Genomic DNA, 71,812 nt, shown 5'->3' with positions numbered 1-71,812 from the left:
ACCCTCTAAGTTTGTAAAATTGCCAAAACACTACGTTAGTTTTCGCGTAATCTCTAAAAACCCCCTCCTTTTAAACACTATGTTTTTCAAAACCCCCAAAGCCATCAGACTGGATGCGAGTCGGAGTGAGTTTCAACGATGTTTACGATACCGCCCTTGCATGGGGGAGTCGTGGATGACCATTCCCGGGCGGTGTCTGAGAGGAAGCGGGTGGGTTTCGTAGGGTAACAAGAGGCGAATTTATCGCCGGTAAGCATTTGCTCTTTTTCGCAGCTGCCTCGCCTTTTTATTTCCAAAAGTCGTCTCCTAAAGTTGTCTCATCTGCGTAAAGACCTCCGTGAATTGGTGCATTTCATCGCGTTTTCCTCATGCACTCGAGATTCGGCGAAGTCGCGCGCGACTAGTTGGTATTTCGTCGATTTGCGATCCTAAGGTATTGCATTTTCGTTTTACGTTAAGCCCAGTACGTTACAGTTAAAGATTTTTCGTTTTTGTTTTGTGCTCTGTTTTGTTGGAAGATATCAAGTCCGTGAGGGATTTCTGGTGAGTTTTGTTAATATGCGGGGAGATTTCTGCATGTAGGGTTTTGTTTTGTTTTTGTTTTGCAGTTAGACGTATACACTCATCTAAATAGTTTTTCTGATTGTTATGATTTGTGTAATATTTATAATATACATTTCCCACTTTCGCTTTGATGGGCGTGGTCATAGCGGTTTTACAAACGAGGGTCGGGACGCTAAGAAAATGAGAGATGTCTGACGCTTTAAAATATGTTGTCTACATGCTAGAAATGCTACGCCTCTCGCTTTTAAGAAAATGGGTCTACGCTTTTTAACATTTGACATCTACATGCTAATAGTCGAGTAGCTATCGCTAAAACCTTATATTTCAAAGCTAAACTTTTTGCTCAGATGCGCGTGTCGAATGCATGTTGTGGCTGCAGTCAGTGATTATGGCGGTGCCCGACCCAGTTACACGCGCGATGGCTTGTCGACGCGGTGCGGAGAGACCTTAGGCGAATTGCAAAGATAACGCAGCGACCGACATCGGGCGGAGGATTATTCGAAGGGCTCGCTTTGCGCTGTGACGCGAAAGCTATATATACCAAGAGAGAGCCACTTCTTGATTCTACCAAAAGTGCTTTGATGGTCGCACCCGATAAACGTTGAGGATCGCTCGCTCGAAGCTCGAGACCCTCCAGATGTGGCCCTCCTCAGTTCTTGGTGCAGCGTATATGGCGACGACTGACGGGTGCGTCTCTTTACGAAGAAAACCGCCGCCGTCAAGGGCTAGATCTATCAAAACATCACGAGAGAGCACAGAGACTCCGTCACAGGCGATGCTCGTCGTGACTTGCTCGACGGAGGAGAAGACAATTTTGTACAGCCGAGAGTCTTTGACGGCGCACTCCTGCGTAGGTACGCTCTTCCCAAATACATCATGCTCGGTTCCGGACTCGGGGATGGGTGATTACGCCGATGATCTACCAAAGTGCCATGGGGCGATACTGCGTATTAGGCGCGAGGGCGGCGACAAGTGGCGCCTGGAGGATATTCCGCAAATGGCCTCGTGCGTAAAGAGCAGATGTGTGTGGGAAGAGACCCGACACGAGGGTACGTTAAGGGCTTCAAGCCACGGTCGTGATCGCTCGGTTTTACGGGCGCTGAGCGGGGAAGAAAGTCCGTGGCAAGGTCAAGGATGCCGTATGCTGTGAAAAGCTATATGCACGATGCAAGCTGTCAGAAACTCGACCTTTCTGTCGTCGCTTTCGATGGGAAAGAGGTAATAAATCACGACATGATGTTTAACATAAGTCTTTAATGTTTAAAACATATTATTAGTGTTTAACTTAGTATTTCATGTTTAAAAACTTATTCATAATCGGTTTAAATATTTTGTTCTCCGTTTAAATATATTCTATAACGTTTAAAATATATAACCAACTGCTTTAAATATAGTTTTTATAGTTTAAAATGAATGATTTTCGTCGACATTGTTTGGTTTTACATATGTTAGTTCTGATATGGTTAAGGCGACTGTCAAGAAGAAATATTTATTGGGGTCAACCGACGGATGGATGCTAGTGTCTCGGAACCCACTTGCTCAAGGCGGGATGAGAGGGCAGCCCTCATCGCTGCCGACGCAGCTTCTCCCTACTTCCAAACCCCACCACGCACGTACCTCGATCTCGGCGAGAAAGCCTCCCCACGTGATTACGATAACCCTTCTCACGACAACGACAGCGATTGTGTGAGCGCACCATGGCGGCCCCGACCGACCCAGGTGGCACCTCAACCGCTACATTAGGCTAAGACGTCACCGCAACTCTACGCAGCGCAAGCGATATTGATGATCGGAAGTTTCCTCGGCTTGTCGCTCGTTGAAGCGAGCTCGAAAGACGTTCACAATCGAACTCGCGCCATCCCTCCAAAGAGCGGGCTACTCGTGACGAACGAGGCGTCTGAATTTGGCGATTTACACGACATCATCGGGAAGGTCATTCCAAGACGGCCACATTCAAGAGACTTTCATGAAAAGAGGAGAAACTAATCATCGCCTCCTGCCTCCACCACGGTCGACCAATGAAACAATAGTACACTATCGGCCGGTGATCATCGATCGAGTCTGCCGGCGCATGATGACATGGCCATGATGGTGGAGGACATCGATGATATGGCCGTGCAGCCGGTCGAGAAAAGTACACAACTATCTTCTATCGAATCGATGGACCGGGTGGAACTTGGCTGGCCGAGATTGCGCATCGCAGATGGACACAACCTTGCAGATCAAGAACAAGCTAAGTCTCCCAATGATGCTCGACATCGTGGCCACGGTTGAAGATTATCAATGCTGCTGGCCGCCATGCGCGGTCTGCATACGAAGCGGGGAGCACAAGTCCCACCACAAATACACCATGTAAGGATGTGTCTCGCGGTTGATGTTATCGCCGATCGCATCCGCACAGTCGGGGCACAATCCCGACGTCAGAACAACCATGTAAGTACGTGTTCCGCGACTATGTCGGCGCAGTCGTCCTCGCATCGAAGAAAGATCGTCGCCGGTGCTCTGAAACAGCGTGAAGCGTGCGATGCCAGTAGAAGACTCAAGACCGAGCAACGAGAGAGATGATCAAGGCCAAATCAACAATGGGACGAGACGACTCTCGAAAAAGCTTTTTATTCCCCATGGGTTGGCTCTGCTCCTTCTTAACAAATATGAGCAGGAGTCATGAGGATCTTCCTCAACTCGCATCGGGACGGAGTAAAGTCTTAAGTTTTTATGATAGTGTTTAAAGTTTTTATTATAGTGTTTAACGATTTTCTAATGGTGTTTAATGTCTTTATGTATAATATCATTTAACAATTGATAATATCATTTAAACATTTACAATATGGTCTTATTATATCTCAGTATCGCTTAATCCTCAAGACTGTCAGTAGGGAAGAACGACTACGACCACACGGGACAAATTGTACACTACACGCCGAGAAGGAGATGGTCACAGACATGTGATGGACGCTTTTCGTATGCATACATAAAAGTCGAGCAAGAGAGAGCGCTATCCTTACAAGAACGCCTCATCCTCTCGAGGCATCACTTGCGCTTTTTATGTCAAAAGGTGGACGACGCACAGTTGAAACAATTATGGCTATGGTCGGGGATGCTTTCGCAACCTCGCATCTTGAGTTAAATTGTCATCCTCCCAATAATCGATGAATGGCTACTCCATGTCAGTGCATCTCGACAATGATAAACAAGAATACGAGCATTATTCTTCGTCGTCCGGAATACGAGCAAAGACGCTGGACATGGTAAGTTCTTTTAATTATGTCGATTAATAGTGTTTGGTATTTAATCGGTATTCTAATCTCAACTTGCATATCTCGCCGTACGAATCTATTCGACAATTATGTCGATATGGAGTTCGGGCCGAGTCGGCTGACGACAAAGTACCCACTCGACGCGACATGGAAACCCCATGCGCTAGAAACAAGGCGAAGGGCCGATTGCTTCTGACCTACGCTGCGTTTTATCGAGCAATTACTTCGGGTGAGAAGTTACTGGCTACAGTGAGCATGCGCTCACCTCGATGGATATGTTACCCGATACTTAAGGAGGAGGGCAACCGCGTCTCGCGACAGGGGTCGTCACAAGCAGAGGTTAAGATTTGTGCATCGAAGAACATGTCTTGTATATCTCAATGTCAATTTTGTTTTCGAATGCAAACCTCGACATTCAATTCATTGTTTTCGCTTCGAATAATCACTGACATGATATCTCAATGTAAATTTTATCAATTGTAAAAGGCGGTGTTAAATCTATCTCGCCATTTCATTGTTTAATTTACGTTGTAATTGTAGTACATTTCGCTGATTGTTTAAATATACCATATATCGCTTTTAAACATCGCTTGAAATATTTCAAATTACAAAGTATCCGCTAAAATAACAACGCCTCCGCTTAAATACATTCAATTCGCTGAAAGAGTAAGAGTTTAAATACGGAAAGTCATTTCATCAATACACAATGTTTCCCATACACGTCGGCTTTATTTTACAATGCCTAGCTCGGCAATGCGGGCTCACTCAGAAGATCGTCGACATGACTGATCCATGGCGCGGCCGCACGTAACTTCGCGGACATCAAACGCCATGCGACTCGATCTTCTTTTCGCTTAGGCCGCCCAGTCGCTCTCGCTCGCAGTGATCACAAACGAAGCCTCACGATTTTCCGTCTCAAGGCCTCGCCATCGCCGATATGGCGAATATAGCTTCTTTGTACGCCAGTTTGTAATTGTCGACGGTGAAATACCCGCTAATAAATCGATGTACGCTGGTGTCTGCCTCGCATTATCAGCAGCCGCAAGCGTGTTTCGCAAGTGATACCATAAACTTGCCACCTTCAACGTGAACAAGTTCTGATGGCGCAGATCTCATGAGTTGCTGCATCCAGTCGATCATTTCGTAACGATCATCAACAACGACTCAACACGAAGATTTTGGCACGCCCTCAACAATGATCTCTACCTTCGAATGTATGTCCGGGCATAAGTAGGTCTCCCATTTGTCTGGCTTGCTCACGCCGTTACATAACATGCGCATCAATCTTGAAACTGGCAAATAAGGTTAAACAAAGATGTTGATGGTTAAATACTCCGTAAAACATGTTTAAACATTATTGTAAATATTTAAACGAAAGGATTAATATTTAAAGTCGACAAGTGTAATTAAACAAAGATTGAGAATGTTTAAAGGGTAACACTAAATGTTAAGTGTAAACCAACATTCGCAGACCTCATGGAGTCGACCATTTTTCGCCACCCCAGGGTAAATGACGAGCTTCCTTGATCCAAGCATTGAACGACTCCGGACGCTTTGAATACATCTCACCCCAACGATCACCTCTCGAAGCAGATAATTTGACCAATGTGCCATATCCGACTTTGTTAATCAACCGGTGATGAGCTTCGGGTGATGTGACTGCGAGCTCATTCACTGTGATCATCGAAATCTTTTAGTCGTGGATGCCCACGCAATGCGGAGCATATAGACCAGCACTCCTCCTCAATGCCTTCCCAAGTCTGACATTGGCTTTCATAAAATTGGCCTCCAAATGTCGAAGACAGTATGCATGTGGCGTAAGAAGGAAGACTCTCACTTAATTGCGCTCACAAGGCCCTCGACTGTCCGGGCTACGAAGGTAATTATCTCATGATAATCTCCAACCTCGTATAAAGCATCGCCTAACTTAGATATGACCCAAGTCCAATTGGCATCGGTCTCAAGTATCGACTCATACCCAAGGCTGATGGAAAAACCATTGTTTCCATCTTTCCTTGTGGGAACCCAAATGAGTGTACCGATATTTTTCCAAGGATGGGTACCATCGAGAATAGCAATGACCGCGAGCCCTCTTGAATCCGACAATACACGCTACAGAAGAAAAGAATGCACGCTTTAAAACGATCACCGCCTCTTTCCCACGATCGCACCGTCACGGGATTTGTCTCACCCACCTTATCCACATACCAAAGCAAACAACAGTAGTGGAGATGTCGCTGCAGCCGAGGACCACCCGCATGCTCTTTTCTCAACCAAGCCTCGCTTGTATGGTATGTGGACACCATGTTCCCGCACATGTCCTTCGAATGTCGATGGCCTTGTACTAGGACGGTCCCTGAGCTTCCGAATCACCTCCGTGCGCTAACCCATTTTTGAACGCTTTGGATGTGATGCGAACCTATGCCACCACCGCAAAGTGTGTGACGGGTTGATTGTCTTTGATTTCAAAAGTATTTTTACTATACTCTTTTCATGCATGAAGGCGCCAATGACAACCATCGGCAGCGCATTCCACAGTCACTCGATGTTTTTCGTTCTTTATGAAATTGAAGTCGAAAATTCCTTTTGATTGCGTGATTTTGAAAGTACATCCATGAAATGTCTCGACATCTGTCAAAAACGTTGTCCAATATCCAGCGACTGACTCGGAATGATCGCGAAGAGGAAGGAAGACATCCCACACCGTCGTGGTCACCATGGGGATGAGCAGGAGCACTTTCAGTGAGAATCAATTCACCGCCAAACATTTCGATCGAATGAAAAGATCAATATGTTAAGCGGAGAATATAATGTTTAAGTGATAATAACAATATTTAAACGTTAAATTAAATACTTAAGCGGTTAACTAATAACGTAGCGACTAGTACAAGATGTTAACCCAGATGACGGACATATTTAAACACTAATGACCCAAGACAACTGGAACAATTAAAAAGAGAGGAACTTACTGACAGGTAAAACTCGCTTTTCATTAGGATCGTCAGATGGCACATTTTCCTGTCTCGACGACAAGATCAACTTCTGAGACATTTGAAGATGGAGTGCACATGATACATCATTTCGGAAGTCAACATACGTTTTTCTTGGGCAAAACCGTTTTATATCCATATGGTGTGATGAACTTAACCACGACAGAGAGAAACTTCGAGACCCCAGTCGCTCACATATCTCACTAACACCAACTCCCAAGAAGTCCGAGGCGTGAACATTAGCACTTCTTTCCCTCCCCGTTGAATCTAGCAATACCACAAAAACTCTCCATAATATATCGGCCGAAAACCAAATCGTACAAACCAAATGAAATGAAGAACAAAAATAAGCCGAAGAAGAAGAAGAAGAAGATGTAAACAACAAACAGCAGTCAGATAGGCAAACAAAAGTACATATATATATATATCATCATCGCGATGAAGACAAAAAAGTGCATAGAGGTTAGACTACACGTGATGTGATTGGGCGGTATTTTTCCCTCCATCTCAATGGCAAAAAAGGAAAAATATATGTCACTGTCGCGATGAAGACATATTGTCATCGCTCGACATGAGTATCTGTTTAAACGTCAAGCTTTTTATGTTTAAACAAATACATATAGTGTTTAACATAACGATTACCGGTTTAAATAAAGTCTATATCATGTAAATAATACGTAAAACGTTTAAATATAGTGATTTAACCGTTTAAAAATATATGTTATTGTTTAAATTGAATGCTTTCAACTGACATCAGCGTGAAGATGGGATACCTCCCGGGTCATCTGTTTAAACATCTTTACGTATTTTCTTAAACACCGTTGTCATTGTTTTAAAGAGTAACTTGAGTATTGTTTAATTTTTTCTATTGTTTACAATCGACGTTCTTTTTGTTTCCCACATTGTTTTTTTACTAGGTCTCTGCTTTAAATTTAGAAGTTCACATTCAAAATAAGCTTGTTTCGTTTTATTTATAAAACATTTTCAACATTTACAACGTCCCTCTCTGACTTTGGACACTCACGACTCGACCCTCGTATAACGAAACAAGTGTCCATACATTCGAATGCTCACGGCGGTTGCGATAATATGCTTGATCAACTTGAACACGCTACAACGTACAACATTAAAAAGGTTAAAACAAACACATTCATGAAAATGACTATTAATCGATGTCATGGTCGGGACTTAAGCGAAGATCCCGATAGTTAAAACACGTAGCGTAATAGTTGTACACTCGGCGTAATGTTCTTAAGCGGTAACAAAAAGTCTCAGTGATAAATATCAACCCGTGCTTAAAGGATGTTTCCTAATCTCCCTCCTCTGAGAATCCTCCACAATCACGCATGATACGTGAAAACTTTCTTTTTCTTACCCAAGTCGAAATGCTCGCTTAATTGCTGTCTGCCAGTCGTCACCTGGAGAATCCCTGCATTCGAGGCAATTATCGCGAGCATTTCGCACTCGCGTGAAAAAGATAGTTTAACTTGTTCGCGTGATTACGAGCGATGATTCTCAAGATAAGGAAGGAGGTTCAGCGAAACATCCTTTCGAGATAAGTTCATCTTTGAACTTTCAAATCCGACTCCAACGAATATCATACGACGGGAGCGGATGATGACGAGGAGGAAGAGGAGGAGGAGGAGGATGATGATGAGGGCGACGAGGTGGTTGTCCATGGGAAGGGTTCTTCCCCGGTATTTATGGTGTGAAGTCCACGAGCGGTCGACTCTTCATATCCGAGAAAAAAAGTTAAACGACAGTGGACCGAGCATTGGTCGAGTGACAACGAACGGGTGTTTGGATATTTATGTTACCGTGCATAAGAATTAATGACGGCATTAATTCTTATGCACGGTAACATAAATATCCGAACACCCGTTCATTAATTCTTATGCACGGGATACCATAACCTTGCCACCTGCCACGTGCCACCTGCCAACAATTCAGATCAAACGAAAAAGATCACCTTTTTACGCAGAGACTTTGAGAATTTACATGTTAATATGAATAGTTATACATGTAAAGATAATGTTAAACGGAGATGACAATTATTAAACATATCGGTAATATATTTAAACGGATAATAGCAAATAGTTAAATATTATTTAAAATATACAAATAGATAACCATAAACGAGAAGAACTTTACAACGAAATGAACTCGTTTTCAAACGGAGACGACAATGGCACATGCTCTGCCTCGACCAATACGATGAAGTGCACTTGACCAATCCGATGGAAATTAACTTCATTTTCTGTTAGAGAAACCGATTTATATATTTCGGGTATGATAAATTTCACCCAGACTACCACAAATGAGCTGCCATAATAAACACCTGCGGAATGGTCAAACCGATAGCATCGAAGAGATTCTCACCAGTACACGAGAAACCGAGGCAGAAGTCGAAACAACTCAAATGAGGAGAAATGAGGAGAACAACAAGATGTAATGCAACTCCTAGGCATTGTCTATCGAAACCAAGCTGAAAAGCCCTCGAAAAGGTTGAACAGTGATGTGATTTACGCTTTTCTTTTCCCACCATTTTCAAGGCAAAAAAATGGGATTTCATGATATGGACCCATTTGAAGTGAACGGTGAGGGGTAAAAGGGAAGTTAAACACTAACTGTAAGGCCCTGTCCGGGGTGTGTAAAAGTAGGAGGGGGGTTTTGGGAAGTTTTGAAAATTACGATGGGTGAACAGTAATTTTCCCTTATTTTTAATATAGGCATAGCCAAATGTAGATAAATAAAAATCCTCAATCATTATTGTGAGAGGGAGTTAAAATTTCAACTTCTCGCATTAGAGAAAAATGAATTTTCATTCTCCTATTACAAAGATGTAGAGAATATATTTTTTAAATTAACTACTTATATTTTACTCTAGCATCGATATTGAAGTAAAAGAATTTTTCAGTAATATTATATATATATATATATATAATAATGTTATGAATTTGATTGGTTGGAATAATTATGAACCTATTGTTTTTTTTTTTTGAGAATTATTGGAGGATGGCAGAGTACCTTTATCATGAATAACTTTCAAGAAGGGCATGCTTTTCATAAATCATGCATGATTTCAGAGATTCCATTTCTTTTGGTCTAAAGGAGTTTCATGCTCTCCTTCAAACATTTCAACGTCATACTCATAAGTGTTGTTCACACAGAAACCTTAGCGATAGACATCTAATATACCTTGAGTTTTGTTCCCTACCAACCCCTAAAAGTTAATTGTCCAACCTCTCTCAAATTTTAATTATATTATTTTTAGGTTTGAGTTATTGTCTTTTTAAATGTCTAAAATGGTTTTAAAAAAATAATGAAATAAATGAAAATTTTATTTTAATTAGCTTTTCTCTGGCTCATGAAAATGTAACAAGTCTTACTACATCAAGTGTCACATTTCCTAGGAACAAAAAAGTAATTCTTTTAAAATTTAGAAATTGAAACAAACAATTGCTCAAATTTTAAAGCCATTAGATTTATAATCCATTTTAATTTTAAAAATATTAGATCAACATTATAAAACAAATCAACACACAAAGAGTAATTGAGAAAATATTTTAACATAACATTTTGAGAATAATATAAAAAACACACAAAATCCTAAATTAAAAATACTTTTAAAAATCTTTAAAAAAAATCAATCCTAAAAATAATCAACTTATACTTAACCAGTCGTATTTGTTATTTAATACCTTTTCTTTAAATAAAATTATGTCTTATTCTGGATCATATCTAAAATGTATTAAAATTTAAATTATATATACATCATTTTCAATAATAAATAATTATGTTGACAATATATGTCAAAGAAAATGAAGAGTAACAAATAATTTTATTAATCACACAATAAAACATACAATCATTCAATGTGATGAACTTCTCACTCCCTATGAGATAGTGAATACCCCACCACACCCAACACTAAACACACCAAACTCTCACCACTTAATATGGGTAAAGCAGCCATGCCTATTCATAAACTTCTAATCACATTCAAATATCCTAATAAGAAAAAAAAAACTTTAATTAAGACTTAAATCTAACTTGGCTAAATGGTATGATCATTACTTTAACTAATTTATCTATACACTATAATCTTAGTTTAATACAAATTTTAGAATCATCTAGAAGCATGTTTAGATATGCACATCGTTGCCACTAACTTCTTCACATTATAAAATCAAATTTAACTTAAAAATAAAATTTGACCTAAGCTTGAGCAAGCACATCACTTTTTTGAGTTCGGTTTTTTTTTTTTTTTAATTTTACATCAATAAAATGCAACTTATAATTAATCATAATCAAAGAAAAAAAATACAATAAATTTTTTTTTTTATAAAGGCTACAAGCACTATTTCACAAGGGGTGTCAAAATATAGACATGTACAGTGGTGCACCAATTACCGTGGCTTAACTACTTTTTAGAAAATTTATTTACTCTATCAGACGTGAGACGTCATATGAGACTATTAAAGTTTCTACTATATGCACATCCAAAAAATATTTTAAAAAAATTAAAACTGAGTCAATAATCCCATATCATACAACTCTAGAGAAGAGAAACAATATTATTCTACAAAAGACTCGTGAAGAATGAAAAAAATACAAGACTTGAGCCAGCATTTAAACTTGAATGAATCATGTGATGCAAGGAAAGTGGGAAATATTTGGTAGGGAGGCATGGGACATAAAACAGTAGCTAGGTGATATACATGCACAAAAGGTTGCTTGATCGACCTTGTGAAGGAATGTTGGCAAAGTAATGAATAAAAGGCATGTATGCCATTCCAAATATGTCGAGTCCTTTTCTCACATGGATTGTGGGGAGATGGGGAGCATGCATGATTTCTAGAAAACGTTGTATATTATTATTATTATTATTATTGTTGTTGTTAAAAGTGTGGATAGAGTGAGGATTCAAACACTCAATTTGCTATTAGAATAAGTGATTGCATAAATAAGAGATTAATATGAAAAAGAAAAATAAAATATCAATACTTTTGTTATAGTTATAATTCACAAATTTTTATTTTTAATTTATAATTTTTTTTATAACATGGTAGGTGCTATATATTAGGGACGTGTGCATGGATCGAAAATTGAATGTGTGACCCTTTATGCTCTCAACTGAAAGACAAGGGGTTTGAATTGCGAGCCCACATATATAATTAGTGCTATGTTACCACTAATATTTTCAATATGTTTTGAATTCAATATTTTTGAATGTCTTATTTTTGTTTTTTACATGGAGCTAAATGCCACAAAACCATGAGCCTTTTGATTTAATTTATAATTACATAAATAGGTTGACTTTAATATTTTATAACATTTTAACTAAATTAAAATGAAAACAATTCCTCATGTGAACAACTCATAATGCCATCAATCACATGACTATTTCACACCTTTCAAAGGCCAAACTCCCACTGTTTTGGCTATACTTGACCAACCAGGATCGACATCCACCTCCAGAGTACATATATTATCTTATAATATATATATATATATGGGGCCAACCGTCTTGACCTATTAAATGTAAAGATTGTGAAAAGTTAATTCATATTAATTGTAAAAATTACAATATATAGCAACATGCTAAAGTTTCAACAACCTAAGAAATATACAAGGAATGGCAACTAATAGTTATAACAAACAAATGATTATAGATAGATTTTAACAAACTTAATCCGTAACATACCCTCGCAAGATGGACGGCCGAACAAATAGGCCAATTTTGGACAAAAACATATCAAATTTGCAGTGAGCTAAGGGTTTTGCAAGGGAATCAGCAAGTTGGTCACCCGTTGAAACATGAGTAACATGCAAAGTGCCATGGTGTACTTGCTCGTGAATAAAATGGTACGCAAGGGCCAAGTGTTTCATGCGCAAATGAAAAACAGGATTAGCACTTAAATGAGCGGCACCAAGATTGTCACAGTAGATAACTGGAATATGAGGGAGTGGAATATGAGGGAGTGGAACACCCATTTCATGCAATAAGTGACGTATCCATAATATCTCAGCGACCGTTGCAATGACAACTTTATACTTAGCTTTGGTAGAAGATTGTGCCAAAAACCGTTGTTTCTTGGAGCTCCAACAAATAGGATTACGACCAAGAAAGATCACATGACCCATAGTCCATGTGTAGTCATCCTTGTTTCCAGCCCAACCAGCAAGATAGCGCAGGAGCCTCTTCAATGCTGCCCTAGTGAGCACTTCGTGGAGCATGCATAAACTGTGACAATTTATTTACAGAAAAGGCGACATTTGGTCAGGTTAGTGTGAGATACTGGAAGCTCTCAACGACAGTGCGATACTCAGTGGGATTATTAATCAAATCATCTGAATACAATGTTAGGACAAAATCAACCACCATAGGAGTTGAAACAAGTTTTGCAATAGCCATTTTCATCCTCTCAAGAAAATCGGTGATGTACTTCCTTTGGCTCAAGAACAAGCCTTGCACGGAGAGGATAACTTAAACCCCCAAGAAATATGAGAGTGAACCAAGATCTTTTAGAGCAAACCTTTGTGCAAGGCATTTGAATGAAGTCATCCAGGACATGAGAATTAGGGCTTGTGAGAATAATATCGTCCACATAAACAATGAGATGCATAGGTGAGGAGCGCTGGTAATTAATGAATAAGGAAGCATCAGCGACGGACCTTTTGAACCCAAATCCCAACAAGAAATTAGCAAGCTCAGTGTACCACGCTCTGGGGGCTTGCTTGAGCCCATAAATGGCCTTCTGAAGCTTACAAACATAGTTAGGAAAAGAGACATCAGGATAGTCAGGTGGTTGAGCCATAAAAACTTGTTCATGAAGAGTACCATTTAAGAAAGCATTGTTGATATCAAGCTACCGAAGATGCAAGTGGTTCATCACAGCAAGACTAAGGAGAGTGCGGATGGTGACAGGTTTGACTACTAGACTGAATGTGTCGGTGTAGTCAACACCAGCATGTTGTTGGAACCCCTTAGCAACGAGGCGAGCACAATAACGCTCAATGGTACCATCGGGTTTTATATTTGATGCAAAAAACTCATTTATATTGGACAAGATTTTGACATGATCCGGGAGGAACAAGGTCCCATATGCCGAGTTTATGAAGAGCAGCGATCTCAACAAGCATAGCTTGATGCCAGAGAGGGTCAGCAAGAGCCTGGGCAACAGAGAGAGGCTCGGTAGGTCGAGGTTGCAAGGTGGTAAGGTTGGCATATTTGGGATTTGGTTTGAAGATGTTATGTTTGAAACGGGTAGTCATGGTGGAGATGGGTTGTGGGAAAGATGGCAAAGATGAAGTATGCGAGATGAGGGTGTGGAGTATCGAGGAAGGGGCTGCGGGGTAGGCGATGATGAGGGTTATAGGAGATGTGGAGAGGGATGGAGAATAAGGGAGAGTAGAAGAAATGAATGTAGCACTAGATGTAGAAGAGTCAAAGACACTAGGTGATGATGGGCGAGAGAATAGGAGAGAAAGTGACAAGGTCCCCTTGCTTATATCCCGCAAGTGCACGGGTTTGTCGAAGTAATAATCCCGGGTGAGCGGGGTTGAATCCACAGGGAGTAGGGAGTAAAGACACTTAATTCGATTCTTAGCTATGTGTAGTATCAACAATGATAAGTGTGATAATGATTCAATTCTCAACAATTAAAAGCAACAAGTAAGAGAGCAAAAGTAAGGAGGAGGCAAGGCAATCGATAAAGATGGGGTACTCGGATGATGCTTCACTTAGGAAAATCGTTTCAAGTGCAAGAACTCTCTATTATGCTTCCTAATCAATGCAATGGTGAGTCGTGGAAATCCTTACATACATAGTCCCAAATCTAAGGTCAACTATGCCTAACTCTATTCATGTCCCGGAGGAGAGATTAAATAACCTCTCAACCTCGCACTCGAATAAAGTTGCAATGAGCTCTTGGGATTCCAAGCGATAAATCGCTTCCTAATTATAGACCTAACCCTTTGGTCCAAGCGGAAGGTCCCTAGCCACAATTAAGCCCTAGATACTAAGATCCCCTCAACGCTTCACTCCATTGCACGCGCAACTAGGCCCCAGCGGAGGTTCATCCCTTAGACCATTCACTCTATTATGGCCGCAAAGAACTCAAGGAACGGAGGTAGAATCTATCACGTCGGAGGGGAAAGGGGGCGCTCCTGTACCTCTCGACTCACCCTCTCAACCCTCTCCAACCTAGCTTTGTCTAACACTCGTGGTGTGTCACTCACTCACAAGATTACCAACAAGAACTCTCACCCCTAGTATCACTCTAGGGGAAATGTTCATACAATCAAGCATTCAAGGTTGGAACTCACAATAAACATCAATTTATTGAAAGCATAATAAAGAAATTCAATGAAACGAATACATCCTAGGGTTCACAATTACCCAAGTACCCACTAGGGGTTTAGCTCTCCATGGAGCTAAGTACAATCAAAGAAATCGAATGTAAAAGCAATAAATCCATAAAGAAACCCCCTCGATGGTTGTGCCGATGGTCTTGTGGAAAGCCCTCTACTCATCGTCCAAGGATTACTTCGTCCGGTATAGGATACGCCTCAATCGAAGCTCCCCTACCAACCTTCTTCCTAATGGAATCACGATGTCGGAGCCGTAGAACCTCTCCAAAACCTTGGCCAATACCCCTCGACACCCTAGCCGAAGCCCTCTCGCAAGTTGGAGAAAAGATGGAGAAAAGAATACTGAAATCGGGGCTGAAATCGGCTTTAAATAGAGTCGAATCGGGTGACTACACGGGCGTGTATGATGTCACACGCCTGAAAATTTCCACACGTGTGGATAATTTCCCACGCCCTCGTGATTCTCTCTCTCGATTTCTCGGCCTACGTGAACAGGTTCGCTATAGTACGTCTACTGCAGTTGTTTTTGCTGCATGAACTCGCTACATGATCTACTGGGAAATACTCCCGAATTCCATACTTTCATTGGGGTAATGCAAACGGGCACACGTTTACGTCGTGAATCACTTGCTTCTTCAATGATGTACATGTTGGTGGATCTCTTGTTCTTATATGCATAAGTCAGAATGCTAGAGTGTGACTGCCTTTGTGCCTCTCCAAATGAATGTGCTCACTCGAATACGAGGAGGTTGGCACACACTCTAGCATCTCACACCTGACCTATGTCTTCGCGTTTGAACCTTAGCAAGATCTCCTCCAAAATAGGTGCATTATGATCCACATTGGCCTATTTCCTTCATACTCGGCCTCACAACCCTACCTGCATAAAAGTAACATAAAAACACACATATTAGTGTAAAAACCTGAGAAAAGTAATGCTCAATATAAGGAATGAACGCTTCGCATTCATATCGCGCAAGCACTTATCAGAAAGGTTGTGACTCATGGAACAAAAGAGCAGGTGCAATAGAACTGGAGTTGAGGATGGGAACAGAAACCTGACACCAACCAGTAGTAGTGGGGTAAGTAGGATGAGAAGTGGTGGAAGAAAGTTTGGCATAGGGAAATAGGGATTCTATAAACCTGACATGACGAGAGATGTAGAGTTTATGAGTTGTGGGATCAAGACAATAGTATACACTTTGAGTGGCCGAGTAACCCACAAAAATACATGGAGTGGAGCGAAAGTCAAATTTGTGTGTATCATATGGAAGAAGCCATGGACAGCAAAGGCAACCAAAACTTCGGGGCTTGAGATAATTGGGAGGATAGCCAAAAAGACATTGAAATGGAGATTTGAGAGAGAGTGGCAGTGGGTAGGCGATTAATGAGATAGGATGCTGTAGTAAATGAAAGAGACCAATACTGAAGAGGTAATTGAGCATGGGAAAGAAGAGAAAGCCCTATTTCAACAATGTGGTGATGTCGCCGTTTAGCAAAACCATTATGCTCAGGCGTATGTGGAGGAGAAGTGATATGGGAGATACCATTGATAGTGAAAAAAGAAGAGAGAGATTGATATTTCCCACCATTGTCAGAGTATACGGTTTTGATAGGCTTCTCAAAATATTTTTCAACTAAGGCCTTAAATCTAATGAAAATTGCTTGAGTATCAGACTTCTTTTTTAAGAGGATAAAACCAAACATATTTGGTGAAATAATCCACAAAGATAACATAGTATTTGTATCCATCAAAAGAATAAACAGGAGAAGTCCATAAGTCTGTATAAAGAAGATCAAGAAGAGATTGAGAAGTCAAAGTAGACTGATGAAATGGAAGCTGATGGCTCTTATTACACTGACAAGCATTACAATAAAAAGAAAAATCACTACTAACATTGAGTTTTAAAGAAGCAACAATAAATTTGAAAACTGCTAAAGAAGGATGCCCTAAATGATGATGCCAGTCATAGACAAAAGCTTTAACGCTGGAATAGGCCACGATAGAGGAAAAAGAAGAAGACAACTCATAGATCCCATTGTTAGATGGCCCCATAAGAAAAGATACTCCCTTGAGTCGATCCTTCACAGAATAGGAATCAGATGAGAAAAGAATGAGAAGATTATTGTCTTTACAAAATTGGGAAATGGAAATGATATTGCGATTCATAGTAGGGACACATAAGACATTGGAAATAGAAAGGTATTTGGAAGAACTAGAGATAAGAGCAGAACCTGTGTGAGTGATAGGAAGCCTAGTGCCATCACCAATCACTATTTCTTCAATGCCATCATAGGGTTGGTGTAAAGAGAGATTAGCTAGATCTTGGGTAACATGATGAGAATTCCCTGAGTCTAGAAGCTATTGTTTCGAGGGAAGAGAGGCAGAAGCAGTAGCAACATGAGCTTGGGGAGAAGTGGACATGTAAGGAGGGGGAGGAGAGGGGCGAATGTTGGGATATTTTTCCAGGAAAATGGGACATTTGTGAAGCGAGTGACCCTTTGTGTGACACTATTGACACTTGCCAAGGAAGGGATGACTGCTAGGGAAGGATGAGGGAGAGTTGTTGGTGGACTGAGAGTAGGTGTTGGTGCGATGGGAGAAGTTGGGCGAGTGTTGTGGCAGTTGATATTGGGAAGAAGGTTTAGGATGATGGAAGGAAGTGAGTGACTGGTGTGGTAAACGATGTGAGTAAGATTGAGCAGACCGACTTGTGGTGGGGTTGGCAGTAGTAGGCATGACACGAAGAAGTGGTTGACTGTTGATAGCGAGCTCATGATTTATAAGCTTCTCGTGAAGTTCAGCAAATGAGATGGGAGAATCACGAGCATTGACGGCGTTGATGACGCCTTGGTACGAGTCATCTAAGGCTTCCAAAACACGATCAATAATATCCCCATGTGGAATGGGAGCACCAAGTAGAGCAAGATGATCAGCACACGCCTTGATAGAATATGCATAAAGTCGGTACTTGTTTGAGGCCCTTTGGTGATGTTTTTGAATTTAGCTTTAAGTTGCTTAATGTGTCCTCAAGATGAGCTGGCAAAGGTCTGAGCAAGAGTACCCCATAGTTGCTGAGTGGTGGTAGTGAGGGAGATGAGCGGAACAATATTATGATCTAGTGTACCAATGAGAACACCAAAGAGAAGACGATCTTGTTGAGTCTATGTTAGATAGGCAGGGTTGGAAGAAGACGTAGTATTTGTGACAATGGTTGACGATGGAGCAGGGAAGGAGCCGTTAAGATATTTGAAAAGGCCATAACTCTCAATGGTAGCCTCGATTTGTAGTTTCCACGAGAGATAGTTTTGTGAGGTAAGCTTGAGTGTGTGAATCAATATCATTGGGAATAGTATGGGTAGACATGCTGAAAGGAAGGAGAGAAAAAAAAAAGATGGATCAGAACGAGGCTCTGATACCATGTAAAGATTGTGAAAAGTTCATTCGTATTAGTTGTAAAGATTACAATATATAGCAACATGCTAAGATTTCAACAACCTAGGAGATATACATGGGATAACAACTAATAGTTACAACAAACAAATGAATATAGATAGACTTTAACAAACTTAATCCTAACATCAACATCAAGTCATACATAAAGTGACCAACGATTATCTGATATATTAACGCTGAATTTTTATGTAAGATATTTGTGTCTCATTAAAAAATAGGTTCAAATCTCAATTTACATAGGATGAGAGCATAAGTGTTATAATAGAACTTATGTTTGCACTCTTTGTGTATACTCACTCCTGACACGTATTTTGTTCACATTTATCAAAATATATATTACGTAGGATGAGAGCATAAGTGTAATAAAGCTTATATTTGCACTCTTTGTATTTGCTCACTCCTGACACATAATTTATCTACATTTATCAAAAATAAATATATATATATATGAAAGACATGCATGGGTTGCTAACACAAGCTACATAACCTAACAATATCCATCCTCCAAGTGCCACTGACTGCAGCCATTCTGATAAGCAGCACCCTCATCAATTTAAATAATAATATCAAACACTTGAAACTTTTATTAATACATCTCCCTCAATGCATACAACACTCCAAAATAATGAACAGTGACATGGTCAAAGCACAATAAAATAAAAACACATACAAAGAGAATCAAAGTACACAATTCAGAGCTTGAGCATTGCATCACCCCATAAAATAACACATATAAATCCATATATAGATATCTGTGTTCATTGTTTTTTCCATTACATGAAAACACTGCAAAATTGGCGGGCAAAGCCACACCTAATTCAGTAATGGAAAATACATGCTCCCAAAATGGTCATTAGCTTAGACCGGGGCATTATGGGAAGGAAGAGAGTCAGGAAAGAGGAGACCTTTGAGGAGCACCCTTTCTTCTGTTACTCAGAGAGAGAACAATTTGAGGGATAAAACTGGCATTCTTTTTCTTCTTGTTGTTCTTGTTGGGCATCTGTGAAGTTGAAGATGTTGATGCATTTGATGGACCAGGCAATGGATCATCATCCAAGAAAGAGTTTGGTGTCATAACATGAACATCTTCTTCCAAATGAGACAAAGCTAATTCTGATTCTTTGAATTGGTGCAGTATGTTCCCCAGGTCCTCTCCTCCCAACACCACATGCTCCACCTGTTTCCCATAATGCCCCTTGTTAAAGCATTTTTTTTTTTTAAAAGAACCTTTTCTCTTACTTCAATTTTGTATAATTAATATTCTTCTTTGCCATAATGCCCCTTGTTAGTAGCATGAAATTAAAAGAAAAAAAGTATTCTCTTACTTCAACTTATATGGATAATCTTCTTCTTTCCCATAATGCCCTTGTTAGTAATGCAAATAAAAAATTTAAAAATAAATAAATAATAAAAGTTCCCTTACTTCAATTTGTATGTATTATCTTGTTTTCCCATAATGCCCCTTGCCAATAATGTAAACAAATTATTCTCTTACTTCAATTCGTATGTACAATCTTCTTGTTTCCCACAGTGCCCCTGTTAGTAGTCTAAATACAAAAATTTAAGGGGGAAAAACCATTCTTTACTTCAATTTGTATGAATAATCTTCTTGTTTCTCACAATGCCCCTTGTCAATAGCCTAAATACAGATTTTTAAGAAAAAAAAAAACTATTTCTTCAATTTGTATGTATCATGCTCTTGTTCCTATAATGACCCTTGTTAGTATGAACTAAACAAAAATATTCTTTCAATTCAATATGAATAATCCCATATTTCCCATAATGGCCCCTTATTACAAAAAAAAAAAAAAATTAAGAAGTTCTCTTATTTCAACATGGACGTATAATGTTCTTGACTTCCACAATGCCCCTTATTAGTATGAACTAATTAAAAAAAAACTCTCACTTCAATTTAAATAATCTCAATGTTTCCCATAATGCCCCTAATTACCAAAAATAAATAAACAAATAAAACATTCTCTTACTTCAATTTGTAAGTATATTCTTCTTGTTTTCCATAATGCCTCTTTTTAATATGAACCAATAAGAAATCATCTTATTTCCTATAATGCCCATTGTGTCACCATCAACAAAAATATTCTCACTTTAGTTAGTTTAATATAAATGAAGAACAAATAGTAGACATGAGTAAAATCAAACATATTTTATAAAATAACTAAAAATAATAATAATAATAATCAATTATCTTTTATAATTGATATAGATTTCCTCACAATTACCTTTTTCTTTATTCTTGAGAAAAATATAAACATTTATTCCCCCCTTCTAAATAGACCAAAAAAGCCTATTCCCCTATTACTCAACTATGGCAACCAAAAATTATCAAATGAATCATCTTCTATATATATATATAATATTAAGATAAAAATTAAAAATAAGAAAAATAAAAAATAGAAAGGGATAGAAAAAAACCTTGCAAGATAGAGAGCAAAAGTGGAAAGGCTCTTGAAGGATTCTATCACAAGTCAAACATAAATTTCCGGAACCTTTGGAAGGTCTAGATTGAGGCCTTGGCTTCAAAAACACTACTTTTGCACTGTTTATAGTGTAAGGCTGCCATTCAAATTAATTAATTAATTAATTAATTAACTAATTAATCAATTCAATAACAATTACACTGAAATTAAATATATATATATATATATATATGTGCACTAACCTGAACATGAGAACAATCAATCAGCTTCTCCAAATCATCCAAACGAACCACATCATTGTAAACATATCTCCTCACCTGAATTATTCATTTATTTAATTTTTTTTTTTGGGCAAGATAAAAATGAACAAATTATTCCCATAATGACCCTAATCTTCTTCCCAAAATAACCACTTCCTGTTTGAGCGCGCATGTGTGGTCAAATTGGGCACCTATTTCCAAATAATTTATTTTATTGACCGAAACGTTTCATGACAGAACAGACAAAGCATTGGAAAGACCATTTTACCCTTTAAATAAGGGTAGAATCGTAAATTTGTCTAAAGGGGATTGGCTTGACCTCGAGAGTTGGTGAAAACGGCAAGCCGACTTCATTTATGAGCATTGGGAAGCATGAAATCAGAGAATTTACCAATCAGACAATAAGAATTTTCAGAATATTATTATTACACATTAATTAATTAATTAATTAATTAATATATCTAATTAAAAAAAAAAAGAAAGGAGAGAGAACAGATATGAGAAACAAGAACAAATCAAATTTTAAAAAAATAAAATAAAATTCCCAAGAAAAAATTAAAGAGAAAAGGGAAGAGGAGTGACGGAAGAAGAAGGCATGCAGAAGATGACCTGGAGAAGAGGATGAGAAGGATGAGAAAAAAGGCAGTGAGAGCAGATGCTGGTGCAGCAGTGAAGGCAAAAGATGTTCTTCTCAAACTTCTTGCACTTCTTGTTCTCATGAACTTCACATCCCACAAAGAAACACTCTTCCACTAGTCCTCCCAACCATCCTGGCATTTCCCCTCCTCCATTTCTCACCATTTCTTCTTCTTCTTCTTCTTCTTCTTCTTCTTCTCTTTCTCTGTATTTTTTTCCTTTTCTCAATCTATGTGTATATATATCTAGAGAGTAAGAAATGTGGAGGAAAGGAGGTATATATATAGAGAGAGGGGAGAGGGGAAGTGGCTGCTAGGGATTGGAACAGGACAGGTATCTAAGAAAGGAAATTTTAGAAAATTTAGAATTTTTAGAAAATTTAGAATTAATTAATGAATTTTTTTAGGTGGTTTTATTGGTTTGGCAATTGGTGTTGTGTTGTATTGTGTGTGTGTGTGTGTATGTTTTTGGGTTTTGTGTATAGCTAGATTTGGAAAAGAAAAGAGTGATTGATAAATATGCAGATAATGACTATATAAGTACAGGAAAGAAATTATTATTATTATTATTATTATTATTATTATTATTATCTTTTACTACTTGTTTGTCAAAAATTCCATGCCATACTTTGTCTATATTATTGAGAGATGATCCACACTTGGATTTTATGATAGTTATGACGGAACTAAGATGTGATTTATCTCCACCGTTAGATTGCCTCAATTTAGTAATTTTTAAAATAAATGCTAGCAATTTTTTTAGATAATTACCAATCTATCTTTATATTATATTATAATTAAAAAATAAAATTTATAAACCCATGATTAAGAATGAGTCATGTTTTGGTTCCATGATAGCTACTATAGAACCAGAGTTTACTGGATTATTTTTCTTTAAAAAAACACTTACAATAAAAAAAAGTTGGTATTTATTTATTTATTTTTAATTTAGAGGTCAAAGATTGAATCTTGTAATTTTATCCATATTAATTAAAAAGTAAAAAAATAAATATACAAGAAAAAAATGGAAAATAAATACAAAAGAATTTTTTTTTAAAAAAAGAAAATTACTTATAAATATATTATTTTTTTTATAAAAATGGCTATTTTTAGGGGCAGACATAGGGGCTAGCAGAGGTTGAAGCCCCCCTCGACGAGGGCGAGATTACCTTTCAGACAACATAATATTTATTGGTTTCAATTTTTCTATATTTAAATTACTATAAAATAAAATATTTGGACACATGAAAGTATGTAATATAGCTGTGCTTAAATGGTTAGTGGGCCTAACTATAAAGTATGTGACCTTGGTTTGAATCTTCCATGGTGCATGTGTAATTTTCACATTCTATTTTTTTATTCATAAAAAATGGCACTTGTCGTCTATTATTCAAAAAATAAATAAATAATAAGGCTTAGCAAATATATTATAACACATGGAGCATGTATGTGTTGTTTTCCCATTGCGTTTTTTATTTAAAAAAAACTACTAGGATTTCAAAATTTTAATATGAGTTTATAAAAAAAAATTATAAATCTTATATAAAAATTTTAGTAATAAAAAATAAATAAATTAACATGAGGCCCAGCACATATATTATAACATATATGCATGTTATAATTAATATACCATGTATGATAAAATGAAGGAACAAATTATGGTTTTTATAAACATTAGTTTAGTTGTCTCTAGTGAGAGGATCGATTTTACCATGTTTTTAAAAAATATAAATTTGCGAAATGTAGTTATTTTTTATTAGATTTTACCATGTTTTTAAGAAATGCAAACTTGTAAGATGTAGTTACTTATGAGTTGAATTGTTGAAAATCGAGATGTAGTTATTTTTTATCAGTTAAATTGTTGAAAATCCCATATGTTTGCTATCGGTAATAAAAAAATAATAATTATATTTTATGTTTTTTCAATATGTGTCCTACCATCGAGTCCTTGTTCCATCACTAATATTTTTATTGTTTTGTGGCAACTAATACCTGACGTGGCTTGACTTGAGAACAAGTCTATAAGTAAAAATAAAATTTTCTAATTCATATGTCGAGTTGAATGTTTTTTTCTTCTTAATTTATTTTAAGAAAAAATTACTTGCATACTCCTGCAAAACCATGAAATTGCTTAAACACCCCTATAAAAATACTATTTGCTTGTATACCCCATAAAACTAACTTTTTTACTTATATATTCTGTTGTTAGTTACCGTTAGCCACCGTTATGGAATTAACCATAGTTCCCACTTAACCCAACTTAACAAAATTACCCAATTACAATTAACATCATCCAACCTAAGCCATCTGAGAAAAATTTCTAAACTTCTCAGCCACTCAGCCGCCATCTTTTGAGGTTCACTTCTCACCAATCCCTTCAAGCCATGCCATCTCACTCGCCAGCTCTTTCAAATCGGTGTCAGAGACATCTACGCTATCCCCGGAGGTTTCAACCTAACCCTATCTGGACCATCTCAATGCCGGCTACGCCCGACGCCGTGGCATCCGCTCATGTGCCATTGCCTTCACCTTCAGAGGTCTCAACGTGATCAACACCGTCGCCGAAGCTTACTAGGAGAACCTCCCAATTTTAAAGAATTTTATGGGGAACTTGTTTGTTCAAAAAATTTGATGTCCTTTAGAGAACTTGATGGTAAAAAAACTTGATATTGGATGGATGTTCAAAAAAAATTATTAGACTTCTTTCTTATAAATTTCATATGTGATTATATTTTGAGTAGGTGTATGAAATTATTTGTTATATATTGTTACATGTCATAATTTTTACCTATTTTTAGGTTTTGTTTGTAAAGAGCAAGTGATAATATAAAAATTTTTAGAGATGTTTGTAAAAACCTTAAAAATATTAATTTACTCAAAAATTCATGATTTTTAATAATTCTTAAAAATTATTAAAGCATATATAAAAGAATTACATTGGTTATCTATAATTTAAATAATTAAAGTCTATAAAATATAATAAAAAAAAATTGATGGGTATATTAACAAACCCATAATAGTCATTTGTTGAATGAAGTTAGTAATGTCTACAAAATAAGAAAAAAAAATTTAGAGGGGTATAGAAGCAAACCCATTTTGGTAATTTACCCTTATTCCATCCATTGATTTAACACCATTAAGAATCAACATAACCATAGGGGCATATAAGTAAATATAATTGATTTGTAGGGGTATACAAGCATATATCATTTTTATGAGGGTATTTAAGTAAATTCATGATTTTACAGAGTTATGCAAGTAAAAATCTTTTATTTTAACAGTTAAAATAAATAATAGCTCACAATTTATGAGGCCCAGTTTTCTTAATAACTAATTCAATAAAAATAGAATTGCTATTTTAATGCAATATTTTAATTTTAAAATTTTGGCTTTTTAATATTTTCAAAAATATATCAAAGCAATTATTTAATACCAATTTTCTCTTGCATTCTTGCACTATTGATCTTTTAGTCTATTGGCACTGGTACCTTACATAAGGTATTTATGTCTTACCAAGAAGACATGTTTGAATCTCAGCTTACCCAGGATGAGAGTACATATGTGTTGAGATATTAACTTTATGTCGATGTTTGCCTTTGACACATAACTTGTCCATGTTTTTGTCATCTTACTCGACCTAAAAGTTTCTCAGCTCCTATTTCTCAAATTGGTTTTAAATCATTATAAAAATTTAATATAACAAATGTTATTTTGGTATAGGATTCCGTTCCATCTTGTTTGGTTGGGGTTTTTGTTTTGAGGAGGTCACAGTGTTTTGGCCAATTTCCACTTTGGTCATTATTTTTTAATTTGTATCAAAGAGGTCATCCGAATTTGATTTCATTTCATTGAGCAATCACTCTTGGTTTTCCGGCCAAATTTATCTGAAGTGTTAGCCGGAGATGCCACGTTACATTAAATTATTTATTTCTTCACACCCAGCTAGACATAATACATCAGCAAAGTTCCACGTTATTTTAATTAATCCACTCAGCAAGCACAGTCAGCGCACAGTCATCGTCTTCTTCACTTCTCTCTTTCAACTTCCCGTTTTCAACAGAGCCAGGGGAAGAGAATCAGTGGAGGTCTACCGTTTGGTTATCAATTCAGGGTTTTTCCATAGGCTGATAAGGAAGCGAAGCGAAAGATTGGAAAAGAACCTAGACCTTCGTACCTAGGGCATCGTCAGATGGAGTTGAAAGTTAGGACATGTGACGGAGTTCACAGGGAATGCTTGTATAAGTGTTTTTTGAGTCTTTTTTCATGATTGTATAACCCATCCGGTCTTCAGAGGAAGATGGAAGAGAATGGCTAGTGAATGTGCAGTGAGATGATGTTCTGAAAGCAATCATAATTCTTTTTTTTTGTGCAGATTGAGATTGTTGCAGATTATACATGTTGCAACTATACATGTTGTGTGCAAGAAAAAACCATGGATGAATTGCTCCAGATTCAAATCTTGAAATGAATTTAAATAAAAGTGCTGAAAAACCATGAATTTTCTTCCCCTAGCTCTGCTGAAAAGGGAAGTCGAAAGAGGGAAGTGAAGAAGACGATAACTGTACGCTGACTGTGCTTGCTGAGTGGATTAATTAAAATGGCGTGGAACTTTGCTAACGTGTTATGTCCAGCTGGGTGTGAAGAAATAATTAATTTAATGTGATGTGGCATCTCCGGCTTCCACATCAGATAAATTTAGCCGGAAAACCAAGAGTGACCACTCGGTGAAATGAAATCAAATTCAGATAACCTAAATGTTTAAACTTTATGAAAAGACCAAATTGTCCTTTATTAGTTTAAAAATCTACCATAATATCCTTTTAAAATGTAATTTCATTTTTCATATTATTGATTTTTTCTTATGTATCAATTGAAGATTAATAATATTATATTTTTTTTAAAATTAAAATAATAATATAAAATAATATACAAATATAAAAAAATTGAGTAATTATAGTATTAATTTAAAAATAATATTATTATTTGTAAATGTTATTATTATACAAATAATATTATTACTAATATTGTAATTAATATTAATAAAGTTTGTACAAAATAATGTTAGATATATATAAAAAAATTTATTATAATCAATTTTATATAAAAAATAAATTGGTAAAATACACATTACATTTCTCCTCACTTGCATAATAAAACCTTGATTTTTTTTTTTAAAAAAACCACTTTAAAAAAAAACTATATATACAAATGAGGGAACTTCATTGATACTTTAAAAGGAAAGTAAGATCAGTTCCTTTCAAATTTTTTAATTAAATTACAAAATTCTTTAAATTTATCAAATCTTTTATACATTCCTAATCAAACCTTACTTTTAAATTTAAATTAAATTAAAATTATAAAATTGTTTTTATCTTACTCACCTGCCAATGCACTCTCTTTCTCCAGGATTGCCCTTAATGCAAAGAAGACGAGCTCAGTCCTTTACGCTTGCTCGCTCAATGTCCCTAAGCTTCATAGCGAGTAATAGAGTTATTTTTTATATTCTATTAAAATATTGAAAGCATGAATCAGATGGCTAAAAAATAAATAAATAAGATCAAAGGGTTTATATGATTCCAATGAAAATCTACATTGAGTTTCTAGTAATTTTCAAACAAAAAAACTTTTTTATTATATTAATTTCATTTGCTCACTAAATTGAGTACATTCATACTGTATCCATTTTTCAATCATCAGTTTTCGACTTTATTAACTCTTGATTGTCACAATCCTCATGAGTTGGCCCAGATTCAAAATCTATGATGATTTGGGGTTCAATGTTAACAAATCAATCCCTTTTGGGCACATAACATCACTTATCAAATTAATATTAATGGAAAGTTAATAATAATAAGTTTAAAAACATTTAATTTTAATTAATATTAACTAAATCAAAATTTTACTTCAATTTAAGGTTTTTTCAGAAATCACAAGGATTTTTTTAAGTGAAAGATGTTATGATTGTGTTTTTTTTATGCTTGTTTGATTTTCTTTTTATTCTATTTATTTATTTTTCTTTAATTTTTGCTCAAAATGAGACTTTAAAATGTGATATATCGAGATATTAGTTTAGTTTTTCGTTATCATTATGAATAATTTGAAAATATAATAAAATAAAAAGTAATTGAAAAAATGCATTGGTCCCAAAGAATTGGGCCAAACAAAATGGCCATTCCAATACAAAGGGCCCATTTCATGTTTGCGTGTGTGTGTGTGTTTTATTTTAATTTACTTCTAGAAAAAATTTAAAAATTAGTTATTTTATTTTTGGGAAAAAAATTGTTTATGTCTACGTGTTTAATTCATACATAATTTCAATTTGTTTTGTTTTATTTTGTTTTATTATTTTATTTTATTTTATTTTATTTTGTGTGGCAGCAATGCATACATTCTTTGTTAACAACATCCACTTTAGTTTTAATGGCTTGACCACATTTCTCAAACAAAAAAAAACCCAGTTTAATCTATTCAATATACCTCAATTAATATAAAATCTTGTTGCAGATTAATTCCATAATTTTTAATTTTTTTCCTTGAAAAAGAATTATTGGAACTTTCAAAAAATTATTTCACTAATTATTTTATTTTAAATATAAGATAAAAATTACATTAATATAACTATGTATCGTAAGTATGCATTATATAAATATATTCTTCCTTTTTTTTTACATCCCATTACATGTGGGTGTTAGCTAATACATAAGACAATTTATATTAATGACAAAATATTATTATTAGGTAAATATTATGTTTAGGAATATTTTACAGTATATAAACAATATTAGTATAAGATTTTTTTTAATGTTATCAAATATAAGTTTTTTTTTTGACTCAGAAAAAAAAAGTGAAATTACATGTAATTTCACTACAAAACATTCTTATTATTTAAATATTACTTAAATAAAAAGTCAAGTAAAAGTTTTTATTACAAAAATAACTATTATTTACATTTTCTTGACTCATTTTGAAAAACCAAATAAATAAATAAGTAGAAAGTTAATCTATATTTTCACAATATTTGTAATTTGATTTTACCTATAAAAGAGCTTCAAGTTGACAAGATATTACGTTTCACCATGGATTTGGATGCTTGAGACTATAAAATATGGGATTACTTTGATCGGTATATTATATTAAGAAAAGTCTTACAAGACTTGATATAATTATATTTTTGTAAGTTTGCAGATAACCTTAAAGTTTCTTTTTTATAAAAAAGTTCCAAAAGAGAATATTAAACAATTAATATTGAAGAAAATGGCGCTTATTGTTTGTGTGTTTTTTTAATATATTTGAATTATAAAAAATGCATTAGCAGTCAATGAAGTCTTTTTTAGGATCTGTTTAATACACAAATGAGTATAGTATGAGCAGTAAGTATAACACAACAACTCATTGAGGTGCACCACAAGTAGTTGTACTATTTAGGCTTAATATTCAATAGTGGAAATTGCCAAAAATACCCCGTTAGTTTTGCACTCCCCAAAAACCCTTTCCTTTTTAATTCCATGTTTTTCAACCCCCAAAGCATGTAACGGATGTCAACGAGTGATTTTCAAATTTTATGGACAAAAATGCCCTTGCATGGGGAGTCGTGGCTGCAGCCATTTCGGCGATATGAGAGGAAGTGGGGAGGTTTTCCGTAGGGTAACCCCAAGAGAGGAATTTACTGGAGCGTTTTACTTGTTTTTTCTCAACTAGCGTCTTCAGTTTTTCCATTTCCGAAACTATCTCCGAAGTTGTCTCTACATCGTGACCTCGTAATTCGACTTTTCCCTTTCCCACGTGTATCTCGAAGGAGAAGTCTCGTGCAAGTAGTTGCCGATTTCATCGGTTGCAATCTAGGGTATTGAGTATGGTTTTTATGGTAACTATTTTATTACAAAGAAAGATTTTTCGGGTTTTCGTTTTGCGCTTTGTTTTTGTTGGAAGATATTGAAGTCCGTAGGGGATTTCTAATTTGGGGTTTTTGTTAGATGCAGAGGGCGATTTCTCGGCTAGGGTTTTAGTGTTGTTTTCGCTTTTCGATGCATATACACTATCGAAATAGTTTTTCGATTGTTATGATTTGTGTAATATTTATAATGTACATTTTTCCCTTTTCATTTGATATGGTTGCTGATTTTACAAATGAGGGTTTTACGTTTAAGAAATGAGATGTTCTGGTTTAACTTTTGTTGTCTCATATGCATTTAATAAACTAGTTCTACATGTTTAACAATTGATATCTCTGTTTAGACTGAAGGTTCCGTTTAAAATCTTATATTTCAGGTTAAACATTTTAGATTACGCGTGTTGAATGTGTTGTTATTATGCTGAGCTTGTGACTATGGCGGTCGACCTAGTTAATGGGCGATGCTATTTGACACGGTAGTAGAGACCTTAGTGAGATTGAAAGATAACATGACCCCTCGACTAGCTGGGAGATCATCCGAAGGACACCGTTTCTGAGCGTTCTTGAGTTGAGCTATATACCAAGAGAGGCCCTTCTTGATTCTCTATTGCAAAGATGCTGAAGGCCGCCGATAAATTCGGGATCGGGGAAAGCTGCTTTGAGTTTTCAGGGCCCTCAAGATGTGGCCCTCGTTCTTGATCTGCGTTGTGATGGAGGCGCGATCGTGTTTAAGAAGAATAAAAACCCGCTCAGCTGCGTTGAAGGGAGGTATTTATGCAAAAACCTACGAGAGCACGAGACTCCATCAAGAGCACTCTTGTCCGACTTGTTCGACGGAGGGGAAGAAGAAAAAATTTTTGTCAAACTCTCGATGGTGTACCTCGTCGAGTGCAGGTCCCTCTTCCCAAATACATCATGTTCGGTTCCAGTCGGATCGTTGATTATGTCGATGATCTACCACGCCATGGGGCGATATGACGTGGCGCAGCGACGGCAAGTGGGCGATGGAGGAGCAGTAGGTGCGCCGGGAAGAAGACCAACACATGGTATATTAAAGGGTGCTCGGTCGCGTTTAGCAGTATGGTTTTACATAGTGGCCGTAGCATGGGAAAGAAAGTCCGTTTCGGCAAGATCCCAAAGATCGTTTGCTGCACGGTGAAAGTAGTTCAGGGAAGCAAGCGGCAGTGAGAAACCGACTTGTCATCGTTCGAGAAGGAAAGAGGTAATAAATCATGGACAATGTTTAACTGAAGTCTTTAATGTTTAAACATTTTATTTAGCGTTTAACTTTATTATTTACAGTTTAAAATTTATTCATAAAAGTTTAAATATTTTGTTCTCCGTTTAAATATATTCTATAATGTTTAATATATAAAAACTCTGTTTACATATAGTTGTTATAGTTTAAACTGAATGATTTCGCTAAAATTGTTTTGTTTACATATGTTAGTTTCCTAAAAATTTGGATTCCGTAGTCTGTGAAAAAGAAATATTTTGTTGGGGCCAACCGAGCGGATGGATGCTATTGCTTGCGGAACCACTTGCTCGAGGCGGGATGAGAGGTAGCCTCATCGTGCTGGCGCTCAGCGCGCGTTCTCACTACTTCCAGCCCACCGCGCGCACGCGTTCCTCGATGTGAGAGCCCTCCCTACCCCGCCATATTCAGATAACCCCTCCTACCACGACAATGACAGTCCCTAATTTGTGGCGCGGCGTGGCAGCCCCTCCGACCGTGGTAGCCCATCGAGGCTACATGGAGCGAAGATGTCGACTCGCAACTCTTATGCGGGCGTGCGGATATTGATGACGAGTTTTCTCGGCTTGCCGCTCGTGCTCCAGACCTTTGGAAGGATGTTCTATGCATCTGCGCCGTCCCTCGAAAAGAAATGAACCACCGGGACGAGACGAGTCGTCGGAAGTTTGGCGAGCGACATCATCGAGATGGCCTTTCCAAGAGCGGCCACATTCGAGAGAGACTTGCGAAAGAGGAGAACAATCGCCTCTGTCTCCACCGCCGGTGACAGATGAAACAATAGCGCAACACCATGTCGGTCAGCGTCGTTACTAAGTACATCGCCGTTGATGATATGGCCATGATGGTGGAGGACACTCGTAATGATGTGGTCGTTCTTGCGGTCTGAGAAGATCGTTTACTCCCTTGTTAGCGAAATCCTTGACCGGGTGAGCGCAAATTCTGACGATTGCGGCATCAAAGATGGATACAATCCACGAATAACAAGAACAAGCTAAAGGGTGTGTCTCTAGATTGATGCATTGCCGAAAAGTGGCCACGTGAGAGAAGATCGTTGAGATCATTGCGTCGTGGCCGACGGGCACGATGCTTACGCATCAAAGCGGGACCACGATCCCACAACAAAAAGAAGCGTATAAGGGTATGTCGCAGGTTGATGTTGTCGATCGTCCCGCATCGAAGCCGAGACGACAATCCAACAACAACAACAACAACCATGTATGGATGTATGCCGCGGTTGATCTTGTCGCGGTCGTCCCGCGTCGAAGCCGGACACAATCCCACAACAATAACAACCATGTAAGGATGTGTGCGCGGTTGATCTTGTCGTCGTCCGCATCGAAGGAAGATCTTCTGGTCTGCTGAACACCGTCGAGGCTCAGCGGCAGTGCCCCATGAAGACCCCGACCCGAGCAACGGGGAGATGATCAGAGCAGTCGAAAAATGGGACAAGACGACTCGGCAGGTCTTCGTTAGAAGAAGATGGGTTGGCGATGGCGTCTTAATGAAATACGAGAAGGGTTGATGAGGATCTTCCTCAGTGCCATATAGACGGGTAAGTTTCAAAGTTTTCAAGATAGTGTTTAAAGTTGATATGATAGTGTTTAAATGTTTATATGTTATCATTTAATTTATCTACTTAACGTTTAATTATTTATAATATCATTTTGAAAATTGATAATATCATTTTAAATATTTAGAATATGAGTCTAATTATATACATTATCGTTTAATCTCGGTACTTTATGGTGTGGAAGAATGGCGTTATCGAGCACCACCGAGGACAAATTATACACTACTGCATGAGGGGAAAGGAGATGTTCACAAATGATGTGATGGGCGCTTTTGTATGCATAATACAAAAAGTCGTGAGCAAAGTGCCATATCCCTGACAAAAGCACCTCCATCACAAGACCCCATTGGTGTTGTTTATGTCCATGCGGACGGCATGAAAAGCAACTATGGCTATGATCGGAATGCTTTGTCGCGACTTGCATGAAGTTGAATTTGTCATCCTCCGATAATAATGAATGGCCACTTCCATATAATGCGTCCTTGACAATGACAAACAAGAATACATGCATTATTCTTCGTCTGCGAGATACGAAAAAGGCGCGTTGGACATGGTAAGTTCTTTAATTATGTCCGATTGATAGTGTTTGTTATTTAATCGGTATTTTAATCTCAACTTGCATATCTCGGCAGTGAATCCTATACCACGGTGCATCGATATGCGGACCAGTCAGTCGCGCAAAGTACCCACTCGTTTAGAGACATCGACCCCACGGCAAAAACAAAGCGTCGATTCGCCCGTTTTATGTCATCACGGTGTCGAGCAATTACTTTGGGGTGAGGCTCGACTCGCATGAGACGGTACGTTCACTTACACGAGATTAAAGTATGTTGCCGTATACTTAAGGAGGAGGCAGGGCGTCCGATGAGAAAGGGGTCGTCCAGGCGGGTTAAATTTTTGTTTTCTGCAGAACACTGACTTATATATGTCGATGATCCAATTTGTTTCGAATGTAAGCTTGGGACAAATCAATTCATTGTTTTTCATTTTAGAAGAACATGACTTGTATATGTCAATGTAAATTTTGTTTGTTTTCAATTGTAAAGCGAGTTAAATTCCATTCGGGTTTTATTTCATTGTTTAATTCTACGATTGTCATTGTTTACATTTCGAGTTTTAATTGTTTAACTTTACCATCTATCGTTTAAATGTCGAGTTTGAAACATTTAAAATTCTGAGTTTCTACATGTTTAACATAACTCTTTGTCTACATTTTAAATAGCGGTAACACTTCGTATAAGAGTTTAAATATGAAAAATTGCGGTCGATTGATTGTTTCTCTTTGAAGTCGACTTATTTACAATGGCTGGTCGTGAGCAGTTTCATTACAAAGATCTACGATTGTGGCCGGATCCATGGCGGTAGTATGCAATGTAACTTCGCGGACATCAAAGCGCTTGCGACTCGATCCTCTTTTACGTCTATGGCGCCCGGGCTACCTTCCGTCGCAGTGATCGTAAGCGAAGCTCACGATTTCCGATCTGAAGGCTGTCGTACGTCGGGTATGGGGAATATAGCTTCCTTATCGCCCGGTTGTAATTTTGACGGTGAAGTGGTGCGCTAATAAATCGATGAGACGTTGGTGTGCATGCTGCATTATTGCGGTGCAAAGCGTGTTTGCAGGGATACGTAAACTTGCCACCTTCGATATGAACAAGTTACGATGGCAAGATCTACGAGATTCTTGCGCATTTGAGTCGATCAGCCCGTTGATCGTGACAGCGATGACCAACACGAAGATTTTGACTATCCTCAACAATTATCTCTACCTTGAATGTATATACGGCATAGCGGGTCTCCCATTTGTTACGCTTGCTCACGCCCGGTTACATAACATGCGCATCAACTTGAGACACGGCAAATAAGGTTAAACAAAGGCGGTGATGGTTAAATAATTAGTAAACTTGTTTAAACATTATTGTAAATAGTTAAAGCGATGAAATTAATATTTAAAAGTCGGGACAAGTCTAATTGAAACAAAGATAAAAAAATGTTTAAAAAGGGTAACACTAAATGTTAAGTGTAAATCAACATTCGCGAGACCTTATGGAGTAGACCATTTTAGGTCAGCGATTAAATAGCGAGCTTCTTTGATCAAGCATTGAATGACTCCGCGACATTTGAATACATCTCACCCCAGACGATCACCTACGAGCAGGATAATTCGACCAATGTGCCATATCCGATATATTAATCAACCCGGTGATGAGCTTGGTGATGTGGCCTGTAGTTCATTCACGGTATCGTGAAAATCTTTAGCAGTGGATGCTCACGCGATGCGGAGCATATAGAGCCCGGCCTCCTCCTTGATGCCTTCCCAAGTCGACATTGGCTTTTCATAAAATTGGCCTCCGAAATGTCCGAAGGCGGTATGCATGTGGCGAAAGGAAGACTCTACGCAATTGCGTTCACTAAGGCCCTTGGACACATCCAGACCGACAGGTAATTATCTCATGATAATCTCCTTTCTCGTATAAAGCATCGCCCTAACTTAGATATGAACCAAGTCAATTGGCGTCGGTCCTGGGTTATCGACTATACCGAAGGTGGCGTGGAAAAACCATTGTTTCCATCTTTCCCTGTGGCACCTAGTAGTGTGCCCAGATATTTTTCCAAGGAGGTGGGTACCATCGAGAAGCAATGACCTGCAAACACTTGATCGAAATGAAAAGATCGATATGTTAAGCGGAGAATATAATGTTTAAGTGATAATCCGAATATTTAAGCGTTAAATTAAATACTTAGCGGTGACCAATTAGCGTAAGCTGAATAGTACAGAGATGCTAACCCGTTGGTGACATACTCAAACAATAATGAACCCATATAGCTTGGATCGAATAAAAAGAGAAAGAACTTCTGATGAGTAAAACTCGTTTTTACATTAGGGGATTCAAAGATGACACGTTTATGCGTCTCAAAAGCAACAAGATCAACTATAAGCGCATTTGAAGATGGAGTGCACGTGACACATCCATCGGAAGTCAACATCGTTTTCTATTGGATAAACCATTTTTATATCCATCGAGTGTGATAAACTTCGCACTGACAAGGGAAACTTGAGACCCATCGCTCGCGTGTCTCATTAACACCGACTCCCAGAAGTGCGAGTAGTGAGCATTAGCACTCTTCCCTCCCCGTTGAATCTAGCAATACCACAAAAACTCTCTATAATATATCGACCGAAATCCAAATCGTACAAACCAAATGAAAAGAAGAACAAAAAGAAGACAAAGAAGAAGAAGAAGTAGAAGATGTAAAGAACAAGCGGTCGGTCAGAGAAAGCGAACAAAAAGTGCAGATTGTATGCGTAGAGGTTGAGACTGAGGCGTGATGTGATTGGGCGGTATTTTTCCATCCATCCCGAGGGCAAAAAGGGAAATATATGTACCTTTCGATGAGAAGACATATTATCATTGCTCGAATGAAAATTCTCACCTCAGCATGAGTCTACTGTTAAGCGTCGAAGCTTTTTATGTTTAAACATATACATATAGTGTTTAAAATAGCGAGTTAGCCCCTATTTAACTAAAGTCTCATATCATGTAAATAATATGTAAACCGTTTAAATATAGTGATTTAAGCTATTTTTATTATATATGTTATTGTTTAAATTGAGATACTTTCCCTTGACATCGCGTTGAAGATGGGAGTACCTACTGAGGCCTTGTTTAAACATCTTTATGTATTTGCCTAAACACCATTGTCGTTGTTTAAAATACATCGATTATTGTTTAACTGTTTGTATTGTTTACAATGCCGTTCTTTGTTTAAAATTGTTTTTACTATGTCTACGTTTTAAATTTCACAAGTTATCACAAGGTGACGCTCAAAATAGGTTTGTTTGTTTAAAATAATTTAAAGCGTTTACTATGGAGAATCGATTAAATATCGAAGTTCACACTCAAAATAAAGCTTGTTTCAGTTTTAAAATAAAACATTTACAACATTTAAAAGCGTCTTCTCGGACCTTGGACACTCGTGAGTCGACCTCGTTACGTCTATTAAGATTTTTGAGTTTTGACTCACGATTGTGCGTACATTTCGAATGCTTCCTATGTGTTCACATAACATGTCGTCAACTTGACACCCTGCCTGACGTAGAAAGCGAGAAACACATTAAAAAGGTTAAGCAAACACATTCATGAAAAGCGTCTATTAATTAATGTGTCATGAGTACGACTTAGCGAAGATCATGATAGTTAAACACGAAAGTAATATTTGTGCAGCTAACTTAAGGTTCTTACAGCGGTAACAAAAATTCTCAAGTGATAAAATATCAACTCCGTCTTAAAGGATGTTTCTCGATCTTCCTCCTCTAGAGAATCCTCCGCCAATCAACGCAATAAGTGAAAGTAAAACTTTCTTTTCTTACCCAGAAATCGAAATGTCAGGCTTAATTGCTTGCCAGTCGTCCGCGGCTTGAGAATCCTCTGCGTTCGAGTCGATTATGCGGGAATTTTCGACTTGGGCGAGAAAGAATAGTTTAACTGTGCGTGATTATATGATTGATTCTCAAGATGAGGAGGATCATGAGACATCTTTAAGATAAAGTTGATCTTCGAGTCAAAGTCGACTCCGGCGAATATCGCATACGAGCGAGATGAGGAGGAGGGGAGGGCTGCGGCGAGCGAGTGGTTGTCCGTGGGAAGGTTCTTCATTATCATTTATGGTGTGAAGTCACAAGCGGTTGAGCTTCATGTCCAGAGAAAAGTAAAGCATGGCGATTGGACAGATTGTTAGTCATAGCGAGCGAGGTGTTCGGATATTTATGTTGCTGTCTTGGCAGAGAATTAATCTGCAGTCGTTAATTCTTATGCGAGGATACCATAAACTTGCCACATGCACTTTTGCCACCGACACTTGAGTTCAGCGGAAAGATCGATATTTTACGCGAGACTTTGAGAATTTACGTTAAGTATGAATAGTTAAACAACTAAAGATAAATTTAAAGCGAGCGCTTGATTATTAACCAAAGTTGTAATATATTTAAACAGATAATAGCAAAGAGTTAAATAGTATTTAAAATATACAACTAGATAACCATAAACGAGAAGAACTTTACAATGAAATGAACTCGTTTTCAGTAGGATTCGGCAATGGCACATCGTACAACAAGATCGACTACAGCTCATTTGAAGATGGAGTGCGCTTGACCAATTCGATGGAAATCAACTTCATTTTCTGTTGGAGAAACCGATTTATATATTTCGTATGATAAACTTCACCCCAGACTTCGTTTCTGAAACAGTTTACATCTATCATTACCACAAAAACCGTCCATAATAAACACCCGCAGAATGGTCAAAAGTGATAGCAACGAAGAGATTCTCACCGTATTACGAAGCCGTGCAGAACTGAAGTCGAGACAAACCAAATGAGGATAAATGAGGAAAAAAGAACAAAGATGTAATGCAACTTCAGGCATCGCTATCGAAACCAAGAAAGCCCTTGAAAAGGTTGGCCGCTGATGTGATTTGGCTGTTTTTCCCACCATTTTCAAGGCCAAAAATGGGATTTCACAACATGGACCCATTTGAAGTGAACGGTAGAGGGTAAAAGAAGTTAAACACTAACGGAAGGGTTGTCCGGGGTGTGTAAAAGTAGGAGGGGGTTTTTTGGGAAGTTTTGAAAATTACAATGGGTGAACAGTAATTTCAATACATAACACATTGCATTGTTTTTCGTTTAATTCGCAATAAAGATTATGATTTACCATTTGTATTATTCTATATTTGTTTTGCAATTAAAAAAAATTAAAAGACTTAGTTAAAAAAGAAAAAAAATCCAAATATAATATTTTATGAATTTTTCTATTTTTTTCCATAGTCACCGTTTTAAGTATTTATGATTAATAAAATTATTAGTTTATAATTATATTTTTAATGTTCAAAATATATTGATTAATAATTTAATTATCAAAATATTTAGTGTAAGAAAACAGATTTTTCATAAAAAAATTTCATCAAATTTATTTAATCATAAACTTTTCAAATTTTTCATAAAAATGCCGTGGAGCATTGTTGTAAATTTTTTTTAATTATGTTTGACCTTAGTAAATTTTTTTTATCATGATTTTGAGGGTACAAAAACTTTATTAAGTTATGTATTCAAACATTTTTGTGTGCTGCGTTCCCACTCTGCTTGCAAATCAAATGGTGACAAAAAGTTGTCATGTGTTACACCTTAAAATTTCATGTATTAAACATATCTGTAAATCCTTATTTAAGAAAGGAAAATTCTTATCCTCTTTGTTAGCATGAAATCCCTGTTTTACACTTTTCTTCAACATTGAAATGGGAATATGAGGATGGGGATGGGGATGGGGATGGGGATCGAAATAGGGATGGGGGATTTGAGATGGGAACAAAAGTAATGTTTGGTTGAAAGCAATAGAAATAGAAATAGGAGAGGGTATAGGGAAAATTTTTAGTAAAATTATTTTTGTACCCTCTAATAGCTTAATCAAATAATATATCTTAATTATATAAATGGCTCCAATTTTTATCTCCATAATAAGTATTATCCATATGAAATATTTTTAATTAAGGTTGTGTTTGATTGGCAACATGGGAAATGATTGGAAAAAAAAAATTTCCATGGAATATTTTTCCATGAAAAATTAAAAATGAAAAAAATAGTCTTTTGATTGGCATTATTTTCTAGTGAAAAAATAAAAAATTTTCTATGAAAAATTCAGATTTTGTTGTTTTATTGCTCTTATTTTCCACAGAAAATGTAACATTCTGCATGGAAAAACCCTCATTTGTTATTTGATTGCAACAATTTTTTTCATGAAATTTTTTTTAAAAATTATTAAAATTGTTAAAAATATATTTTAAAAAATATTTGATAATTATAAACAACGCTACGTGGAATTGAATCTTACCATCTTAAAACGTCTCCATCTGTTTACTGATCTGGATAAATTTATTTAAAATATTATCAAGTTATCTAATTTATTTTTTAAAAAAAAATAAAAGAAAAGGAAAAACATTGAAGTTGATTCCTATTCCAAATTTGATTTGCCTTGCACGTTATTTTTTCACATAGCCCTTTATGTTTTCCCTGGAAAGTTTTTCCCAGTGTGGAGGCAGGAAAAATTTTCCACTAATTTGATGAAAAAAAGGTCACGTGATAGAATTTGTGAAAAAAAATTTCACGGAAAATTTTGGCAAACAAACAGCCTATTTAGCTGGAAAATGACCCGTGAAAAATTTTTCTAGGGGAAAAAGGCAATCAAACACAGCCTAAATATCTAACATTAAGTTATTGATATATATATTTTCCAAATTAATTTTTAAATTTATACATTTTAAATGAAGAATACAATTTAATTATTTTTATTTAAAATAAACATATGTTCAAATCAGAAAATTTGACTTGAATTTTATTTTTAGATCAATAAAATTTCATAAATCTAATATTATAGGAAGTCCCCTAATTAAGAAAAACACATTACCACATGAAAATAGACATATTACATGAAAGCTGAAAATGTTGAGTTTAACATAACATGATGGATGGATTACATTGGCATTCATTAAAACAAAGAACAAAACACCATTACACATAATTTCTAAAGCATCCAACATTGACTTGAAATGAAACTTTAGTAATATGCATGGTTCATACACTAGGTGGTGTATATCCCAATCTTACTAGAAGTACATGCAAAATAATAGCTTCATGCTGCTGGGTAACTCAATAAAACTTTTGAGTTCAGCTTCATGTTTTGGTAAAACCTGCACGATAAACATTACTTCATGGATAGAAAGACCTTCAACCAATGGAAGCATTTGAAGTAAATCCCGGTCCAACTGTTTAACAAAAGTTACCAAATTTTTCATTCAATGTGTCCATAGAGGGTCCATAGCAATACTTTTTAGCTTTCAGCGGGATTTCACAGTACTAGCGCCCTTTGATGCCACAGGTGATTGATCTGATGCAGGTTCTTGCATAGGCATTGAAAACTCATTAGTTGGTAATTGAGAGAAATCTATGTCCTCATTCAAACTAATGTTTTCTTGCATATATTGTTCCGCATCATCTCTAATGTCACCCCGTGCAGTTCAATTCCTTGTGTTCTATCCCTTGTGAACACTGAAGCAAGATCATTGAAAAATGGAAAACATTTCCCGTAAAGACCAGCTGTTTCTTTATGGTTCTATATTATTGCATGAAATAAGAAAAAAGTGATATAAGTTACATATATCCATTAAACAATCAAATAACGAAATGTAGCGATACATACCTTAACATATATTCATCATATGCACTTTTCTCACACTCAATAGTGCACCTTTCATAGTTCCAAATGAACCCACTAATTTGCAAGATATCACTAATTGTAATAGTTTGTTTTCTTAATAGCTTCACTTGAGACTCGATATTAGGTGATCCTTTTATCATGCTTTGTGGAAGTTTTTCTATTATCATTATTTCTAATTGAACAAGATAGCCATTGCGAAATCCTTTCTCGGCCCACCACATTGGATTTGTTGATAGCTCTATTAAGGCATCAATAAGTGCTTTGTCTTCATTTGTTGTTCAATAGTGTTTAATTTCTCCTCTATGTCCTACTCGTGAATCCAAATCCACACTAAATAAATAATAAAAAAAAATTAAACATCAAGGAATTATGACCTTGCTTGGATTGGCTTATCAAAAAAGTATTTTTTTTTTAGTTTAGTAGAAGTGCTTCTGAAAAAAGTACTTCTCCAGAATAAGTTAAGCACTTTTTGTATTTTCTGTTTGGATTAGCTTTAATGTAGAAGTAGAAGATGTAAAAATAAGCTAAAAAACAACTTTTTTCATAAACTGGTCATGACTAGCTTTTGAAAAAAAACTGTTTTTCAGCTTTTTTGCAGCTTCTATTTTTTCAGAAAAGTCAATACAAACAATATTTTTAGAACTCAGAAGTGCTTACCTCATAAAAAAGTACTTCTGGGTTTTCCAAAAGCCCAATCCAAACAAGGCCTATATATGCAACGCAACTATATGGCTAACCATGCTAATCTAAAGAGAATTAATTTTCTTATGAATGTGAAAGCACTCATGAATATGCATATTGCCTTTCTTATGAATAGATCCATAATAACAACACAACTTAATTATTTATGTTGATAATAACAACTTGTCCTTCAAGATGTGTGAGAGTAAGCAAAGCATTAGAAAGCAATTACATAAATAATCATTTGGGGCCTTCCAACTCATCCATATCATCGATGTTCATTTTTAAAATAAAAAAATTAACAATGCATTAGATTTGGCAAGGATAAACAATAGGTGTAAAAGCTAACAGAGTTAAATAAATTTATAATGACTTGATGTTCAAAATAGCTATGTAATATCAACGAAATATATTAGTTGGATGGATAAAATTTCAAGGAGGATTCATGGCATATTCACCCGAATCAAACATGTCATGGAGGATTCATGCATTAAATTCAGCACATCACATTTATCCAATTCAAACTTTCCTATATCATGTCAGGTTCATGAAGGATTCATGGCTCATGTGCAATATTTACATCTAAAATAGGGATGCAAAACAAACTCAAAAAAGGGAAGCTGAAACTCTAACGTACAAGAAACTTTAAGGTTTTCATTCATATCCTAATCAGATTACGTCGCAGATGATCTTATAATGCATAATAAACAAATAAATGCCATAAATCAAGAAATATGTTGGGTTATTTGGGGTTCCCTCGTATGTGGAAAAAGCCCAAGACTTTGGACAAAGCCCATTAAGTTTTTTTGCTCATGTGGATTAAGGGGCGGTATGGAAAAACAAGGCAAATGTGAATAAAGGGTAAGAAGAAAGAACATTAGTTTTTCTGCAATTTTTCAGAGACCTTGTGCTATGTTACATTTCTGCACAATTCTCACTCGTTCACCGTTGGATTGTGTTAAAATTTGGCGTGAATTCTAGCAAGGCATAATTCTACAATCTGAACAGTCAGATTCTTGTTTGGAGTTCTATAGAAGGAGATCTGAGCCTCAAACTGCAGATTAACATTGGTGATTTCTCTGTTTTTTGTTCTTACATCTCTTCTATTGTTGATGTGTTTATACTCCTGATTAGTACTCTGTTTTTGTACTATCTTTGGAGAGGAAGTTTTACACCCTATTATCTAGTGGAGCTTCTCTTGATGGGCTTGAAGGTCGTGTGGTTTTTACCCTTGATTCAATGGAGTTTTCCACCTTAAGATTGGGTGTTCATAGCTGTGAATGTTTGCTTTGACCTTGCTCATTCTCACTTCCAAATTACTGTAGTTACTTTTTGTATCAGTTAATTCCTGACAAGTTTAAATAGATCCAAAAATTGGCCCTTCTTTTGTTCCATTTTTCTTTATATTCAAGTGACACTCTGCTGATTGAAGCCCAACAAAGTGCTATCAGAGCTAGGTTGGTTCGATTATCTAATCTGGTTGTCTCTACTTGAGTGGAATTATGGAAGTTAGTACAAAGAGAATGATATGCTTAAATGACACAAACTATCATCTTTGGAAAAATAAAATAAAGGATCTCTTATTTGTGAAATCACTGTATCTTCCTATATTTGCTAGTCAAAAGCCAGAATCTAAGAGTGATGATGACTGGGATTTTGAACATAAGCAAGTATGTGGTTTTATTCGACTGTTTGTTGATGATAATGTTTATAACCACATTTCTAATGACAACCATGCTAGAACTCTATGAAACAAGTTAGAGACTTTGTATGCTTCAAAAAGTGGTAACAACAAACTTTTCTTGTTGAAGAAAATGATGCAGTTGAAATATAAAGAAGCTAGTTCTGTGGTTGATCATTTAAATGAATTTCAAAGAACTGTAGATCTACTGTCCGGCATGGGCACTAAATTTGATAATGAAGTTTTAGGGCTTTGGTTACTTAACACCTTGCCTGATTCTTGGTAAACCTTTCATATCTCACTTTCTAATTCAGCAACAAATGGTGTTGTTTCTTTTAAAGTTGCAAAAAGAGGTTTCTTGAATGAAGAGATGAGAAGAAAGTAGCAAGGTTCATCATCAACATCAGAAGTTCTAGTCACAGAAAATAGGGAAAGATCTAAAAGCAAAGGTCATGAACAAAACCGAGGCAAAAGCAAAAGTAAATCCAAATCAAGCTATAAGAATCTTGAATGTCATTATTGTGCCAAAACAAGACACATCAACAGGTATTGCTATAAGTGGAAGAAAGAGAGCAAGGTTAACAAGGGCAACCAAGAGAAAAAGGATGGTGATTATAGCAGTGATCGTGTTAACACTATCATTTTCATCTGATTTAATTGTTGTCTATGATGAAAATATGATCAACATTGCTAGCAATGTAACAAGCTGGGTGGTTGTTAGTGGTGCTTCCTTTCATGTGACACCTACAAAAGAGTTCTTTTCAACTTATACTCCAGGTGATTTTGGAGTCTTAAAAATGGGTAATGATGGCCTCTCTAAAGTTATTGGCATTGGAACTATTTGTTTGGAAATAACCAATGGCTCGAAGTTAGTACTTGAGGATGTTAAACATGCACCTGATATTCAACTACATTTAATCTCTAGAAGTAAACTTGTTGATGATGGTACTTCAGTACTTTTTGTGATGGGCAGGTGCGAATCACCAAAGGCTCTCTAATTATAGCTAGAGGTAAGAAATCTATAGGTTTGTATTGGTTGCAGGTCTCTATTCCCAGTAGTCATGTGAATACTGTTGAATCAGATAGTTGCTCAGAACTATGGCATAAGATATTGAGTCACATCAGTGAGAAAGGACTTGATTGTTTAGCCAAAAAAAATTTGCTTACTAGGTTGAATGGGGCTAAGTTGGCTAAATGTTAAAACTGTTTAGCTAGATAAAGATAAGAGTTTCCTTTAAACAACACCATTCTTCAAGAAAAATAGAGTTGCTTGAACTTGTCCATTCAGATGTTTGTGGTCCTCTAAAGGAGAAGACTTTTAGCGATGGAGCGTATTTTGTTACATTCATCGATGATCACTCAAGGAAGCTCTGGGTTCGTGTCTTAAAGTCAAAAGATCAAGTGGCCAATGCATTTAAGGAATTTCATGTCGCTGTTGAAAGAGAAACATGGAAGAAACTCAAATGTATTCGCACTGACAATGGAGGAGAATATCTTGGTGCTTTTGATACATATTACAAAGAGCAAGTAAGACATTAACGTACACCTCCTAAGACTCCTCAATTAAATGGCTTGGCAGAAAGAATGAACAGAACACTGGTGGAGAGAGTCAGATGTCTACTTTCAAATGCAAGACTGCCGAGATCGTTTTGGGGGAGGCTTTGTGCACTGCTGCACATGTCGCTAATCTTTCACTTATTGTTGCATTGAATGCAGATGTTCCTGATAGGGTGTGGTATGGTAGAGATGTCTCCTATAAACACTTGTGTGTGTTTGGATGCAAATGCTTTGTTCATGTTCCTAAAGATGAAAGACCCAAATTGGATGTCAAGGCTCGACAATGCATCTTTAATGGCTATGGTCAAGATGAATTTGGCTATAGATGTTATGATCCCATTGACAAGAAGCTTGTTAGGAGTCGAGATGTTATCTTCATAGAGGATCAAACCATTGAAGATATTGACAAGACAGAAAAATCAAAGGATCAGAATGAGAGCCTAATTGATATAGATCCAACTCCGTCAACTGCTCCACCCAATGCAATTGAGAATGATACTCATGTTGATATGCAAAATGATATTAATGATGATTAGATTATTGTAAATCCTGAAGCTTCAAATGGCACTGATATTCTTGTTCATGAAACACCTGGTGATTTACAAGAGTCACTTGTTGAGCAGCCTAAATCTTCACTCAGGAGGTTAGTTAGAGAGCGTAGGCCTTCTACTTGGTATTCTTCAAATGAATATGTACTCCTAACTGATGGAGAAGAACCTGAATGCTATCAGGAAGCCATTGAAAGTGAGCTAAAGGCAGAATGGATTAAAGCAATGAATGATGAAATGCAATCCTTACTTGATAATTACCTTTGAATTGGTGGAGCTACCTAAAGATAGAAAAGTCTTAAAGAATAAATGGATCTACAGAGTGAAGCAAGTTGTGAAATTGTCTTCTCCTCGATACAAAGCTAGATTGGTTGTGAAAGGTTTCAGTCAGAAAAAGGGAATTGATTTTAAAGAGATTTTTTTGCCAGTAGTGAAGATGTCCTCCATTCGAGTTATATTGGGACTGGCTGTAAGCCTTGATTTAGAGTTTGAACAAATGGATGTGAAGACAGCTTTTCTTCATGATGAACTAAATGAGGAAATTTACATGGAGCAATCTAAAGAATTTGTAGTAACAGGCAAAAAAAATTATGTTTGCAGGTTGAAAAAAAAGCTTGTATGGTTAAAAACAAACACCCAGACAATGGTATAAAAAGTTTGAGTCAGTCATGTTAAACAAGGCTACAAGAAAACTTCTTCTGACCACTGTGTTTTCATGCAGGGATTTTCTGATTCTGATTTTGCTATTTTATTACTCTATGTTGATGACATGCTTATTGTAGGCCCTAACTCCTCTAGGATTGATCACTTGAAGAAAGAGTTGAGTAAGTCTTTTGAAATGAAAGATCTACAATCGACGAATCACATTCTTGGCATGAGGATCACTTGTGATAGAGCCTGGAAGAAGTTATGGTTGTCTTAAGAAAAATACATTGAGAAAGTGCTACAAAGATTCAACATGGCTAAGGTCAAAGCAGTGAGTACACCCCTATCTACATATTTCAGATTAAGTGTAAAGCAATCACATTCAAGTGAAAGAGAGAAAGAAGAAATGCAGAGAGATCCATATGCCTCAGCAGTGGGAAGTCTTAAGTATGCTATGGTCTATACGAGGTCTGATATATCTTATGCAGTTGATATAGTGAGTAGATTTTTGTCAAATCCAGGGAAAGAGCATTGGAATGTTGTCAAGTGCGTACTAAGATATCTTCGAGGTACTTCTGGTATGAAGTTGTGTTTTGGATCTGATGAACCTATTCTCATTGGTTATACAAATTCTGATCTAGCTGGAGATATTGATTCAAGAAAATCTATTTCTAAGTATTTAATAACCTTTGCAGGGGAAGCTATGGCATGCCAATCTATTCTGCAAAAGTGCATAGTGTTGTCTACGACAGAGGCAGAATTCATTGTGCCAACTGAAGCATGTAAGGAATTACTTTGGATGAAGAAATTTGTGATTGAGCTTGGATTAACCCAACGTCAGTATGTCTTATTTTGTGATAGCCAAAGTGTCATTCACCTTGGTAAGAATCTGACTTTTCATGGTATATCTAAGCACATTGATACAAGATATCATTGGATTCGAGATGTTGTGGAATCCAAGTTGCTTGTGCTTGAAAAAATACACACTGATGATAATGGCTCTGACATGCTTACAAAAGTCCTTTCAAAAACAAAGTTTAAGGCATGTTGTTCAGTTGCATGTTTGGAGAACTTCAACACATAGTCTGGAGGGGGAAAATTGTTGGGTTATTTGGACTTCCCTCCCATGTGGAAAAAGCCCAAGACTTTGGACCAAGCCCTTTAAGTTTTTTTGCTCATGTGGATTAAGGGGTGGTATGGAAAAACAAGGTAGATGTGAAGAAAGGGTAAGAAGAAAGAACATTGGTTTTTCTATAGTTATTTCAGATACCTTGTGCCGTGTTACATTTCTGAACAATTCTTACTCGTTCACCGTTGGATCGTGCTTAAATTTGGTATGAAGCCTGCCAAGGCATAATTCTATAATCTGAACGGTCAAATTCTTGTTTGGATTTCTGTAGAAGGAGATCTGAGCCTTGAATTGTAGATTAACATTGGTGGTTTCTCTACTTTTTGTTCTTGCATTTCTTCTATTGTTGATGTGTTTATACTCCTGATTAGTACTCTCTTTTTGTACCATCTTTGGAGAGGATTTTGTACACCCTATTATCTAGTGGAGCTTCTCTTGATGGGCTTGAAGGTCATGTGGTTTTTACCCTCAGATTCGATGGGATTTTCCACGTTAAGATTGGGTGTTCATAGCTGTGAATGTTTTCTTTGATCTTGCTCATTCTCACTTCCAAATTGCTGCAGTTACTGTTTGTATTAGTTAATTCCTTATAGGTTTAAATAGATCCGAAAATTGGACTTGTTGTTGTTCCATTTTTCTTTATATTCAGGTAACACTTTGCTGATTAAAGCCAAACAAAATAAACATAAAGCTTCACCACCCCATGTCAATTGAGAAGAACTTCAGCCACAGAAAGCTATCCTCAAATCAATGTCATAACACACTTGTTGATGCCAAAAGGAGAGAAAAATAAATAAAAATAAAAATAAAATAAAAGATAATACAAACAACAAACATAGAGCAATTGAAACATAGTCATATCTAGCACGAAGTACAAAGAATTGCAATTGACACAAAAAAGAAATAACTTTGTTGATACTAACCAGATTAAGAAAGAAAACCGAACCTTGAAGATCTGTGTTACCTTAAACAAATTCCAGAATGCAATGAGACACCACACTAAATAGGCAAGAATAAGGATGATATTAACCTGCATATGAGAAAGTAGTAAGAAGATTAACAAAAAAATCTAAATTTAAAACATTCCACTGGCAGACGAAAATGACAATCATAAGTTATGGCAGGATTACATCATATTAACATTAACTAGATGGATGAGTGAAACAAATAACCCAAACTAAGTTCATTTGATCCTTTCATGATGGACCAGTGTAAAGTCCACTCAAATAAAACAAACTCACCGAGGTTATATTAAGTAAGGCAGCCATTAATAAAACCAAAATTAGAAACAAACAAACATAACCATAAACAGGAAAAAAAACTTACCTGCAAATGTTTGAGGCATTTCCCGAAGTCCATCAAATCATAAAATTCTCAACCTCATCACATAAGACCTTGAAGTGTTTTTTTAAGGCTTAAACCTGATTTTTTTTTTTTTTGTGGTAAAAAACAAACGAAAAACAACTACGGTCTATGAAGCCAAACATAAATTTAATAAAAAAAAAAGAAAAAGAAATTCATCAAACCCAAAGACCCATAAACGCATATGCATTAGAAGATCCGTATCAAAGTTTTTTTTTTAGAGTAAAGCCAAAAACAAGGAAAATTCCAAAAAAAGAGATAAATGAGCTAATTTGGCAAGGAGTGAATCATGGAGCGCACCTTCAGAAGCGGATTCCGGCAAAGAAGAAGTCGAGATTGCGATGAATTTGAAATTTCGCACAATGGTGGCGGCAGAATTAGTTTAGGGTTCTTCAAGAAAGAAGCAAAAGGCCAAAAGATGAGATTTTTGAAGAATGAGAGGAAGCAAAGACAATAGGAGGTGGAGTGCACCTCGAAAAGATCTCGCCGGGATGAGCACGACAGTGTGGTTGTGTGATGAAAAGCTTGGATGAGCACTTTGAGAAGACCTCTCTAGCTAGGTGATGAAGAAGTTTGGATTGTGGGAAATTAATTTATATCATGTCATTTTTTTATTTGTTGGAGGTATAAGAGTAATTACCTTACTCAAGCATGCTAAATCCCCCAAAATAAGGGGGAAGAGTATGCGGGGTTTGAGGGGTATGTACTCCCCTTTTATTCCTTTCCCATGCCATCTCGTGCATGCCCAAACATGGGCATGCACATGCCAAAAGGAGTCATCCCCATTCCTTGGGATCAATCCTTGCATCCATATGGGGCCTCAGGTTTTGGATGCTAAGTATTTTTATTGTTTTGTGGGAAGTAATACCTAAAGTGGCTTGACTTGAGAATATGTTTGCAATTACATTTTGAATGAATGGACTAAAAAAAAAAAACCTAATTCATGTCTAATTCATGTCTTTGGTTGAATGTTTTTTTCTTCTTAATTTATTTTTAACAGTTAAAATAAATAATAGCTCAAAATTTATGAGCCCCAGTTTTCTTAATAATTAATTCATTAGAAATAGAATTGTTATTTTATGCAATATTTTAATTTAAAAATTTTGGCTTTTTAATATTTTCATAAATATATCAAATCAATTATTTAATGCTAATTTTCTCTTGAATACTTGGGCTAGTCTATTGGCACTAGGTACCTTACATAAGGCATTTGTGTTCTATTAAGAAGACAGGTTTGATGTTTAGCTCACCTAGGATGAGAGTACAGATGTGCTGAGGGATTAACTCTATGTCGATGCATGTCCTTGATACACAACTTATCCAAAAAAAAATTCTCACTCAACTAAAAGTTTCCCAGCCCCTCTTTCTTAAATTGGTTTTAAATCATTATAAAAACATAATTAACAAATTGTTGTATGAGAAAAAATTATATATATACAAATGAGGGAACTTCATTGACACTTTAAAAGGAAAATAATATCAATTCCCTCCAATTTTTTTTATTAAATTATAAAATTATTTAAATTTATCAAATCTGTAAAACATTCCTAATCAAACATTAATTTTAAATTTAAATTATCTTACTCACTTGCCAATGCATTCTCGTTCTCTGGGATTGCCCTTAATGCAAAGAAGGCAAGCTCAATCCTCTACACTCGCTCGCTCAATGTCCCTAAATTTCATCGCTAGTAATTGAGTTATTTTTGATATTCCATTAAAATATTAAAAGTATGAATCAAATATGAAAAAATTTCAAAAATAATGGCACAAAAATAACTAAATAAGATCAAAAGGATAATATGATCACAATGAAAATCTACATTGAATTTCTAGTAATTTCTTAATAATTTTTTTTTTATTTTATTAATTTCATTTGCTCACTAAATTGAGTACATTCATACTGTATCCATTTTCCAATCATCAGTTTGACTTTATTAACTCTTGGTTGGCACATTCCTCATGAGTTGGCCCAAACTCAAACTCTATGATGGTTTTGGGCTCAATGTTGGCAAAATCAATCCCTTTTTGGCACATAACATCACTTAGCAAATTAATATTAATGGAAAGTTAACAGTAATAAGTTTAAAAACATTTTATTTTAATTAATATTAACTAAATCAAAATTTCACTTCAATTTAAGTTTTTTCAAAAATCACAAGGATTTTTTTAAGTGAAAGATGTTATGATTGTGTTTTTTTTATGCTTGTTTGATTTTTTTTTTATTCTAGTTATTTATTTTTCTTTAATTTTTGCTCAGAATGAGACTTTGAAATGTGATACATCGAGATATTAGTTTAGTTTTTCATTATCATTATGAATAATTTGAAAATTTAATAAAATAAAAAGTCATTGAAAAAATGCATTGGTCCCAAACAATTGGGCCAAACAAAATGGCCATTCCAATACAAAGGGCCCATTTCGTGTGTGTGTGTGTGTGTGTGTGTTTTATCTACTTCTAGAAAATATAAAAATTATTTATTTTATTTTTGGAAAAAAAAAAGTTTATGTCTACGTGTTTAATGCATACATTATTTTATTTTATTTTATTTTTATTATTATTTTATTTTTGTGTGGCAACAATGCATACATTCTTTGTTAACAACATCCAGTTTAGTTTAGTGGCTTGATCACATTTCTCAAACCAAAAAAATAAATAAATAAATAAACCCAGTTTAATCTATTTACTCCATATAATCTATTCAATATACCTCAGCTAATATAAAATCTTGTTGAAGATTAATTTCATATTTTTTTTTTATTTTTTTCTTGCAAAAAAATTATTTCACTAATTATTTTATTTTAAATATAAGATAAAAATTGCATTAATATAACTATGTATTGTAAGTATGCATTATATAAATATATTCTTCCTTTTTTTTCCATCCCATTACATGTGGGTGTTAGCTAATACATAAGACAATCTATATTTAATGACAAAATATTATTATTAGGTAAATATTATGTTTAGAAATATTTTACTGTACATAAACATTAGTATAAGATTTTTTTTCTTTTAATGTTATCAAATATAAGTTATTTCCCCTTGTAGGACTCAGAAAATAAAGTGAAATTACATGTAATTTCGCTACAAAACATTCTTATTATTTGAATATTACTTGAATAAAAAGTCGACTAAAAGTTTTTATTACAAAAATAACTATTATTTACGTTCTCTTGACTCATTTTGAAAAACCAAATAAATAAATAAGTAAAAAGTCAATCTATATTTTCATAATATTTGTAATTTAATTTTACATATAAAAGAGCTTCATGTTGACAAGATATTATGTTTTACCGTGGATTTGGATGCATGAGACTATAAACTATGAGATTACTTTGATCGATATATTATATTAAAAAAAAAAGTCTAATTACATGACTCGATAAAATTATGTTTTTATAAGTTTGCAAATGACCTTAAAATCTCTCTTTTATAAAAGTTTCATAAGAGGACATTAAACAATTAATATCAAAGAAAATGACACTTGTTGCTTTTGTTTGTGTTTTTTTAATATATTTGAATTATAAAAAATGCATTAGCATTCAATGAAGTTTTTTTAGGATATGTTTAATTCGCAAATGAGTATAGTATGAGCATACTAACGGTTTCTTGGGCTATTAGTACCAAGTTCATTGTATAAGATTCTCATTTCAGAGAGACCCGGAATTGAAATCTACGCAAGGTGAGGGCACAATATTGTTGAGCTTGTGGATACGCTCCACATTAGTACACACCCCTGATTATTAACCTTAAATGGGGATATTTATCGTCTAATTAAAAAAAAGATATAGTAAAAGCAGCATAACACAATACAAATCGTTTTCTTTTTCTTATATATATAGTGCATGACTGCATGGCATCTTTTCATTCTTTATTTTTCTTCTTTTGCATTTTACATAGTGCATGAAATCTTTTCACTGATTTATATCCCACTACGTCCTTCTCCATTGCATGGCCTCTCAAAAATGAAAGGGACAGAGAGTTGAGATAAAAAAAAAAGAATTAAAAAAATATATATAATATAAAAATAAAAATAAAAAATGAATGGCGCATATAATCTCTTCACTATTTTTTTACATTATAGTAATAGATAAATGACAACTACATTAAAATAAAAAAATTATAACCAAAGCTCTTTAGTCCAATAATACTTGCCCTACAATATAAAGTTTTGTTTAAAAAACTTTTATTCCCAAGGTTTGAGGTGCAGCCCAAACAATGGTGTCAAAAATTCTCGATTGTGGGAGTAGATTGCAGCAGCTCAATCTCTATCTATCAGAGTGTGAAAGTGCATAAATGGATTAGTATTGCTTTTCTATGTACGCGGTTAGTTATATATGCATTTATTATATTAAAAAAATAAATATAAACAAATAAATATCATAACAATGAATAATGTCTAATTTTCATTACTTTGAATGTATTACATCAAAAATTATTGGATATTTGTTACAGGATAATAAATTAGTAAATCACTAATTTACATTTGCTTTTATAAGGGCCATGATTGGGATGGAAAAAGGGAAAAGAGATTTAATTTTAAAGCAATGACATACATTGCCCAAGTGCTTCTCTTCAGTGGAACACCAATGTTTGTTGGTTGGGTGTTGAATGCTCATCAACTTCAACATGAGTGGAATGCACTTATGCGCTTGTTTTCCATATTACTTATATGTACTATTTTTATGTTTATATATATATATATATATTATGCCTTGTCTTCAATCAATTCTCTACTGTCAAATTTCAATCATTTGATTTGATTTTCTAAAAACAACAAAATAAACTATTTTGACCCAAAGATTTTAAAGTAAGTACCAAAACTAATTCTTTTTAATGGTTTAGGGATTTTTTAGAATTCAAGACTAAAAATAAATATATTTTAAATAACAACAAAAAAATTATATATTTTTTTTTATGTGACAGAGGTAGGCAGGGCAAAAGGGTCCATGCCTGCTCTGGCTTTTTTCAAATTATTATATAAATTTAGTGTAAAAAATATATTTTTAAGAAAATATTTATAAAAATTTACTGTTTGGTCTTTCTTGGAATTTTTTTTTTTTTTTAATTTTTATGTAGTTGCCTAAGAAATTAACCACAAAAAATATTATAAATTGTGTATAGATAAGCTTTAAAAAAGCACTTCAAGAAATTAACCACAAAAAATATTATAAATCTTTGATTACTTATTCTTTATTTTTAATGAAATTGTAATTAAACATTGTATTTAATTTTATTTATTTTTTATTTTTGGTATAATACCCTAGTTGGTCCCTGTACTTTTTTCTCTCTTCTCTTTTGGTCCCTCTCTTTCGAAGTCTCATTAGTCCTCTACTTTTGAAAATGTCTCGGGTTTTAGTTAAAAATGCTCCCCATTGGTCCTCTACTTTTAAAAGAATGTGCCCTGTAGTCCTCAGGTGGGCGCGTTTTAAAAAGTAGAGGGACTGATCAGGAGCATTCTTTAAGTGAGCGTTTTGAAAAATGAAGATTAGATCGAAGTATTCAGTGAAAAAGAGCAAAAGAGAATAATACATGGACTATTTTGGTGATTATACCTTTATTTTTCTAAGTCACCCTTTTGCTTGCCACGTAAACATGCAATTGTAGTACATGCCACCTACCCCACTAGTACAACGTAATTCGAAATTACTTTATTGACCTTACTTTGAAATTTGGACTACTTTCATTGATCATTACCCCACACCAACAAAAATTAGTGGCCTTTGTTTAAGCAAACCTAAAAAAGGCTCTTAAATTTTTCCCATTAATTTTTAAAAAAATCATATTAGCTATTAAAAGCCTCTCCATTTATTTATTTCACAATGTGGTAAAAAAATATATATATATAGAGAGAGAGAGAGAAGTCTTAAAGAAAGAAATATGAGAACTTATGAATGGAATACAATGTAATATATATTTAGAAGAAAATTTCAAGTTGTGCAATATGATTATTTTATTTGTTAGTTATAATATACATGTCCATGTTAGACATGAATCTAAGAAAAGTCTCCATCAATTTTTGATTGTCTTCTCATCTCACTCCTTTTCTATAAAAAGGAGGTGGGTACTTGCTTCCTCAACAAAAACTTCACCCTAAAGTCTTTATATGTACCAATATAATATATATATATATATATATATATAAATAAATAAATAAATAAATCATTGATAAATAATGGAGATACAACATTTGGTTGGAAATTAAAATCAATTTATTTTTCTTATATTATTATTATCATTATTATTATTTTATAATATAAATAACACATCCATACACTGTAAATATTTAATAATGGTTTTAAATAGTGTCAAATTCCGGTATATAAATTAATGACACTATTAGTCGTTTATTAAAGTAATAAGTTATATATTTAATTATTATATATTTTTTTTTATTGCATGCCATTTGTTAAAGATTATTTCAATCTATTTGGATTTTTGTAAAACCAAGAAATAAAGTTTGGATTAGATTAAATTGGAGTACCAAAATTGGTAGGAACTCAAGCTAAACCTGTATAAAATTCTGAAACCATTGCCCGATTTAACATTTATTTAATTTATAAGAAATATAAAAGTCAAAATAATTATGATAACAGCCCTAGACATGTGTTGACTTTGGCAAGTTTGCTCACCTGCTAATTTCAAAAAGTTGGTGGAGTTATGTTAAAACAAATAGCAAACCTCAAATTATTAAGTATTAATGACCATTAGAAAAAGGCCAAGATCTTCATGCTAATTCACATAAAAATAAATAGGAAGGCAACCTCTTTTGATGTTTTAAAATCAAGCATTATGGCATTCTGCATGGCTTTTACAAAAGAAATATATAGGACATTAATTAAAGTATTAAGTCAACAATTAACTACCCAATCCTAACTAAAAGGTAAATTTTATTTTGAATATGTTGCCCTATATTAATCAAAGCATATAACCTGCCTCATCTAATCACTGATCTCTCCATTATTTTACCTTGTTTTTTAAAAAAAAAATTCACAAGTTTGTCGGTTATGACATTTTATTTTATTTTTTTGGTTTAGTTGAAGGTCCATTAAGAATGGTGGTCAGTGCTCTATAAATAATGTTATATTCCTTTAAGGAGTAATTATGTTACAGATATATAAATCTCAAACTTGATGTTTAAGTTTTGAACTTTTGAAGATATGCGATGGTACATCACTGCCGGTGGCTCATCATTGATATATAGTTTCCATTAGGGGTTTGAGGAATTTTGCCATTGGATATAAACCTCTTCAAAAAATTTAGATAATCAGAACACACTTAAAAAGCAGTATAATTAAACTATAAATTAGATTGATTGTAAGTTAACCCAACCTGTAATTGACACATGGTTTATATAAATATATTTTAAAGTTGGTGTAAATTATTAAATAGCCTCTATTTTTTTGTTTTCCGCCCTTTAGTCCCTCTAATATCGAATCCGCCGTTTTGGTTCTTGTATTTGCATATTTTTGTCATTTAATTGTAAAATCCGTCTTTTTGGTTCTCGTATTTACACATTTTCATCTTTTTTGGTCCCTCCAATTCATCAACTGTAAAGACCAAAATGGCAGATCTGTCAATTAGAGGGACCAAAAAAATAAAAATATAAAAATACGAGGATCAAAAAAGTGGATTTTATATTGGAGGGACTAAAAGGACAGAAAACACAAAATAGAGGGACCATTTTGATATTTTGACCTTTAAAATTTTATTATAATGTAAATGAATTTGACAAGCTAAATCATCACCATTATGTTTTATTTTCAAGATAATGGAACCATCTTTTTCTCTCTCCGCCAGTAATTTTTCACTGTCTTTAGGTTTTTCATGTAAACATGTGTTTTTTCTTTTATTTTTATTTATTATTGATCATTTCTTTCGGTTAAACTTTGATATAATCTTGGAACTAGGTAAACAACTTTTTTAATTGTGAAGATGATGTTTATTAGTTGTTATATAAAATTTTTCATTTATTAACAATTAAAAGTTTTAATTAAGATATTATCACATATATAAATCAGCAATACTAAGAATAATTTGTCTGCTTTTTAATCTGCCCAATCTTTATTTTTTTCATATCTATAAAATTTATAATTATTGTGTATTATTATTATTGATCTCCTTATTTTTTTATAATTTTCAACCATTAGACTCTCATAGTAATAAAAATAATAGAAAAAATCAATTTAAAAATATAGTAAGTGGTCTCATGATTTTTTTTTAGAAAATAAAGTTCTAACATTATGGAAAACACTCTGATTTTCTTTATACTATTTTTTCCTAAAAAATTTATTAGGTATGATTTCTTATTTTAGGATTAATGTAATCAACCATACTTATTTAATTTTTTTAATAATAATAATTATTATAATTATTACAGAAATAAAGTCAACAACTCTGGAGTTAGTTTACCAACTACTAAAATATATTACCAATCTACCCTAAAATAAAAAAAAATTGTTGAATATTATCATTAAATTATTTCTGTTATTATTTAAAAAAATAAATAACTATCACCCCAACATTGACTTCCCACCAATTCAAAGCATTTTATTTTTTGATAAATTATTTATAAAAAAAAAGAAATCCAAAATATATTCAAAGAAAACTTTAAAATAACTTCTCTTCTCTGTTGACAGCAGCCAATCACCAAACTCTTCCCTTCAAGAAAAAGCAATTTCTTTTGCAAATACACCCCAGAAAGTTTTTTTAATTACAAATGCATTCTTCTGCCAAGAAGAAAAAAAAAACTTTTTATATATTCAGTAAAGTTTCCATAAATACCTTAAAATAAATAATTAAAATACACAATTATATATCTCTCCACAAACCATAATTTTTCTTAAGATAAAAAAAACGAAATAAGCAATTGTGCACATTTTAAAGGTATATATGCAAATTACCCATTATTTTCAGGGACATGAAAATTATTTTCATAAAACTATAATTACCAGATTTCTGAGGCTTTTATATAAAAAAATATAAAAAAAATGAAAAAATGGCAAAGATGTAAATAAAATTAAAATTTGAGGGCAAAACCGTCAAGAAAGAAATTCGGGCTTTCTCCAACCGCCTCTATTTCTTCTTCCCTCCTCTTTCTCTCTCTTTCCTAGTCCCCGGAATCCATGGCTTCGGCCCTGAGGGACCTCCAGCTGACCGCTGTCTCCGGCGGTCTCCGGAGACCCACGGAGCCCATTACGGCGAGGGATGGCGCCGACGATCTCGAGGACGTCCGCCTTCTTGACTCCTTCGACGACGAGCACCGTGGCGATGACGCCGATAAGCTGAAGACGATTCAGGTGAAGGTCACTGGCATGACATGCTCTGCTTGTTCTAATTCCGTTGAGTCAGCGATCGCCGGTGTTCATGGTGTCCATGCCGCCACCGTCTCTCTTCTCCAGAACAAGGCTCATGTTGTCTTTGATCCCCTGCTCGTCAAGGTTTTTGAATTTTCTTTTGCTTTTTATTTTTGCTTTTCTACCTTCATTTCAGGGTGGCATTCTGGTTCTGATTCTTGTTTAATTTTAGGTTGGTTTGATGGGATGGAACTTGTTGTTTTGTTGATTTGATTCTCGTTTATTTGTTTGTGATTTTGATTGTGAGGTTTGGTTCTTGTTGTATTTTGTTTTTTTGCTTTTGGGATTGAATTTGGTGGCATAAAGTTCTCATTTTTGACGTGTTTATGGTTTTAGTGGAGGGATTCATTCTCATTTTAGTTCATTTATTATTACCGTCTGGAATTGAGGGAATTGTTTGTATTCTATAACATTGGCTGAGAATTGAGGCATCTTGTTCCCATTCACATTAATATCCAGCTTTTGAGGTTTTTTCTATTGATTCTTTATTTAGACAAGAGTTGACTCAAATGTGTTAATGCAATCTTTGTTTTGAAGGACTGATTAATTTTTGGATTTTGTGTATTCTGTTGTGACTATATTAGTTCAACATTGGTAATAGAAACTTTTGAGTCTCAATAGAAACTTATGAGAATATGTAAACTCTGAACTTGCACTAGTTTCTGATATGGCATTGCAGTAAAATTTTCTGATCTATTTAGCTGAAAATTAAAGGATTTCAAATTTACTGTGAGAAATAATTCTAGTTTACCTCCTTCATGATGAACTTAGTATGTGGATTTGTATATCCAAACATAATTACTACCATGGCCCATTTATTACCCTCATGTAAACATGATTACTTAGAAATGATTCTATTTTATTTTATTTCTTACGTATATATGATGTGGGATTGACCACCAAACATGATTGCTCAGGATGCAAGATAACTTTGAAGTCACAGATTAATTTATGTGGATGTTCTTAAATTATGTCTCCTTCTGCTCGTTTGCAATTTTCCCTTTTTTTCTCTCTTCAATTATTATTTTCAGTTTATCCATTTAGTTCCATAAATGTGATCACTTATTGTAATTTGTTCACTTCTGCCCATTCATGCAGGCCGAAGATGTTAAAAATGCCATTGAAGATGCAGGGTTTGAAGCAGAGATACTTCCAGATTCCAATAAAACACCCTCAAAATCACAGAAGACTTTGTTTGGACAATTTAGGATTGGGGGTATGACTTGTGCGGCATGTGTAAACTCTGTTGAAGGCATCTTGAGGAAACTGCCTGGTGTGAAAGGAGCTGTTGTTGCCCTGGCAACTTCATTAGGAGAAGTCGAGTATGACCCGTCAGTCACTAATAAAGATGAAATAGTTAACGCAATTGAAGATGCTGGCTTTGAGGCTACATTTTTAGAAAGCAGTGAACAGAATAAAGTTTTGTTAGGTATTGAAGGATTAATCAATGACAAAGATTTAGGTGTTTTACGAGATATACTTAAAAACATCAAGGGTTTGAAGCAGTTTGAGTTGAGAGGTATCCTATCAGAAGTGGAAGTCATCTTTGACCTTGAAGCAACCAGCTTGAGATTTATAGTTGATGCCATTCAAAGAGAAAGTGATGGGAAACTCAAAGCAAATGTCAGGAACCCTTGCACTTGTGCATCTCCAAATGATGTCGAAGCTGCCAAAATGTTTAGGCTTTTCATTACAAGTCTACTTTTAAGTGTGAGTATGATTCTGAACTATGCAAAAATCAACTCATAGTATCCCTCTTTCACGGCATTCCTTTCATATATTGATTATCTAAATTGTTGCTCAATATGCTGTTTTGGAAAAGATGCTTTACTTTCATCTAACTTCTTTTGTGACTATAATTTTCATTCAGATTCCCGTCTTCCTTACACGGTTGCCTTTCCTAAATTGGTTCACTCTGAGGAGATTGGGTCCATTTCTTATGAATGATCTTTTGAAGTGCTTATTGGTGAGTATTGTCCAATTTGGTGTTGGTGGACGATTCTATGTAGCAGCTTATAGAGCATTGCGCAATGGATCGACGAACATGGATGTCTTGGTTGCACTGGGAACCTCCGCTTCGTACTTTTACTCTGTTTGTGCTCTGCTGTATGGTGCACTTACCGGATTCTGGTCTCCCTTATATTTTGAGACAAGTTTAATGTTAATTACTTTTGTGCTGTTGGGAAAGTATTTAGAAGTTCTTGTGAAAGGGAAGACTTCAGATGCAATTAAGAAGCTAGTTGAGCTTGCCCCTGCAACAGCCCTTTTGTTGGTGAAAGATGCTGGTATGCTGTAGCATAGTTGCTATGTTTTCAATGGGTTCTCTCTCTCTCTCTCTCTCTCTCTCTCTCTCTTAAAATTGCTATTATTGAATTGCTTTCCTTTTCTGAACTCCAGAGGGAAAAGATTCAGTGGAAAGAGAGATAGATGCAATGCTGATTCAGCCAAGTGATATATTGAAGGTTCTTCCTGGTGCCAAGATTCCATCTGATGGCATTGTTGTTTGGGGAGCAAGTTATGCTGATGAAAGTATGGTTACTGGTGAATCTGTACCAGTCCCAAAGGGACTCTCTTCTTCGGTTATTGGAGGTACAATGAATTTACATGGTGTGCTGCATATCCAAGCCACCAAAGTGGGTTCTAATACTGTTTTGAGCCAGATAATCTCTCTGGTTGAGATGGCACAAATGTCAAAAGCTCCAATCCAGAAATATGCAGATTATGTAAGTATTCTCGAGCTTAAACGTTTGTAATGGTTTTTCAGTGATACCTAATCTAGTTCACTTCATTCATTCTACATCCTGACTGCCTTTCCTTGTTTGATGATTGATAAAGAAATATAATTGTCCTAATCTGATGTTTTCACTAATTGTAGATTGCAAGCATTTTTGTGCCCACAGTTGTTGTCTTCTCATTGCTGACATTCCTGGGATGGTAAGTATCATGGCATAGCATAGCAATAAATATTCAGACCAAGTTTCGAACTTGTGGTGCTTATATTGTTTTCATTTTGCTTTCTGAAGGTTTCTGTATGGTTCATTAGGGGCATATCCTAAGACATGGTTCTCTGACAACGGTAACTATTTTGTTTTCGCCCTCATGTTCTCTATATCAGTTGTAGTTATCGCATGCCCTTGTGCCCTTGGCCTGGCCACACCAACTGCTATCATGGTGGCAACTGGTGTCGGTGCTAATCATGGAGTTCTGATAAAAGGCGGAGATGCTCTGGAGAGAGCTCAAAGTATTCGCTATGTTCTCTTTGATAAAACAGGCACTCTCACTCAGGGAAAAGCTTCTGTCACTACTGCTAAAGTTTTTTTCAGGGAATGGATCTTGGAGATTTTCTCACTCTAGTTGCTTCAGCAGAGGTTAGTAGAGGGCTTTTGTTTTCACTTCATTGTTTCACAGAAAACTGCAACCAAAATAACCGTGCTCGCTCTACCCTTTTTTGTGTAGTTTAGGCTAGCAGTGAACATCCTGTCGCAAAAGCAATTGTAGATCATGCATACCACTATCATTTCTTCGACAAACAATGTACTGCCAAAGGCACTGAAAAGCAAACCAAGGAGGATAAATTTTCTGGTTGGCTTCTTGAAGTCACAGACTTCTCTGCCATTCCTGGAAGGGGTGTACATTGCTTGATAAATCAGAAACGAGTTCTGGTGAGTTTGATGAGTAGCAAAAATATTCTCACATCCAAATTATTTCTCTTCATCTTTTATCTGAACACCTCAATCAATTCAGGTTGGCAACAGGAATCTACTGATGGAAAACAAGGTCAGCATTCCAAATGAAGCTGAAAGCTTCCTGGTTGGCTTGGAATTAAATGCTAAAACAGGGATTCTTGTGGCATATGATGGCATATTCATTGGAGTCATTGCAGTGGCTGATCCTTTAAAGAGGGAAGCCTCAGTAGTTATAGAAGGCTTGAAGAAGATGGGAGTTCATCCAGTCATGGTGACTGGAGACAATTGGAGAACAGCACAAGCTGTAGCCAAGGAGGTACCTTTCTTTCTCTCTTTTTCTCTCTAATTCTGATAATTTTGTTGACAATTGATAGTACTAAACACAGACTATGTTTACATATTTGTAACAAATTCAGGTTGGGATTGAAGATGTGAGAGCAGAGGTGATGCCAGCAGGGAAAGCAGAAGTGATAAGATCACTCCAAAAGGATGGGAGTACTGTAGGGATGGTTGGAGATGGGATCAATGATTCTCCTGCTCTTGCTGCAGCTGATGTTGGAATGGCAATTGGTGCAGGAACAGACATTGCCATTGAAGCAGCAGACTATGTTTTGATGAGAAACAGTCTTGAAGATGTTATCACTGCCATTGATCTCTCCAGGAAGACGTTTTCTCGGATACGATGGAACTATTTCTTCGCAATGGCTTATAATCTCATCGCCATTCCGGTGGCTGCCGGAGTTCTCTTCCCCTTCACTGGGCTGAAGTTGCCTCCTTGGTTGGCTGGTGCTTGCATGGCTTTGTCTTCTGTCAGTGTTGTTTGTTCTTCTCTGCTTCTTAGAAGGTATAGAAAACCCAGACTCACTACTATACTTGAAATAACTGTAGAATAGTTAGTTACCCAGTGAGTCTCTGTGTCTTGATGTTTGTTGTTATAATTGTGTTTTTCCTCTCTTTCTCTCTAAGGAGAAGAAAATGAAATCAATGTTATTACAGTGATATTGGTGGTGGTGGTGGTGTTGTTTTTTTTTTAATATATAAATTTTTTTAAAAAAATGGATAAATTATGTTCATTTGATTAGGAGAAGGAAGCCGGAACTTAGGAGGTGTTTGGTTCATGGAGGTGGGAGAAAAGTGGAGAAGTCTAGAAGTCTCACTTCTCCAGAAATCTCACTTCTTGATGGAAGTGTCACTTTTTGGTGTTTGGTTGAATATTGAAGTGAGATGTTTTTTTGTCACTTTTATTGTTTGGTTCACAGAAATGATGATTACGAAGTCTAACTTTAACATTTCCATGTGTTTGATTGACATGGAAGTGTGTATATAATTACCACTTTCAAGTGATGGTGAGATTACCACCTATAACATGTAGTTACATAATTGTAATTAATATGGAAACATAATTTTATCTTTTAAATACTCATACATATTAAAAGCATTATCTATATTATTTTTATACAATTTGGTATTTATATATATTAAAAGCATTGCATTAATTATGGATAAATAATTTTATTTCGTTAAATATTTATATATATTATACATGAAATTATTGGTTAACAAATTAATTAACCAACACAACTTGGTTAATAAATTAATTAACAACAAATATACATAAATAATATTTGTAATCCTTTTATTTATACTTAATGGGAGAGAAAGGGAGCATGTGGAAGGAGAAAGGAGGCGGAGGATGCTATAAAAAAATGAAATGGAATTCACGGAAGCCAGATTTCTAATTTTTGGGGGAAGTGTGATTTTTGGGGATTTTTCAAGGAAGTCAAAAGTAGGAAGTGTGGGAGTTTTGAAAGTGGGACTTCCACCTTTTGCTTTGATTTCTGGAAACCAAACAGACAGAACTCATGGAATGAGCCCAGTTCCATCACTTCCAGGCTCACTTCCATGAACCAAACACCCCCAGGGAATGTAGAAGACTGAAGGTCAGACACACACACACACACACACACACACACACATATATATATATATAAGACATATCCACTAGCTGTGGATCAAACAAGCATAAAAAAAGGAAGGCCATGAATCAACTCTACACAATCAAACAAAACGCTATTAATCTAAACGCTATTAGTAAAGAGTAACTCCTAAACTTCTTCTACTCCTTTGCTCCCCTGCACTAATTATCCGTCGATCCCCCTTGCCATGGCAAGTGGGGACCGGCATTCGGTTCCCCCATCTTCTCCGGCTCAGCCCAATTCTTGGGCTCAGATTGCCTCTTCTCTTCGCCAATCTATGGACATTTCACCTCTCCACAACCCCCAGATCCTCAACAAGCTAAAGGAATCAACTTCTACTTTTATTCGTCTAGACAAGGATGGCATCAACCGGGCATGTATGCGGTTTCAACACTCCCTTTATGGAAAACTTTTCGGCAAACCACCTCCATTCACACAAGTCAAAGACGATTTACTTGCTAAATGGTCCAGCTTTGGGGAAGTTCTCATTTCTGATTTGCCGAATGGTTTCATTCTTATTCGATGCTCTTCTCAACAAATACTGCAACATCTCTTGTTGGATGGTCCTTGGTCTGTGAATGGTATTACTCTGCAGCTGACTCCATGGAAACCTTTTTCCGAGCCTACGTTCGCCAAGCTTAGCACGGCGGCCATCTGGGTTCAGTTCCATAATCTTCCGATTGAGTTCTGGGACGGTGAAACTCTCGACTTCATTGCTAGTCAGCTTGGTATCCTCCTCAAAATCGATGATCTTACTACCTCTCTGGCTCGTTCTAAGTTCGCTAGAGTATGTATCGATATTGATCTATCTAGGCCCCTTAGTCGCGGATTTTGGATCGGGGATGATGAGCATCGGGTCTTTGTTGTTGTCATGTATGAGAGGTTGCCCACTTTCTGTTATTCATGCGGCTTGATTAGTCATGGCACCAACTCTTACCCGAGATCGTCGACTCATGGAACCAGAGGTACTCATCCGCCTCTTCGTCCTTCGGGGAAGACGGTGGTCAGTACCCCCTTGGTTCCATCGGTTGAAGATCAATGCATGGAGGATTCTGCTTTGCCCCATGATCGTCCCTCTTCCGAGGTCTCTGATTTTGGTAACTCTTCTCTCTCGGAGACAGACTTCGGCCCTTGGCTTCTTGTGTCACGGCGGCGTGGCAACTCTCGGGGTCGAGGTGGAGGCACACGTGCCACCCTGGCGACCCCGAGCGCTACAGCTGACCCAGTTCCCGACTCTGGCGCTTCTTGAGGCGCCAACGTTCGCAGCATACGTGGCGGCTTCCACAGCGCTAGCAGAGGACGGTTCGCTTGTCCCAATACCACTATTCCTGGCCATACTATTAATGAGTAGCCATCGATACCCCTTAGCCAGTCTTTTCTCCTTCCATCCGTTACTCACACTCAATCTGATCATATTTCACTTCCCAACACTCCCCAAGGCTCTGGCTCTAGTCCCCATCCATCGGCGCCATCCACCATTCCTAGTCCCCATCAAACAGTGCCGCCCACACTCATCAGTTCTTGCTTGCCGACCACTCCTCCCAACCAAATCACCCCGAACATGCCGCCTTCTCTCCACACTCGCATCAATCAAATCTTGCCACCCATCTTTCCCTCCCATCCTAACTCTGACGCACTATCCTCTTTCCCCATTCAACATACTTCAATCAAGACTCTTGTATCCTCTGTTCGTGACTCTACCTCATATGATTCTTTAGCCTTAAGCTCTCGTTCAAAATCTCCTCCGCCTATCCTTCGTTCTTCACTATCGTCTCCCTCTCAGCCTTCCCCAACCTCGGATCCCTGTTCCCATTCCTTGGTGGTGAGCAGAGTCTCAGAGGCCTTGGATGGTGGAGATACGGATAAGGATAGCAGTGTAGAAGAAGATCTTTCGGATGATGATAATGATGATGAGATGTCAGCTAATGAGGGTCCCGAAGATTCTATGACCCTTGTACAATATCAAAACGAAGCATGAAGGGATGCTTTCATAAGAAAAGGAATCCATGATGCTGACTTTTCCATGAAGAAGGGTAGACTCGAAGCTGGGGATCCCGGTCCTGGTTCCCGTCATACTTAACCTCCCTTTTTTCAGGGAGCTGCTCTTTCTGTTCTCTATTTCCTTTTGTTTTAATGATTAAGGCTAACATTATTTGCTGGAATTGTAGGGGTATCTCGGCGTGAGACACTTCCTCTAGAGTTTTTCGTCTCATCCGAACTTTCAAGCCTTTATTGGTCTGCCTTGTGGAAAACAGAGCCAATTCTAACCGTGTGGACCATTTCTGTAAGAAGATCTCTAATTCGTGGGATTGGGCTGCCATCCTTGCCGATGGCTTCTCCAGTGGCATCCTGATCCTGTGGAACAAATCTATTGGTAAGGTCACTCCTATTGCAGTTTCTAGAAGAGCTCTTCACCTCATTATTTCCCCTAACTCTACTGATAGTTTTATTGTCTCTGTGATTTATAACTCCTCTCAGACTCATAACCAATGTTTCCTTTGGCATGAGCTTTCTAAAATTACCTCCTTATGTCTCCCCTGGCTCGTCTTGGGTGATTTCAACTCGGTTCTTTCCAGAAATGAGCATCATGGAGGTTCTTTTGTTTACTATGATCGTAAATCCAGGTTTTTCTTGAGTTTATTGAAAACAACAATTTGGTTGATTTAAATTTCACTGGGCCCTCTTTTACTTGGTGCAACAACCAATCTGGTTTAACACGCATGTGGGCTAGACTTGATTGGTGTCTAGTCAACTTGGTGTGGACCAATCTCTTTAAAACCAATATTCTTAAGCACCTTAATCGTTCTTTCTCAGATCATTCCCTCATTTTCCTCTCCTCCTCTCACTTTCCTCCCCATAAGAATAACATCTTCCGGTTTGAAAAATTTTGGCTTGATTACTTAGGGTGTCATGATGTTGTTCGAAATGCTTGGGAGCTCATTCCTCATGGCAATCCTTTGCAGGCTTTTGCTCATCTCCTTTCTCGTACTCATTTTAATCTCTCTCATTGGCGTCGGCTTGGTGTCAATAGGATTAAATCTTCCCTATTGGACACCAAAGCTAATATGTGTCACCTAGAAGCTTCAGATTTGAGCCTTAGTTCCCAGTCCCTCCTCTCGACCCAGTATGCTAAATTGGCTGCTCTTCAACGTCAGTGCGGCTCCAAGTGGGCTGAATGTGCTCATTTGACTTTGGTTAAGGATGGTGACATGAATACCCATTTTTTTCATTCCATCAATCGTATTCGCTCGCTTGTTAATTCGATTTCGCAGGTTGTTGATGATTCTGGCATGGTTCATTCTGATCATTCGGGCATTGAGATGGCATTTATTGAATATTACAAGAAGTTATGGACCTCCCCATCTGGTTGTCTTGTTGATCTTATCGATGCAGTCCCCTGTGATCTTCCTCATATCTCCGACACTGAGGCCTTCTATCTCATTCGTGAGGTAACCAAGGATGAAGTGTTTAGCACCATTCACGATCTTCCCCCAGGTAAGTCCCTTGGTCCCGATGGCTTTAATGTGGAGTTTTTTCACAATTTTTTGCCGGTAATTGGGGATCATCTGTTTCCCGCCGTTCGCCTTTTCTTTTATCACTCGGTCTTACAGTCCTCTTGGGGTAAAACGTTTATCATTCTTATCCCCAAGAAGGATAGACCTAAATCTATTTTGTATTTCCGGCCGATTTCCCTGTGTAATGTTTGCTTCAAAATTATAACTAAAATTCTGGCCAATCGTTTAAAGAGTGTTCCAGCGTCGTTGATCGGTCGTGAGCAAGCTGGATTTGTTTCTGGTCGCTGCCCCTTCGACAATATCATTGCCGCTCAAGAGATAGTTCATACCTTGGAATATGATACCAATAACCCTCCCCCAAGGATGCTTATTAAGCTTGATATTGAGAAGGCCTATGACATCTTAAATTGGAGTGCAATTCTTGGCATTTTATCCAAAATGAAATTCCCTCCAATTTGGATTTCTTGGATCAGGACTTGTTTGGTCTCGAGCTCTTTTTCTCTTATCATTAATGGTAAACCTTCCCCTTGGTTTTCCTCCTCCAGAGACATTCGTCAAGGGCACCCTATCTCTTCTTATTTATTTATTCTAGTTTCTCAAGTTCTCACCACCATGCTTAATCAATATATATATATATATATATATGTGTAACGATTTGATTCCTGGCTTTTGTCCGAGCCTATCATATAATTTTAACCATTTAATGTACGATGATGATCTTATTCTTGTTACCTGTGCTTCCAGAAAAGCCGCCCGGAATATCAATATTTACCTCACTCGATATAACTCCTTTTCTGGGCACAGATCTAATTTAGCAAAATCTCAAATTTTCTTCCCCAGTTGGTGCAATAAATTTATTTCTAATAGAATCTGCTCTATTCTGAACCTTTCTCCAACGTCATTTCTGTTCAAATACTTGGGCATTTTGATCTCCCCCAAAAAGGATTGCTGCTAATGCCTTTAAGCCTATTGTTGATAAAATTCAGCATTCTTGTAATAGATGGGGAAACTACTTTCTGTCTAAGGCTGTTAAAACCATCCTGATCAATTCTTCCCTTCTCTCCATTCCTACTTATACTCTTTCTATTTACTCGATTCCTGATTCCGTTATTTCGGAGATTACCAAGGTTGTGAGGAATTTCTTTTTGAGTAGATCCGGCAATGGAAAGGGCATCCATAATGTGGGTTGGAGCATTATTAATGATGGTAAGTCTGAGGGGGTATTGGTATCAGGAATTTATCCATTGCTAAGTACTCTCTTATGGCGAAACATGTATTTAAATATCTCAACTGTGAGCAAGCTATCTGGGTAGACATTCTGATTTTAAAATATGGCAAGATTAATTTTTGGAGAGACCCTGCCCCAGCCAAATGTTCCTGGTTTTTTTCCGTGGGTTATACAACTCTGCCAATCATATTAAGCATTTTGTCGTCTCAATGTTGTTAATCCCTCTAATACCTCTTTCCTTTGGGACCCTTGGTGATTTGATGTTCCTATTGCCTTAAAACCTACGTTTATCAATATTGATGCAACTATGGATCATTTTCCTTTTTCGGGTCTTGTTTGTGGTGATGGTTGGAATTATGATAGTCTGATTCATTTATTTGGTCCCAATGTTGATGATATGTCTGCTTTACTGGGCTCTATTGACCTTTCTTCTGATAACCATTGGATTTGGCATCCTGGTTCTAGCAGTAATAGTATCTCTTTTGCTGTGTATCACCATCTTAATCACAATTCCTCTAGCAGTGTTGCTTGGCAGGGTTGGAATTTCATTTGGCGTTTGCACTCTGCTCCCCGGGTTAAGCACTTCCTCTGGCTTCTTCTCCATGGTCGTTTAACAACTACAGATTTCTTGTTCCGTATTAATATGGGTCCCAATTCCTCTTGTGTTTTTTGTGGCCTTTCCCCTGAAACCATTGATCATTTATTTTGCTTGTGCCCTAAGGCCTTACACATCTGGTCCCATCTCAGTAACAAAACTGGTGTGCATATATCCTTCCCTCATGGGTTCTTGTCTGTGTCTTGGATTACTGATAACATATATTCTTTGTACATCATCTCTGTTATCTCTGTTACTGCTTGGTTTATCTGGAAATCTCGATGTGATGCAATATTCTGAAACATGAAACCTATCTTTCATACCATTGTTCTCAAGGCGCTTGCCAACGTTCAGGATCATTTTAATTGTCATAAGAGCCTTTTGGGTCAGAGCCTATTATTGAACAATTTCTCGAACGCTGATGGTCAATTTCTCTTCATCCACACCCATCTCAACCTGAACACCAAGGTGAGTGCATTTGGTTTCTTTTTCTCCAAATCTAATTACTATGTTTCCTTTGCAGGCTGCCGCTCTCAACACACTGATGATATTGTTGCTAATAACTGATAAGTTCTTGTGCGATATGAATGCGAAGCGTTCATTCCTTATGTTGAGCATTACTTTTCTCTGTTTTTTACATTAATATGTGTGTTTTTATGTTACTTTTATGCAGGTAGGGTTGTGAGGCCGAGTATGAAGGAAATAGACCAATGTGGATCATAATGCACCTATTTTGGAGGAGATCTTGCTAAGGTTCAAACGCGAAAACATAGGTCAGGTGTGAGATGCTAGAGTGTGTGCCAACCTCCTCATATTCGAGTGAGCACATTCATTTGGAGAGGCACAAAGGCAGTCACACTCGAGCATTCTGACTTATGCATATAAGAACAAGAGATCCACCAACATGTACATCATTGAAGAAACAAATGATTCAACTAAACACTATAGCAAGTACTGTAGCAGCACTGTTCACAGCCGGCCGAGAAATCAGAGAAACAGAGAATCCACACGAGCGTGTGGAAATTCCACAGGGGCGTGTAACATCATACACGCCCGTGTAGTCGCCCGATTCCAGCCCTATTTATAGCCGATTTCAGCCCCAATTTTAGTATTCTTTTCTCCATCTCTTCCCCAACTTGCGAGAGGGCTTCAGCTAGGGTTTCGAGGGGTATTGGCCAAGGTTTTGGAGAGGTTCTACGGCTCCGACATCGTGATTCCATTAGGAAGAAGGTTGGTAGGGGAGCTTCGATCCAGGCGTATCCTATACCGGACGAAGGAATCCTTGGACGACGAGTAGAGGACTTTCCACAAGACCATCGACACGACCATCGAGGGGGTTTCTTTATGGATTTATTGCTTTTACATTCGATTTCTGTGATTGTACTTAGCTCCATGGAGAGCTAAACCCCTAGTGGGTATTTGGGTGATTGTGAACCCTAGGATGTATTCGTTTCATTGAACTTCTTTATTATGCTTTCAATAAATTGATGTTTATTGTGAGTTCCAACCTTGAATGCTTGATTGTATGAACATTTCCCCTAGAGTGACACTAGGGTTGAGAGTTCTTGTTGGTAACCTTGTGAGTGAGTGACACACCACGAGCGTTAGACAAAGCTAGGTTGGAGAGGGTTGAGAGGGTGAGTCGAGAGGTACAGGAGCGTCCCCTTTCCCTTCCGACGTGATAAATTCTACCTCCGTTCCTTGAGTTCTTTGCGGCCATAATAGAGTGAATGGTCTAAAGGATGAACCTCCGCTGGGGAGCCTAGTTCTGCGTGCAATGGAGTGAAGCGTTGAGGGGATCTTAGTATCTAGGGCTTAATTGTGGCTAGGGGACCTTCCACCCTGGACCAAAGGGTTAGGTCTATAATTAGGAGCGATTTATCACTTGGAATCCCTAGAGCTCATTGCAACTTTATTCGAGTGTGAGGTTGAGAGGTTATTTAATCTCTCCTTCGGGACATGAATAGAGTTAGGCATAGTTGACCTTAGATTTGGGACTATGTATGTAAGGATTTCCACAACTCACCATTGCATTGATTAGGAAGCATAATAGAGGTTCTTGCACTTGAAAGCGATTTTTCCTAGGTGAAGCATCATCCCGAGTACCCCATCTTTATCGATTGCCTTGCCTCCTCCTTACTTTTTGCTCTCTTACTTGTTGCTTTTAATTGTTGAGAATTGAATCATTACCACACTTATCATTGTTGATACTCCACATAGCTAAGAATCGAATTAAGTGTCTTTACTCCCTACTCCCTGTGGATTCTACCCCGCTCACCCGGGATTATTACTTCGACAAACCCGTGCACTTGCGGGATATACGTAAGGGGACCTTGTCAATAACCTCCTCGTGTTAGGATTGGGCCAACGACCTGCGGGTCTATTGGTACATGGGTCGCCGATAGAGCTCTCACCGAGTGGTGAGAGTTCGATTCTCGGCTGAGGGCACATTTCTGGGAGTTGTGAATAGTGGTTGTGTACGATTGGTTCCAGCGTCCACGTGAGCGCGGCCTCGTTCCCACTTGTTCCACCGAGACTTGTGCATGTCCCTGGGTCTCTAGTGGGTTCGCTCCGCTCCTCTTCCCAAAAACCTCCTTGTGTTAGAAACTGCGCTCCTTGTTGCTCTAGATAACCATCTGGTTGTGCGGCATATCTTCAATGAAAATAACTCAACCGGCGATCACATCTAAAATCCAAACTCTATCACTTCTTGGCGTAACAACAACCTGCTTCTCAGTATTCAATTTCTTCTCAGCATGTTCAACAATCCCAAAATCCACACGATCCATGGGTCCTGGTTGCTTCCGGCCACCAAACTTGCTGCTTATGGATTTAATTACTCCTCCCTTAATCTCTTCCTTTTTGGCAGAGACCTTCCTCATTGGTTAAT

The 71,812-nt window shown here is 36.3% G+C and overlaps 3 protein-coding genes across 3 annotated transcripts; 2 read left to right on the top strand and 1 right to left on the bottom strand.

The window, feature by feature from the left end:
• Window positions 1–19,438: 19,438 nt before the first annotated feature.
• LOC120263189 lies at window positions 19,439–22,143 on the bottom strand. The gene is made up of 4 exons (XM_039271076.1): window positions 21,952–22,143; window positions 21,325–21,399; window positions 21,078–21,218; window positions 19,439–19,821 (listed from the first exon to the last, which is right to left on the bottom strand). The coding sequence occupies exons 1-4, from the start codon at window positions 22,141–22,143 to the stop codon at window positions 19,534–19,536; spliced, it is 696 nt and encodes a 231-aa protein (XP_039127010.1). The 3' UTR covers window positions 19,439–19,533.
• A 35,535-nt stretch (window positions 22,144–57,678) lies between these two features.
• Window positions 57,679–62,609, top strand: LOC120263538 (cation-transporting ATPase HMA5-like). The gene is given in 10 exon segments (XM_039271487.1): window positions 57,679–58,006; window positions 59,021–59,632; window positions 59,793–60,207; window positions 60,320–60,645; window positions 60,798–60,856; window positions 60,946–61,237; window positions 61,240–61,290; window positions 61,384–61,584; window positions 61,667–61,924; window positions 62,025–62,609. Coding segments are annotated over 10 exon segments (3,006 nt in total). The 5' UTR covers window positions 57,679–57,691; the 3' UTR covers window positions 62,502–62,609.
• A 1,162-nt stretch (window positions 62,610–63,771) lies between these two features.
• Window positions 63,772–64,833, top strand: LOC120263188. Its single transcript, XM_039271074.1, has one exon. The coding sequence runs from the start codon at window positions 63,772–63,774 to the stop codon at window positions 64,831–64,833; it is 1,062 nt and encodes a 353-aa protein (XP_039127008.1).
• Window positions 64,834–71,812: the final 6,979 nt, after the last annotated feature.

Source organism: Dioscorea cayenensis, chromosome 6, assembly GCF_009730915.1.
Source record: "Dioscorea cayenensis subsp. rotundata cultivar TDr96_F1 chromosome 6, TDr96_F1_v2_PseudoChromosome.rev07_lg8_w22 25.fasta, whole genome shotgun sequence".
In the NCBI taxonomy this organism is placed as follows: Eukaryota; Viridiplantae; Streptophyta; class Magnoliopsida; order Dioscoreales; family Dioscoreaceae; genus Dioscorea; species Dioscorea cayenensis.
This window is presented reverse-complemented; position numbering and strand designations above follow the sequence as displayed.

Excerpts from the sequence above, each read along its gene's own strand:
- LOC120263189 (XM_039271076.1), bottom strand. The coding sequence starts at position 22,143 with ATGGTGAGAAATGGAGGAGGGGAAATGCCAGGATGGTTGGGAGGACTA. Across the intron at positions 21,400-21,951 it reads CTTCTCATCCTCTTCTCCAG|GTGAGGAGATATGTTTACAA; the intron begins GTCATCTTCTGC and ends TGAATAATTCAG. Across the intron at positions 19,822-21,077 it reads TTTGCTCTCTATCTTGCAAG|GTGGAGCATGTGGTGTTGGG; the intron begins GTTTTTTTCTAT and ends TATGGGAAACAG.
- LOC120263188 (XM_039271074.1), top strand. The coding sequence starts at position 63,772 with ATGGCAAGTGGGGACCGGCATTCGGTTCCCCCATCTTCTCCGGCTCAG.